Below are 71,840 nucleotides of genomic sequence, written 5' to 3'. Positions count from 1 at the left end.
ACCGAAGGAGCATCTAAAGGATAATATTCATTCGAATTTATCATTCTTATGGCATAAAGGAACTGGATCATATTTCTAGTGAAAGAATTAAGAGGCTTATAAAGGATAATATTCATTTGAATTTAGACTTTACAAGCATTACCGTTTGTGTGGATTGTATTAAATGTAAACAAACCAAACACAATACTAAAAATGCCACAAGAAGCAATGAGCTCCTTCAAATTATACATACAGATATTTGCAGAACTTTTGATGTCTCGACTTTTGGTAGAGAAAAAATATTTTTTTCACCTTTATTGACGATTTTTTTTCGCGTTATGGATTTACTTATTGCAAGAAAAATCTCAGGCACGGTTGAACATTTTATGACTGAGGTTGAAAGGCAATTAAATAGAAAGGTGAAAATTATTCGATCTGATAGATGTGGTGAATTTTATGGTCGTACCACTAAAATAAGTCAATTACATGGACCTTTTGCCAAATACTTAAGAAAGCATGGCATTTATGCTTAATATACTATGCCAAGTATGCCACATCAGAATGTTGTTGCTGAGAGACGAAATCGAACTCTCATGGAAATGGTTAGAAGTATGATAATTCTACCTTACCCATAACGTTGTGAATTTATGCTCTTAGAACCGCTATTTATGTATTAAACTGAGTTTTTAGTAAGATTGTACCAAAGACTCTCTTATGAACTTTGGACTGGTAGAAAATCCAGTTTGCAGCACCTTCATGTTTGGGGTTGTCCAGCGGAAACTAGAGTATACTCTTCGCAAAAAAAGAAATTAGATTTTAGACAGATAGTGGTTATTTTGTGGGTTACCAGAAAAATCCAAAGGGTACATAGGTTTTATTGTCCTAATGATAGCACGAGAATTGTGGAAACTGGAAATATATGATTCTTTGAGAATGGTGAGATCAGTGGGAGTTTTAACACTCATAATGCGGTCATTAGTGAAATAAGGGTAGATTTCCCTCTTCCCTCATTTCCTCAAGAATTAAGTGTGCCAAATATTGTTGAACAGCCTAACAATATTTGAATGACCAACCACTTAATGATGATGCCAAAGTCATTGAACATAGGTTGGAAGACGCCTCTCCAGAAGTGCCACTAATGCTTTCTTAATGAGAACGAAGGTGGCCATTTCTGATGACTATGTGGCACATCTCCAAGAATCCGAATGTGATATATGAATACGTAATGATCCAGTTTCATATTCACTAGCCATTAAGTGTAATAATTCTAATAAATAGATTGATGCATGATAGAAGAGTTAAAATCTATGGATTATAATAAAGTCTGGAACCTTGTCGAATTACCTGATAGACAAAAGTGTATTGGTGTAAATGGGTCTTCAAGACCAAATTCGACATAAATGGTTTAATCGAAAGATTTAAAGCCATACTTGTTGCCAAAGATTATACTCAGAAAAGATAACATTGATTATAAAGAGACTTTCTCTCAAGTATCAAAGAAGGGCTCACTTAGAACCATTTTGGCACTTGTAGCCCATTTTAACTTGGAACTACATCAAATGGATGTGAAAATTGCTTTTCTAAATTATGATTTGGAAGAAGAAGTCTACATGAAACAACTTGAAGACTTCATTAAGAAAGAGAATGAAAATTTAGGTTGCAAACTTAAGACATCAATTTATGGACTGAAACATGCTTCTCGACAATGGTATTTTAAAATCCATGACACTATTACTGCTTTTGGTTTTAAAGAAAACACTACTGATCGGTGTATATACCTCAAGGTTAGTGGGAGCAAGTTCATATTTTTGGTTCTGTATGTTGATGATATATTGCTTGCTAGTAGTGACCTTGGATTACTACATGACACTAAGAATTATCTCTCTAAAATTTTTGACATGAAAGATATGGGTGAGACATCCAACGTGTTTGGAATGGAAATATCACGTGATCGATCACGTGGAATGTTAGGATGTATCAGAAAAACTACATAGATCGAATTTTAGAGAGATGTGGAATGAGTGCATGTTCTCCAAGTGTTATTCCAATTCATAAAGGTGACAAATTCAGTTTGGATCAATGTCCAAAAACTGAATTGGAACATAAAGAGATGGAAAATATTCCTTATGCATCTATTGTGAGAAGTTTGATGTATGCTCAAGTCTGTACTAGACCAGACATCAACTTTGCAGTTGGAATGCTAGGCTGTTACCAAAGTTACCCTGGTGTTGAACATTAGAGAGCTGCAAGATAATAACGAGATACTTAAAGGAAACAAAAGATTTTATGCTCACGTTAAGAAAATCTGATCAACTAGAAATGATTGGATTTCCATTAAAGCTAAATTTATGGCTTGCTTTGAAGCATTAATGATTGCAAAATTTTATTTCAGGTCTTGGTATTGTCTCCTCAATATCCAAGCCCTTGAAATATATTGTGATAATAGTGCAATCGTATCTTTCTCTAAGAATGACAAGTATTCAAAGGAGCTAAACCCATGGAATTAAAGTTTCTTGTCATGAAAGATTAAGTTCGGGAACAAATAATATCTATAGAATGGATAAGCACACAACTTATAGTTGCTGACCCATTGACTAAGGCGTTACCACCTAAGACATTTATGAAATAAGTTAACATGATGGGTCTTGGGTATGGAAATGTCTGATCTTTATGTTTCCATGTTGGTTCAGACACTTAAGTTATGGATATTTTGAATTCAATAAATGTTGTTTCTACTTTTCATGCATATACATATTATTTGATAAGCATATGTACGTTTTTAGTATTAATGCGGGAGGTCTTGAAATAAGACAATTACGGACGCGGTGTCACTTATAGATTATATTAGAGTGGATATTGGTGATGTGGTACATGGAAGGAACTATATCGATCGAATGATATACGCCCACCATGACCCGCATTAGTAGTCTCTCTAATATAATACTTTCTAATATAATACTTATGTTTGCCAATGATGAAAGTATTTATAAAGTCCAATATTATGCGCGCCTTATGTTTATTATGTCTATTTTATTGTGGCTCTGTCAAGTGTGACAAGTGGGAGAATCGAAAACTTTGTGTCCCACATGTTCGCCAAGTGGGAGAATGTAAGTTTTGTGTCTCACATATGTGACATGTGATAGAATCCTAAATAGAATTGGATTTTAGTATAATACATTATTTGGTATAAGACACATTTTACCCTAATTAATTGACTATCAATTAATTATTGTCACATATCAATTAATTAAATAATCATATTATATTTCTCCAAAGAGAATATATGTTCATATATATATAACCTAATTTCTCACTTTTGCTCTCTATATTCAATCCTAGTTTGTGGCGATTCCTTATCCACTGAAGAAGGAGACCTCAACCCATCGTGCAAATGTGGAAGACGACGCTTATATCAACATCGACGACCGAAATTGTGGTGTAAACGTGAATTTGGTAAAAGCTATGCCGAGTTTCGTAGGCTTGAAACTTTCAGTTGAAGCCTCCATTTTTCGATCAGTTTAAGGTAATTTCGACATGGGTTTCTCTCAATCATCTCTGATATACATTTGTTACTCAAATGCCCGATTAGAATTGTCCAATTTTATGTTTACATTACCGAGATGATTCCTAGAATTTTTGTGAAAAGAATCGATTTTTAGGTAAAGATACGTTTGTTGCCGGTATCATACTTCATTTCTCTTGTTCGTATTTCATTACTATGCAAGGTTATGTACATTATTGATGTTCATTGTTTGTAAATGTCTATTAGTAGTTGTCGTTGCATTATTCATGGTTGTTGTATACATTATTGCTTAGTCAGCATACGTTAGTCGCCATGTTTGTACTACATTATTATGAATTGTTATGTACATTATTTGTGTTTTATAATTTACATTATTTACCCCAGTTGGGTACATTATAACAGATTCATTATGTAGTAATGTATGCTCTCTACGGCAATAATGTAAACGACATAAGTCTTCATGTTGGTGTGTGATACATTATTCATTTGGTGATGTAACATTATTCATTTTCATAATGTCTTTATTTTAACACATATATGACGTACATTGTTCAGTATGCGATTGTAATCTCACTTTTATTATAAACTTTTGAACATGTCGTAGAGGACAAGAGTAGATTATGAAGATGACTTTGACGATTACCTTGAGGAGATGGATGTAGAGGATGTAGGGGACGGAGGTCGTCGAAAGAGGGAACATACTCTATTTTAGGAGAACATGAACAATGTAGCAAGATTTTGTACTCCGTTTAGTATTGCAAATGTAATGTATATAATAGTTTCTGTGTTGACGTCATTCATGGAACATGTTACATTATTTAACAGATTATGTTTCAGTATAACATATTCATCATGTATAAAAGTTTGTTATCTAAAATAATGTAAATCTACATTATCAATAATGTAAGTCGTTACAGCTTAGTAATGTGGAATTATATACTTGGTTGAACAATAATGGAATACCAAGATACCAGTATAAAATATCAGTGTAGAATTCATTTTAATAAAATAAGAAATGGTAAATGAAAGAATGTCTATGTTGCAATCTATATTTGAAATATATATAATGATCTGACTAAATTAATTAAGATAACTAATCTCGAAGTTGATTAAAAATAAAATCACGTACTGGTTTGAATAATGAGAGAATTAAGGGATTGGAAATAACCGTCCAATATGTAATCTCCCATATATGCCCTTTTTTATTTTTTTAATAATTTTTAGCAATTCCACGTGGCAAAATACAGGAAATTAGATTAATAAATTGAATGGATGAGATTTGCATGGATCTTTGACATAAATTGGGTTATTGATTTGAGCACTCCCCTATATATATATATATATATATATATATATATATATAGGGATGTATTCAAATACTTTTCATATATTTTGTCCTTTTTCCTTCTTAATCCTAGCCCCACGATTTTGTCATCTGACGGTTGGATTAATGCCACGTGTTATTTAATAATGCACATTTTCATTCTAATAATGCACAACGGCTAATAATGCAACATTATGGACTAATAATGCACATTTTCATTCTAATAATGCACAACGACTAATAATGCAACATTATAGACTAATAATGCATTGATCACAACCATCTAATTCAAGGATCCAAGGGCTGAGATTAAGAAGGAAATAGGACACTTAGGGTGCAAAGGATATATATATATATATATATATATATATATATATATATATATATATATAGGGAGATGATCAAAACAAGTATGTGTTTAAATCCAGAAATGCAGCCCAAATCTTGGCCCTAGGATTAGATGATCTAATGGTCAATAATTAATCCAAAACACGGAAGGTCATAATTAAGTAGTTTTAGGTCATATTATAAGATTTTGATTTATGTCATGTTAAGATCATTTTAGGTCATGCTTTGTTAGCATGACCTAAAAATAAACTAACTATGACCTAAAAATGACTTACGTATGACCGTGTTCTGCGTTTCTGTATTTAAATCTGGTCTTCATAGATCAAAACCCTATATATATATATATATATATATATATATATATATATAGGGGCGCACTATGGTCCATAAGGCAAATTCTGTCAAAAATCAAAGCAAATCTCAGCCCTTGGATCCTGAGATTGGATGGTTGTGATCATGTTACCCGAACTACATTGTTACAGTAAAAGCGTTACATTATTAACTAGGCTACATTATTAGACTGCATAATCTACATTATTAGACTAAACCACGTTACATTATTAGCCGAGCTACATTATTAGACTACGCAATCTACATTATTAGATGACACGTGGCATTAATCTAACGGTTACATCACAGGATCCAATGGCTGAGATTTGCTTTGATTTTTGACAGAATTTCACTTATGGACCTGATCACATCCCTATATATATATATATATATGTAAAGTCCCATTATCCACAAATCCATTCTTAAAGACCGAACCACCGAACCCTACCAAATTAGGGCTTTTAGATCTAGTTTTTTTTGGATAAGATACAAAAATTTATAAATTATTTTCTAATAAACATCACGAGCCTATTTTAATTCATCCAAAGGTAAATAAGTCATACTAACATGTTACGAAGATTTAACTTCGTTCCAGAATATATTACTTCATTCTAGTAGGTTTTTACTTCATTCCAGTAGGTTTTTACTTCATTCCAGTACGTAAATGTGGTTTCGCCGTCGCGTGCCATTCTTTCTCTTCACAATATCTATCACCACCGCCATGGCGCTAATATTGGTTTAATAAACACATGGAATAATGTAATAAATTATTGGAATGAAGTATGTGTAGAAGCATTTGAAATCCTACTGGAATGAAGTAAAAATCTTATCCAATGAAGTAATAACATTCCTGAATGAAGTAATAAACTCACTTGAATAAATTGCATTTTTAAATGTTAATCATGCAAAAATCCACGTCAATGAATTTGAATGAAACATATGTTGAATCATTTCAAAACCTACTGGAAGCAAGTAAAAACATGTTGTAGTTTCAAGGTATTAGGTACAGAATGAAGTAATAAACCTATACAATGAAGTAAAATGGGCTAGTAATGAAGCAGAAAAAATTTTCACAGCAGCACATCTCATCAAAAAAACTAGATCTAATGGCCCAGATTTGGTATCTAGTTCGGTCTTTAAAATTGGTTCGACATTGATCACAACTCTATATATATATATATATGTGTGTGTGTGTGTGTGTGCCGATTGATTGTCAATGAATGGAAAAGATTGATTACATAATCTTTTTATGGAATGAATATTCATTCCCTTGGCCATCAAGTAAAAGAAACGTGCATATGTATTATTAAGATTTGATTAGAATTGATTGTAATCAATTAGTAATATTAATAAACGGAAGATTATATTCTTGGTCAATAAGAAACGTATTACTAATTATTTTGGGCCTCTTTGATGGAAAGGGCTTTTAGGATTTTATAATTAGGGTTTGTCCTCTCTCTGCCTATAAATACATGTGTGAGATCCCATCAAATCACACACATTATAGAGAACAAATAAATGGGGAAAGAGAGAGAAACAAATCCTTGGAGTTGCAGCTGCGCTACTACGCCAAAGAAAGTCCGAGGAAGTTCTCTTCGTCTTCTCTAATCGCTTCCGCTATGGATCATAAAGGTTAGTTTTCTATCCTATTATGTTTATGGTTTTACGTGAAATACATGATGTTCAAAGATCTTATTTTATTTATATTCAATTATGTATTCTTGAATATATTATGATAAATAATGTTCAACATAATATTCTTAGTAAACTTGAATTTTCTTATTTTCTATGCGTGGGATGGAGTCAGGAGAGCCGTCCACTCCTTTGCAAGGCTCAATGGCTTGAGAGTGAAACTCGATGGTAAGCATTGGGTGCTCTACTAATGAACTCACTTCCAAGATTTCCTAGTCTTCTTGTCTTTTACTAGTACTTGGGAGAAATGTATTACTTCCTATTTTGTGTTTTTGATTTTGTTTCAATTGAACGTGGAATGGAAGAATGGGTCATTAGCTATGATCTTAAGTTGATAATTTGTGTGTCTTTTTAAATTTGAACTGCACGTGTTTTAATAAAACATTGATAAAGTAAGAAAAAGTGTGTTAGTGAAAAATAAGTCATACCGCATAGAAAGAAATAACTTTCCTAAAATAGAGTGTTTTCATTTTTAGAAAATGACCCGAAAAGAAAAGTTTTTATTTTTAGGAAACGGAGAGAGTACCGTGTATTAAATTGTCAACTTTTGTATAAATGAAGTTTGTCCTTAAGGAATATTAAATAAAATTAAATAATAATATTTCAATTATCTTTTCTTTTTATTTATTATATATTAAAACCAGTGTGATCATGCTATTTTTGTATGGAGGATCGAGTATATTTTTTCACTTAAAATCACATCATTGTGACAATTATAATGATGTTTGGATGGCTGATTGACATTTGTTTCAACTCCCATTCATATTGTATGTATTTGAAGTCATGTCTATCACCAAAGTTGCTAGAAATAGAATGAGGGTAGGACAAAAATGGCATTAAGATTAGTATTTTTGTAAAAAAAAAATTGTAATTACAAAGTAGTGACCTCAACTCCATGAAAATCGAATTCTCGAATATATGAGCAACCACGAAGACAGAATATTAGGCAAAGTAGGAGTTGAAGTGTTCCATAAATCAGAGATGTGTTCCAGACAACCAGCATTTGAAATTTTCCTTGCATTTTGCCTATTCATATTGTGAGAGTTGTGGGACAAAAAGTCTATATTGTGTAGCTCTAAAAATAATGCTATGAGTTCAAGTCCTCAACGTTCCAATTCAACAAGGCTGATTTGGTTATGATGTTAGAATAATTGAATGAACAATTACATAAAGCTCTCTATGATGATTAACCGAGAACGACGGAGAAGGAGCATAAACTGTAGAGCGGAAGCGTACCTTGATTCATAACGAATTGAACGGCGGAATTGCTTTGCAGCGGCTATGGATCTTCCAAACGATCAGAGACATTCTTCGCAATAGTCTGCCGAGAGAATACAGAGATATCGAATGTTCTTCTGACGTCTGGGGACCATAACCCTAGCTTATATTTATATTAAATATAAACCCCTTTATTTTCTATTCGGTCCCTCATCAAATAGAAAATCACTTTATGGTATCTACACTTATTTCCATAACAAATAAATACACTTTAGCCCAAACTTTAATCTTTATTGGATCACTTTAATTGGACAACTGAAAGATAGCCATACACATTAAATTAGTCATGTGGAAGCCCAAATTTCTAACAATCTCCCACTTGGGCAACACATGACACCAAATAAATGTGTACAAACCGAATGAGCGCTCAAAAGTGCTATCACATAGTGTATTTCCGAACAATCTTATTATCAACCATATCGACATAGGACTAAAGGGGCAGTCACCATATTTTTTCATGATTAAACCCATCAGTAATCACATATGCAAATATAATCAACAACAGATCAATTATGGAGTGTAGCATGGAAATTTCATGCAAGGTGATCATACATGCCTATTTCCAACTGGTCCTCCCAAAGTGAGATCAAACCAAAAATAATGGACAAAAACATAATACTTTATTTCTGCAGAAAATAACATGAGTTTTATAACTACACGTTCAACACACAATATAGAGCAATAACCAAAACTACTCCCACTGATCGAAAGTATCCTTAAAACAACATAACACCCATTTAGGCTACATGCCCATGAAAGACCTTGGGTGATAGTCCCTTAATGACTAGATTTGTAATCATCAAATCCATTCCCTTATGCTCTATATGTATTTGTCCATTCCGAACCATTTATTTAACAACCAGGAAGCTCCTGTTGTTTTAGAATATAATACTGCAGAGTTATTGTCACAACATAACTTAAGTGGTCTTTCAATACCTTACAATATGCAGCCTAGTGACAAAATTTCACAGTCATATTCATTAACTAGATGCCCCAAAACAAGTTACGAATTCTGTTGTCATGGCAGAAGTAGCTACAAGTGTTTGCTCAGCACTTCTCCACGAAATGGCTCTACAACCAACAGACACACGTAACCTAAAATGGATCCTTTACTGTATTGGCATCTAACAAAATCAGAATCAAAATGCCTAAAGATCTCTCCAAATGATCTGATTTTCTGTATGCGAGCATGTAATGCTTAGTTCTCTATAAATATCTCATAACCCGTTTTGCTGCTTCTTAATGATCCATATCGGGTTATTGAAATATCTGCCCAACATATAAACAATTGAAACCAAATTGGGTCTGATACACACTTGAGCACACATTAGGCTCCCAATCACCGAAGCATATGGAAGCTTCTGCATTTTCTAAATCTCAAGATTTATCTTAGGGCACTGAATGAGACTAGGTTTGTCTCCTTTAGTCATAGGGGTATTTCTTTACTTGCAATTATGCATCTCAAATACTTTAGGCACCTTTTCACTATATCCCTTCTGTGACAATCGAAAATTATTTCATTTCGATTCCAAATACAAAAGAGGCTTCCCCAAGATCTTTCACCTCAAATTTCTTCGAGAGTAATTCTTGGTGTTGCGCAATATTCCTTATCATTAATTGCAATCAATATGTCATCGATATGCAATACCAACAAGATGCATTTGCTCCCACTGAACTTGTGATACACACAACCATCAATAGCATTCTTTCTGAATCCAAATGAAAGAACTACTTCATAAAATTTGTGGTACCATTGACGAGAGTCTTAATTGAGGTTGTTGAGATTGACTTTAAATGATATCATCCGCATGAGATTGAATGTTTACAACAATATCATCTTGAGGTTCTTAATATGCTTCTTCTTCAATGATAGTAATTGATACCTGATCATTGTCAGAAGCAGTAGTAGGTGTCTATACAGACTCCTCCTCAAAAGTAATGTTCCTTAACACATTCTTCCCCCCAAACTCAACATCCTCAAGGAATACTATATTTCTCGTCCCAAAAATTAGTTCCTTTTGTGGGATCATAAAATTTAAAAACCCCTAAATTTTTCTAGAAGACCAAAGTGAGAATATATGCTACAGTCTTTAATGCCTCTCCCTAAAGCGAATGCGACAAGGAAGAATGATAAATCATACTCCTTCACATATCTTTAAGAGTTTTATTTCGTCTTTTAGCTACACCACTCATGCTAGGCGATCCCGGCATGGTGTACAAAACGACGATCTCACACTCTTCCAAATAGAAGGCAAAAGGTCTTTGACATTGTTCACATGTGCAGTCATTTCTTTCGTAGTATTCACCACCACGGTTAGATTTGACTTTCTTAATGCCTTTGTTGAGTTGGAGCTCAACATCAACCCTGAATATTTTGAACTTGTCTAAAGCCTCAGACTTTTAATAGATTAAATGTAGGTGCCCAGAACAAGAATATTCATTTGTGAATGATATAAAATATTGTTGATCATTCCAAGAAACCGAAGTGAATGAACCACAAATGTCCGTATATATCAATTCTAAAATGTATAGCTCTATTGGCACCTAATTTCTTAAGTTTGGTCTGCTTTCCTTCGATACATTAAACACACAAATCAAGTTCTGAAAAGATAAGTGTATTCAATACAACATATGACACAAGTCTCACAATCCTTTATTTTGAGATATAACCAAAACACTTGTGTCATAAATTAACCAAATTCTAATTATTTAATTTGCTTAGTCCCTTTTGATTCAACATGTAAAGCTTCTGAATATGAAGTAACATAATTGAGCATACAAAGATTGTTATATGCACTTAAGGAAACAGTGCCCACAATACTAGAATTATTTGAAGGAAGAACTTTACTATTTCTGAATGAACAAGAGAAACCAAATTTGTCCAAAGCAGAAATAGAAACCAAATTTTGTCTAAAAGACAGTACAATAAAGTATCCTTCAAAGACAGAATAATTCCAGTCTTTAATAACAATCTACAATGCCCAATAGTCTCTACTTCCACCGATTTGTCATGTCCCACATAGATGTATCTTTCACCATCAATTGACTTTCGGTAGCTCAGACAGCCTTGCACTGATAACCTTATGTGAGTAGTAGCACCAGAATCTACCCACTAAATATCATTAGGGACTAAATCCAAATTAACTTTAGAACAGACCAAAACAAGAATTGTAACTTCCTTTGCACGCCATGCGTGATATTTACAATTCTTCTTTTTATATCCATGTTTACCACAAAAGAAACAACTATCATTATCTTTATGTTGTTTCTTTTGTGATCAACCCTTATCCATAGTAGCATTCTCAATACACTCTCTTAATGCCCTTTTACTTTATTTCTTGAGATACTGACCAGATGTGCAACACCAAATGCACAAGCAAGTCTTTAAAATTCAAGCTTTAGTGAAGCAACGTGAGACATTTGCATAATGTGCTCCCTTATGTTGCCCTTGCCCTTATACTTTATTGAGATCAAGCATGCTTGTCTCAACCTTATCGTTTTTCGCAAAACGTTCCTTAATTTTGGCAAGGTATTCACTTGGCCGTAGTGATATACTTTGATGCAGTGCCTCGAAAGGCTTCTGGGATGCTACACCTAATGATCAGTAGACTTACACGATTAGAGTATTCCCACTTCTCATAGTTTCTCCTTTGATAAGAAGCACTATAGTCCGTAGGAGAAGTAGGTTGCTCAATCCTTAGCGCGTAATCTAGATCCATGCAACCCAGAGCAATCAAAATATAATCTTTGCAATCCTTAAAATTTGACCCATTCAACACTAACATATTGTTCATGTTGGAAGAAACTGCAAAAGCAGACATCATAATTGAATAGAGAACAAAACCAAATTAATTGTCATGCTCACATCATAAAATTCAAATAAAATGGTAACATCTCGAGGTACCGGCACAACATTCAAATCAAGTCTGTGGACAGTAATATGAACTTGCAAGTGGCAACCTCTTTGTAGTGATCAAACACTGACAATAAGATCATGTCAAGTAATGTCCACCTTTGGGCATCACAATTACTTACACAAAAACTGGATAATTGTCACCTATTTATCACCACAGGTATGTGTGTATCTCGTGCCAAATAATAATCTTCCTTTGGGCCGACTAATATCCGCATTAAAATACACACACACTTCACCGTCCTAATATTCGCAATAAAGAAGTCTAGACAAGAGAGGTTACTTTGGCAACGTCATGTTTCGACTAATCTATTTTGAATATTAGTAAGACATTATGAGGTTACGAGCACAACATCCACATCAAGTCTTTTGACAGTAATGTGAACTTGCAAGTGGTAACCTCCTTATAGTGATCAAACACTGACAATAAAATCATATCAAATAGTGTCCACCTTTGGGCATCACACTACTTACACGAAAACTGAATAATTGTCACGTATTTATCACCAAAGGTATGTGTGTATCTCGTGCCAAATATTAATCTTCCTTTGGGCCGACTAATATCCGCATTAAAATACACACATCAATAAAGGAACATGAGATGCACCAAAATTATTGAATTTAAAATTTTAAAAACTGAATATAAACGCTTGCAAGCAAGTCGTTGTTAACTTTCCGAAATATAGTGGCTAGTCAACGAGGCACTGGGTTTGCATACCTTGCAAACTCAGTAAGTCGTTAAATCCTTACGGCCAGCACAATAGCTCCCCGGCAAATCGCAAATTGCCGACTCCTAATGGGATTCCATACAATTTTTCTCAAATCCGATTTTCCCACAAAAATCGACAAAAAAACTGAATTTTGATGTTCCCAGGATCGTAACAAACGAACATAAACATACTAAAAACAACATCAAAACAACCAAACAAATTCACGAAACACACGAACCATATATTTCAACGTTTCACCATGACAATGAATTCACAAGTCAACATATACAGATTAATATATGCACGCATACAAATTGAATTCTCAGTCAGTGTGTATATCACATAATGCAAAAGTCAAATTCATCCACCAAAACCATGCGTGCATAATTACATGAATCGCAAAATCAAAACCTTCAACCAGAAATATCGAGACATGTAGAAGCATGAATTCACGAGGCAGAACATAACTCAATTAATCAACCATAATTAGATTTCTCAATTCTCGGTGTTTGCACATGTATACAAGAATTGAATTATTCAATTCATCATCAAAAGTCATTCCATATACATAAAATCATCAACTAATTTCATTCCACATGCATAATCAATTATATGTAATAATTAACATGAATCATAAAATTCCATATACACAGTAACCTAATATTCCAAAACAAATTTCGACGCTACTGTGTAAATAGGAAACAAAAATTCTATTCCAGGTTTTGAATTACTTGAATTAATAAATCAATTCAGAACGGAATATTTAACCAGATCCATAAAATACGAAAACTAAATTTTATGGATTCAACCAAATCAAGTTAGAACAAAATCCCTAATTCTCCTTTTCCAATTCTCAGAGAATCATCAATAGAGTGGCTCTGATACCACTTGTTAAAATAATTGAATGAACAATTACTTAAAGCTCTCTATGATGATTAACCGAGAACGACGGAGAAGGAGCATAAACTGTAGAGCGGAAGCGTACCTTGATCCATAACGAATTGAACGGTAGAATTGCTTTGCAGCGGCTATGGATCTTCCAAACGATCAGAGACATTCTTCGCAATAGTCTGCCGAGAGAATACAGAGATATCGAATGTTCTTCTGACGTCTGGGGACCATAACCCTAGCTTATATTTATATTAAATATAAACCCCTTTATTTTCTATTCGGTCCCTCATCAAATAGAAAATCACTTTATGGTATCTACACTTATTTCCATAACAAATTAAATACACTTTAGCCCAAACTTTAATCTTTATTGGATCACTTTAATTGGACAACTAAAAGATAGCCATACACATTAAATTAGTCATGTGGAAGCCCAAATTTCTAACATATGAAGCATCAAAAAATTTCTCATTCATAACTAATTAACCACTTGCAGTATAACATAAAACACAGATAAAAATGTTTACAAGAGATTCAGAAAGATCGAGGATTGCCAAATCAAATATGCCAACTAACCTCACAACTATCACACATATATAATCTGATGAGAATGATAGATATTATAAGAATAACCCACTGAAATCAGATTTCTCAAAGAGCCTCCTTTGATATTCCATTCAATCTAAAATACATAGGAATGATGGAATATCACTGATACTCATACAGATGCTAAACTTTAAGTAAAAATAAAGAAACCAGAACCAAACTAAATTTGAAGTAGACAAAATAATCAAATATAAGAACTAGACTTCTTCCCTTTCTTTTACTAACTTCATTTCCACTTGAAAAGAAATTACTACTATGACTACTAACTTTGTGTGGTGGGGAGGGAGTCAAATCACACATACTAAACCACATTACAGAAAGCTGGAACTAATGCTACCTCTTTGTTACTACATTCGATAATAACCATCCCAACTCTTTCTCAAACAACAGACTGCATTACTCAAGGTGAACAACAAATCGCATTAACGCTTTCTCAATGCTAAGATCTGCTGCAGATGAATCAATGAATCCATTGCTGCACCTTCAGATTTTATGCAGCTAAAGGTTCACATAAACCAACTTAAACAACATCCACGAAGCACTTTCTTTGCAGCAATATGAACAGCAAGAGAGACAAATGCGAGCAATATTCTACTAACATTTTACCATTTCAGCACAGAATAAAAATTCACACTTGTAAAACAACAAATTCCAAGATTTAGTCAAGCATTCAAACAATTGCAATTATAAGACGCAAAACACATTTGTCCGGATGGCATCAACACCAATGGTTAGGCTTTCGGCCTTTGAATGGTTACCAAATACTATCAAGAATTTTTTTTACAAAAAGAACAGATGAAAACAAAAACTATAACAACGTCCCAACTGTTCCACTGGCTACATATGCACACCTGCAAAAGAAGAAGAAAACAAGAAAATTTTAGACATTTTAATAATCTGTTTTAAATCTTGAATTTTCCCTCCAAGTTTGCCATAGAACACACATATTCATCCATCTACACCAAGTTTAACTGCTTTGGAACAACAGCAAACAGTAGATACAAATACGTTTAAAATGCCTAATCTTTTCATACGCTTAGTAAATCTATCAAGAAAGAAATTACTCCCTAATTCAGAATCAAGAAACCTTTAAAGAAATTACCTAATTCAGAGTGGATTTGGCGGCGGAGGGATGAGATCGCAGTGCAAGCCATTGTTGTTGGCCGATTCAAGTATATCCGGCGATCTGTGAGGATTTGGACGTGAAGATTAAAGCCTGGGGTAGCAAGAAGGTCAATGTCCGCTTGCTCTGTCACAAAAAGCGACTTTCCTTGCAGATTTTTTCGACACTTTGCCAGACGTTTTTCCAAAGCATTTTCCTTCTTCCGTTCCATTTTGAGTAGTAATTCCACCTCTTGTAGCCGAATCTCGTCCCGCGCCATACGCTCTTTGAGTTTTGCATTTGAGTTGGCGAGCCTCTCTATCTCTGCATCGGCTGCATCAATCTCCGCATCCACTCGAATAAGAGCCTGCAACAAGTCCATGAGTGTGAGACTCTGAGATGCCAACAAATTGAGAGATGTTTGAGGGATTCGTTGGAAAAGGGGGAAAATCACAAATCCTGCACCTATATATAATAGTACGAGGTTGGACGCCCAGAATTTCGGATATCATCACGGGATATTTGCTTCTCAAGTAACAATTTAGTTATAAATTTTTTTAATTAAAAATTTAATCTAATAAAAATATTTTAAAAAGAAATGTGTTTTAGTACAGGGGCTAACTAATTCTCAATCCAGAACCCTGAACTTCAACATTATGTTGGAAATTTCTCAACATATAGATATAACTTTATCAACATAACATGTAAATTTAAATCTCAACACAAAGATATAATTTTATCAACACAAATCTATTGAGAAAGTTTTGTCTTTGTGTTGATAATTTTAATACATAATATTGAGATAGTTCTGGGTTCTGGATTAGAAGGTTGGTTTTATTTTAACGCGACCCTTAGTACATGTATTTTAAGATATCGTCAATTGAATTTTATACTACTCCACTATTCAGATTTTTTTTTTTTTTTTTTTTTTTTTAAGTACTCACTTCGTCCGTAAAATGTTGTCTAGTTTACCATTTTTCATCCATCCGCGAAATGTTGTCTACTTTGCATTTTTTCCATTTTTGGTAATGGACTCACTTTCTACTAACTCATTACACTCGCATTCTATTATAAAACCAATATATAAATGTGAGACCTATATTCCACTAACTTTTTCCACCCACTTTTCTTCGCACTTCTTAAAACCTGTCTCGAGTTAAATATAGACAACATTTTGCGAAAGGAGGGAGTACTCTATTAAACTATACAGTAACTTTTGATTACTTTTAGTTTATTCTATAGCTAAGTCAATTAAAGCACAATTTTTATAAATTCCTCAATTGTCCTATAAAATTAATTTTTTTATGAAATTTATTGTTACTTTTATGGAGTATTTTTTATTATTATATATTAGTGTTATAATAAATTATACATACAAAAGTTAATAGAGCATGTGTTCGCATATTAAGAATGAAAAAATAGTAAAATAATTTTTTTAAATAGTAGACAATCTAAAATAATAAAATAAATATTTAAATGATAGACGAAAGGGGTATTATTAATTGACTTGATCAGCCCATTCTGTTTAGAGTGATTTTGGTAACCCATTGGTGTTAAGGTTCCCAACTTCCCATCAACCATACCTCTTTTTTTTTCCTAATATTGTTTTTTTTGTATATTTGCATTTTTTGTTTTAAAATTGTTATTTTCAAATATTTTATTATCTTATGAATTTAATTAAGATATTAATTCAATTGGGATATTGACTTAACAATTTTCATTATTTTTTCTTTAATTAAATTTAAAATTTTTAAAATTTCATATTATTTTAATTGAACACAATTTAATTGAATTAAAAAATGTAATATATACAAATAAAATAAGAAAATGAATGAAAAAAGTATATAAAAAAAAGAGACTTATAAATAGTTTAAGGAAATGAGGACTCTACTTACCTTTTGCTCGAATCGCATGACTCTTTTGTGAGGTGAAACTCACAAAAAGAATTTATCAAGACCGAGATAGTAAATACGGATCTCTGTCAATATATAAGATAGTAGAATACCACATAAGCATTCCTACAGATAATGATGACAAATCTTCAAAGCAAAATAATGTCGCTAATAACAGATTTTGAAAAGAATAAGAAACTTCATGTACTTGCGATTGTTACGATACATAAGCAATAAACTTTCCGTTAAGTCAAAAGATAACCAAATCCATGTTTCTGCGCATCAGTATAAATAACATAATATCTTGTACCTGCGGAGATAACCAAAATAGGTGACATATTCAACCGATGCTTCCACTCATTAAAACTCTTTTGATATCACTCCATATAAAAGAAGAATTTTGTCGTACTAAATTCATTATCAATTGAATAATAATAGAGAAATATTTCCACTTGAAAACCAGCTCAATCTTTTATAGATCCACTTCTGTTCCAAAACTTGACACCACGTGTCCCAACAATACCATATGCTCTTGCAAAAACTCACATTTACTCAACTTAGCATTGAATTGTTCATCTCGCCGAATAAGAAATACTGACTGTAAGTGATTAACACGCTCATCTGTAATTCATGAATATACAAGCAAGTCGCCAATAAAATGAACTACTAACTGTTCCGGTAATGGTTGAGAGACTCTGTTCATCAATGGATTAAAAATTATAGGTGCATTTGTTGATTCGAAAGGCATAAGCAAAACTCATAATGACTGTATTGAGTTCGAAATGTTGTCTCTTCAAACTGATCAAACAATTCTTCGATTCTCGGTAATGAATATTTATTCTTCACTGTCACATGATTCAACATTCAATAGTGTATATAAAGTCACAATGTGCAGTCTTTATTCTTCAAATATGATATTGGTGCACTCCAAGATGAAACACTGGGTCATATAAATCTCCTACCAGACAACTCTTGTAACTGATTCTTAAATTCTTGAAACTCTAATGAAGACAACTGATAAGTAGAAATAAAAATAAATGCAGTGCTCAATAGAGAAATATGTCTCCTGATAAGGTGAAATATAAAGTCACAATGTGCAGTCTTTATTCTTCAAATATGATATTGGTGCACTTCAAGATGAAACACGGGGTCATATAAATCTCCTACCAGACAACTCTTGTAACTGATTCTTAAATTCTTGAAACTCTAATGAAGACGGTTGATAAGTAGAAATAAAAATAAATGCAGTGCTCAATAGAGAAATATGTCTCCTGATAAGGTGAAAATCCAGATAAATCTGCACTTCCAATAAATCAAAAAAAGGATCAAGATAATATAAGAAAACCTGGAACAATATATTGATTACTGTAAAATATCACTCCATCCCGTCTCGATGACTGTATTACCATTTCTTTTACTTGACAAGCTACCTTGGTTCGATGAAGTGAAAACCAATCTATACCCATAATAATATCAAAACTTGTGTATGAATAAGAGAATCAATATCCGCTGGCAGCTCAACTGAATTAACTTGCAACACCTTCTCTAGAAAACTGTGTATATTGAAATAATGTCAGCTCATAATCAACAAACATAGTTCCTTGATTAAAGACAAAACCTTCTCTGCTTCTTATCACAATACACTTCTTTGCATATATTTAACATTGAGTTCTCTAGAAAAATCATCTGAACTGAATAACAGAGGTTGCATCATAGCTTGTGGGACTGTTTCCCAACAAGAGTAAGTATTGCTTCAAAGAAGAGATACCCTATAATCAAAACCTTCTTCTGACATACAACTCATCTGATTGAACACCGGTTCTATCACTTTTAGCTATATCCCAGCCTCAGTCAGAATAGTCACATAAAATCAACAACTTTTACTTTTTCGGGCTCATTAAATTTTCTACCACTTTACCTCACCATTGGTCCATGTACCAAAAATCCCAATATGATGCACCTTGTTTATGAGATGTTTATACAATTAATTGATGATGTAGGGCGGTTGACCCTTCTCTCCTTAATGACACATGTTTATGATAATACAAAGGCAAACGGAACTTATAACCAAAATGAATCCTACCATATGCTTGAATGCTATGTTCCAGCGGGATTCTATCCCCCCTCTGATACCATCTAAACTGTCACACCTCTACCCTTATGACTTATGCACATACTATAAATAAATTCAAAATTTAAAATAAATAATCCTCGTGTCAACTACATAAAATCCACATATTATATCAGGTACATATTTCAAAATATTCTAAACTGTAGTGGGACCCTCTCACCTCTCTATATACTATATATTTATCTACATGCAAAAATGATGAGGAAGAGAAGTTGCCAAAATGCGTCAGCCGCCGAACCTTATAATAATTGTAACTCACATCAACCCACGCATCATTGATATCTTATTCCTGAAAAATATCAGTGGTTTATATGAGCCACGACTCAGTGCATATAAACTTTACCTTTAATTTCACACACAAATATCAAACACATTCTTTCATCAAAATATATCACCGGAAGTAATAAATACACTGAATTTATGTAACTAAATGAATGTATGTTATGAAGTAATTTTTCGCATTCATTATATACTGAATTTACTTCAACTGAAAGATAATTATGTCATAACACATTATGAAGTAATAAACTAATGAAATGAAGTACTAAACTAATGAAATGAAGTAATAACATAACTGAATGAAGTAATAGACTAACGGAATGAAGTAATAGCATGACTAAAGGAAGTAATAAACAACGGAATGAAGTACTCCCTCCGTCCCAATGAAGATGACCCCTTTCTTGGGCGGCACGGGATTTTATGCAACTTTATTTTGTGTGTTGAAAGAAGAGAGTAAAGTAAGAGAGAGAATAAAGTAGAGATAAAGATGTTTCCATTTTAAGTAATGGGTCATCTTAGTTGGGACAAACTAAAGAGGAAAGTGGGTCATCTTCAATGGGACGGAGGGAGTACTAAACTAATAGAATGAAGTAATAACATGACTGAATGAAGTAATAAACTAACGGAATGAAATAATCACATGACTGAATGAAGTGATAAACTAACGGAATCAAGTAATAACCCTAAACCCAACTGAAAGATAATTATGTCATAACACATTATGAAGTAATAAACTAATGGAATGAAGTAATAGCATGACTGAATGAAGTAATAAACTAACGGAATGAAGTAATAAACTAACAGAATGAAGTAATAGCATGAATAAATGAAGTAATAAACTAACGGAATGAAGTAATAGCACGACTGAATGAAGTAATAAGTTCTTAACAATAACATGACTGAATGAAGTAATAAACTAACGGAATGAAGTAATAGCATGACTGAATGAAGTAATAAACTAACGGAATGAAGTAATAACCCTAAACCCAACTGAAAGATAATTATGTCATACCACATTATGAAGTAATAAACTAATGGAATGAAGTAATATCATGACTGAATGAAGTAATAAACTAATAGAATGAAGTAATAAACTAACAGAATGAAGTAATAGCACGACTGGATGAAGTAATAAGTTCATAACATACATTCATTTTCTCCAGCAAGGTTTTATAGAATAAAAAAAATTAAAAACAAATTTTAAAAAAATTAAAAAAATTAGCTACAAATCCACCCTTAAAGACCAAACTAGAGACCAAATTAGGGCCACTCATTTTTCTTAATCTTATGGTTATGATTAATTTACAATTAATTTAATATTTAATTAAATAAAAACGTTTTGTTTTTAAAAAAATTAAATTTTTTTAAAATTTTTTTTTTACTTTATTTATTTATTTATTTATTTATTTTTATTTTTTTTATACGATAAAAACTTGTTGGAGTAAATAATGAACTATATTCACTACATAATGAACTAAATGAATGTATGTTATGAACTTATTACTTCATTCAGTCGTGCTATTACTTCATTCCGTTAGTTTATTACTTCATTTATTCATGTTATTGCTTCAATCCGTTAGTTTATTACTTCATTCAGTCATGCTATTACTTCATTCAATTAGTTTATTACTTCATAATGTGTTATGACATAATTATCTTTTAGTTGGATTTAGGGTTATTACTTCATTCCGTTAGTTTATTACTTCATTCAGTCATGTTATTACTTCATTCCACTAGTTTATTACTTCATTCAGTCATGTTATTGTTATGAACTTATTACTTTATTCAGTCGTGCTATTACTTCATTCCGTTAGTTTATTACTTCATTTATTCATGCTATTACTTCATTCTGTTAGTTTATTACTTCATTTCGTTAGTTCATTACTTCATTCAGTCATGCTATTACTTCATTCCATTAGTTTATTACTCCCTCCGTCCCAAGGAAGATGACCCCTTCCTTGGGCGGCACGGAATTTTATGCAGTTAATTTTTGTGTATTAAGAGGAGAGAGTAAAGTAAGAGAGAGAATAAAGTAGAGATAAAAGTGTTTCCATTTTAAGTAATGGGTCATCTTGGTTGGGACAAACCAAAAAGGAAAGTGAGTCATCTTCAATGGGACGGAGGGAGTACTTCATAATGTGTTATGACATAATTATCTTTCAGTTGGGTTAGGGTTATTACTTCATTCCGTTTGTTTATCACTTCATTCAGTCATGTTATTATTTCATTCCGTTAGTTTATTACTTCATTCAATCATGTTATTACTTCATTCTGTTAGTTTATTACTTTATTCAGTCATGCTATTACTTCATTCCCTTAGTTTATTACTTCATTCAGTTATGTTATTACTTCATTTCATTAGTTTAGTACTCCATTTCATTAGTTTATTACTTCATAATGCGTTATGACATAATTATCTTTCAGTTGAAGTAAATTCAGTATATAATGAATGCGAAAAATTATTTCATAACATACATTCATTTAGTTCATTATATAGTGAATATAGTTAATTATTTACTCCAACAAGATATTATCGAATAAAAAAAATTATAAAAAAAAATTATAAAAAAAATTATAAAAAATAATAATTTTTTTTAAAAAAATTATAAAATAAATTAAAAACGTTTTTATTTTATAAAATATTAAATTAATTCTAAATTAATTATAACCATAAGATTAAGAAAAATGAGTAGCCCAAATTTGGTCTCTAGTTCAGTCATTAAGAAGGGTTCGACATTGATCACAACTCTATATATATATATATATAGGGTAGTGATATAATGAAAACCATATATATAATGAAAACTTAAAACTTTAATCGTAGCCGCTGAATATTAGTAATCAACAATTATTATGTTTTCACTTGAAAATATCAATAACTCTTACAAATTTGTCAACAAAGGATATAAAGGACATTTTACTGATACAGTGAATCATATTCAATCCCGAATTTTCATCATTCTCTCTCCCACTATTCACATAATTAAAACCACTTTAATTCTTCTCCCCCATTCCAACCCTCTTTCTCTTCCATTATTCACGTAATTAAAACCACTTCAATTCTTCTACCTCATTCCAACCCTCTTTCTCTTCCACTATTCACGTGATTTGTGAAGCAGCGGCGGTGGCAATTGCAATGAGTTCTCGGGGGCAAATACCAGTGCAACATCCGGCGGAGTCCTCGAAAAGTGAGATTTTTTGCATCGTTGAGTCTTTGTTGATGTTAAATTTTGTGTTGAAAACCTAGATTTTTTCTTTTCCCCTGAGTTCTGTCAACATGATTTTCTGTTCTCGGAGGCAAAATCAGTAGATTTTCTGATTTGGTGGAAAATTTCTTGAATTTTGTGTTGAAACTGCGCAAATTTTGCGCCGATACTGCTCAGTTGAATCCTGTTGAATTTTGTGTTGAAATGGAGTTGAATCTTTGTGGCGATTGAATTTCATATTGAATCCTTGACACTTTGTTGATGTCCAATTTTGTGTTGAAATGACATTGAAGCTGTATGGAAATTTTGTGCTGAATGGTCGACTCTTTTGTTCTGATGTTGTTTTTTCTCGATGAAATTGTGTTGACTATTTTGTTCCACAGCTATTGAATTTTATGTTGAAAACTTGTTGATGCTATACTGATTCTAAAATCGTTGTTGAAATCATGTTGATTTGTGTTGAAATGGCGTTGAATCTTTGTGGCTATTGAATTTCATACTGAATATTTGACACTTTGTTGATGTCGAATTTTGCGTTGAAATGACATTGAAGCTTTGTGGAAATTTCGTGCTGAATGGTCGACTCTTTTGCTCTGTTGTTGTTTTTTCCCCGATGAAGTTGTGTTGACTATTTTGTTTCACGGCTGTTGAATTTTATGTTGGAAACTTGTTGATGCTATACTGATTCTAAAATCGTTGTTGAAATCGTGTTGATTCTATGCTGATTTTAAAATCGCTATTGATTTTATCGAGGTTCTTTGTTGATTTTTTTTTTTTGGAAGTGTCCATTGTCTACCCATATTTTTAGTTGATCCACGAATTTTGTTATGATTTTGTTATAAAAAAACATACTTATGTTGCTTATTTCCGTTCTGCTGATTTTGTGTTAAATTTGGAATGTTGAGATTTTGATGATGTGATGAATTTGGTTTGTTTTCCATATTGTAATCTGTGTTGATTTTGTGAAAATGGTTCTTTTTGCAGGAAAGGCAAAATCTGTTGAAGAGGGTGGAACAAATATGAGAAAAACCCTTCAACAGATGGTGCGGTGTCAAGACAATCAGGGGAATATTCCAACAACCACGACAAACATGCGACCAAAAAATTGTTGAAGATTAAAAGAACAACTAGGTTCTTTTTGAGCAATCTTAGTTCGCTCACAGATATGCAGAAGGCAGCAGTTAGGGAACTAGGATTTGGAGCTCTTTTAGACTACTATAAAGTAGGTTGTGTGCCTACAACTTTAGCCTTTTGGTTATTGGAAAATTTTGACCATCTCAAGTGCACTCTCAAATTGCCAACTGGTGATGAAATTCTTATTGAAGATAAGGATGTCGAACTCGTGTTGGGTTTTCCTAGAGGGGAAATTGAATTTAATAGAAGTGATCGAATGACCGGGATCAATTATTTGAAGAATGTACCTTTCGAGGAGGAAGTAGATATTCTATATACAACAACAAAGGTGTTGGAAAAAGTTTTGAAGAAAGACGCAGAGGGTGGTGTGTGGTTCAGAAAAATCTTCTTAATGTTGATGGAGACTGCGTTGATCGAGACATCAGCATGTGGATACGTGAAGCCAAGAATTGTGGAGGTGATTGATGATTTGGCCAATATAAAGACGTATAACTGGTGTCAATATCTGCTGGATAACCTTATGAGGACGCATAAGTTGTGGTCCAATAACAAGTCAAAGGTTTTTAGCGGGCCAATTGTGTTCCTTGTGGTATGTTTTTTTGGTTTGCTGAAATTGTATTGAATTATTACTGAAATTGTATTGCTAAAGAGTGGTTGATAATCTGCTGATGTTAGGATACTATTGTTGTTTGATTATGTTCTAACACTATCATTTGTCTTTATGCAGATTTTATATGTAGACAGAGTTGTACACAGCAAAAGACTTGTGCATCGTGTTATTCCAAGGATGAAGGGTTGGACGGACTTACTATTGAAACAACGTGAAGAGAATGAAGGCCAAGAGAGGGATTTCGGTCTTGGTCGTGTTGCTGGGCAATATGAGCCGCATGAAGTGGACAGTGCAATTAGGTCAAGAGTTGTGGATAGTGTTGCTGGTACTGATAAGCAAGCTGATGGTGATGTTGATAGCATGAAGGGTGTGTGGGATGCAACAAAGTATATAGGGGATGGACTGAAGATGCTCGCAACAGAGTTAAACAAAGCTGGTCCCGAACTTAAGAAGAAGGACTACTTTAAAATTACATGTGACACCCTTAGAAAAGCATTTAGGCTGGATAACATTGAATTTCATCCTGTTGGATCAATGACGCAATCTAAGTCTGCCAATGATTCCGAATCAGAAGATTGGGCACACTCCCTCAAATCACTGATTGAAGCTGCAAACCATATGGAGATGCTTGAGAACAAAGACGAGTTTCCAAGCTTCAGCCTTGGTTTCGAATCTGATCAAGTTAAGCACGAGTTTTACATGTTGTTTAACCTTTAGAATGCACTTTCCCATTGTAGTATATTGTTACTTGAATGACTGTATATATAATTGCTACTTTGTACGAGGATGTCATGGGTAATAGTGGTGGTGCTGCTCAGCAAAATGCAAACACGATGGACATTCTGGATGATGAAGAGGTATGCTGACATATGTGACTTCAATTTAATTGGGTTAAAAGATTTCTAACTCACCAACGATGTAGATGTTGGACTTGTTGACATTACTGACACAGTGTATTGAAATGTATTGTTTTTGTGTTGCTTTTCGGTTGATATGTTGATGATATTGTGTTGATGTCATGTGTTTTGAAATTTATTGATTTTGTGTTGCTTTCCAATTGATATGTTGATGATGTTGTGTTGATGATATTGTGTTGATGTCTGTAGACATGATTATTGAAATTTATTGATTTTGGGTTGGTTTCCAGTTGATATGTTGATGATGTTGTGTTGATGATGTCTGTAAACTTTTTCCTCGGTTGTAGGGTGGGGTGTCAGACTTTGACATAAGAGAGCCAGCTGATCTGTGTTTCAGCGGCGAGGAATCTGAAAGAGCTGATGTAAACCTAGATAACATTGATGGATTTGGTGAAGATGTTTTCCGATTAAATGCAGCTGATGATGTCAACCTAAATTCAGATGTTACTCCCGAAAATGCTATGCAAATAGCAGGTTCCATAGCTCGGGCAGTTGCTTCAGAGGTAGGTCTGAAATATTGTACCAAACATTGTTGACAGAGAATTGCTATTATTCACTTGTTATTGACATGAGATGACTAACAACTTATTGTTTTGCAGCACGACGAAGATGTCATAGCCTACTGCTTTGCCTTGGAAGTAGTGTTGGATCTTGGAGATGCTGTCTTCAATACACCTGCCACAGAGACTGCAACTGATGCTGGTCTACCAACTGAGGAGCATAAAGAAGGGGCTCCTCAGGTCGCTGACATCCAACTAGGTCCATCAATGACACTCAGGTCGCTTACAGAAAGACGAGTGGGTGCAGCTCTATGCTCGCCATTCAACATGCGTTCCATTCGTATCAGCACCACTTGGACCAAAGAAGAGAGGGATTGTTACCTGTTTTTACTTGCAACACCAAGGATATGGATGTAAGAACAAAGTGTTTTTATACTAAATGATATAGTTTGGTTGAAAAAAGACACAAAATTCAAGCTGATAGCTTATGTTTTAATTGCAGGTCTCAAATTATCTACGAGGACGCTGCTGTAGAAGCATCAAAAATGAAATTCACCTCATTGAAGCCACATGAACATGTTGACGCTTCGGTTGTTGATGTTTGGGCGTCGTACTTGAATGCAATGGAGATATACAAGTCGTCAGAAGCCCCCTCCATATTGTTTTTGTTCACTACTAGCACAGTAAGTGTATGTGATACAAGGATATGATCTGTGAGATATATTTTACTAATGTTTCATTTGTGACTGCAGTCATACAATGTGGTTGAACGTCGAAATGAATGGGAGGAGGCTAAAGCTGTGGAAGCATTCTGCAAGGAAATAGATTCTCAATTCAAAAATATTGAAACTTTTGACTAGACCAAATATGATTTGGTAATTAGTCTTTAAATATGAAATATCATTAGGTTGTTTTCCCAATATTCGTCTTTTTACTGCAAATTGGTTATTAAAATATTTGAATTGTTTTCAACAGGTTTTTTTCCCAATATGGTCTCCCACTCACTACTATTTGGTATGCTTTTCAATTAATACTAGAATTGCAAATGTCATTGACAATACAGTGCTCAATACCAGTGTTCGATATATGTCAAAATACAGTACAACCTTGAATCTACTAGTAAGTAAAGTTGAACAGATTGCACTAGATATTCTTCTGTATTAATATTGATATTAGATCAGTAGGTAAACTTGTCTCGTTGAATATTTGTTGATATGTTGTTGACTTTTTGTTGGTATCATGAACAAGTGTTGATATTATGTTGAAGTCTTACTGAAACATGTAATTTTTTGTCCATTATGGATATTCGAGTACTGTTTTGTGGAATCTCTAAAAAAATGTGTATATTCTTATTAACTGATTTACTTTTGATGTTGTATCTGTAGAGGGAATTTTTTGTTCGCTATCTCCTAACCAAGTGCCTCAAACACCTTGCTAAAGTGATAAGTAAAGAACGTGGAATCCGGCTGCTGGACTTGCCATGGAAAGCAACTGACAAAGACAAGGACTCTGCGGTCTTCCTGATGAGACATATGGAGACATATATGGGTACGCCTATCAATTTATGGAATACTAGTCTTCAAGGAGTTAGTGTCAGAACATTACAGATTTTGAGGGGGCGCTATTGCAAGGCAATGCTTCTTTCGGAATTCAACAGAGTCAGCGTCCGATTCAAATAGTTCATGAATAGTTACATCGTGACTCCTACGTTTAGAACAGATTTCACGAAGCACGTCAATGGTTTGTTGAGCAAAGATCCCAGTAAAATGCCCAACAAGGAGCCGGCAAAGAAGAAAAGAAAGTGTGTTTGATTTCTTTTTGGGAAAGTTTGTGCTTTTTTTTTGCATGTTCAAGCAACATAATGGTTATTATTAATTAGTTTAGTTGTTGAAACTATTTAGTTTGTTTATGACATTTTTTTTAATACATTACTTTGTTTTGATTTGAACAGGTTCCTTTTTTCAACATCGTTCTTATATAATTCAAAACATTAGGAATGCACTTTTACATGAACATTGTTCTGTTCATTTCAAATTGCTTACATTTTTTGTCTTCATTCTCTTATAAGAATGTCCTACAAATATCTTGAATTATTATTGACATATGTTTGTCGACTGTTGTTGGAAATATGGAACAGAGAACAACAATTAAAAGAAGGGAAACCTGCTTATCAAATAGTTGAAAATTTCAACAAAGCAATTGAAAGAAGGAAGACCTGCTTAGCAAAAATTTGAATAATAGTATTAGTGTTTCATTCATTTCAAATTGATTATATTTTGTGTCTTTAGTATCTTATAATAACGTCCTAAAAATATCTTGAACTTTTATTGAAAAATATTTGTCCAGAGTTGGTGGAAATATTGAACAGACAAAAGCAAATAAAACAACAAAAACCTGCTTATCAAATAGTTAAAAATCTGAGCCATTGTTGAAATGTAGTTGCCAGTCAAGTGGAATGTAAACATTAAAAAAATTAAACTCCACAACAAAAGTGTTGTAAAATTTTTTGAAGAAAGACGCAGAGGGAGGTGTGTTGTTCAGAAAAATCTTCTTAATGCTGATGGAAACTCCACTACTTTTTGGCTTTATCTTTTTCCCTTCCGCGGTTTCTTGAATCATGATGACCAAATTCTCCACATTTTTTTACATTATCGATAAGGCCTTTGTTGTTCCCTCAAAGCCTTCTCTTTATGTGACACAATTCTGCCGCCACTTCCTGAACCCTTTGTCTTCACCACAGCAGGAGGGTGCACAGTTACAACATTAGGTCGAGAAGATCCGTACAGATTCTCAAATCTCTGTTCTTTATCCATCGATGAGAAAGTACCATTGAATAGTTTTTCCCCTAGGGCCTCCATACCGTCAAACCATGCAGTAATGTCATCGTCGTTGTTTTGTGCGCGGTGAAATAAACGAAAATACAACGAGTGCAGTTTTGTTGCAACAACTCTTCTGTTATCAACTTGAGACGCTGTATAAGCACAAAATGTCAAGCATACAACATACAATCATACTATATGCTTACAATGTCAACACAGAATCAACAAATATCAAGTCAACGCATGATCAACATCATAGCAAATGAATATCAATACAGGTTCAACTCCTCTTGTATCAACTTGAGACGATGTGTAAGCACAAAATGTCAAGTGTGCAACATACAATCATACTATATCATTACAATGTCAACACATGATCAACAAATATCATGTCAACGCATGATCAACGTAATAGCAAACGATTATCAATACAGGTTCAACAAAAAATCATCAGAACGATAATAAATTATCAACAAATAGCAACACAGCGCTAACGTAGGAACAACAAAAAACATTTAAAAATCAATGCAGAATCAACAAGCAATCATACAAACAATACACCAAAGCCTATACCAGCGACAAAAATCATCAGAATTGAAATAAAGTGCAAACCTGCAGTAAGCACTGACTCCTCATTAAGATCACTATGGACTTCCTTTAACAACGAGGTCTTCAGCCACCTTGTACGAAAGTATCTGTCTGGTATTAATTTTAGGTCGTGGTTTTTGAAAACCCAAAAAATGTGGCTACACAATATTCCACACCGCAGAAACAACTTGCAATTGCACTCATATGATTCAGTTCCAACCTCATGACGGACAACACATTTGTTGCGGTGGCTATCAATCAATGTGTATATCTCGTAATTATCTGCCACATCACATTGTTTCATACGACACCTTCGATGTCCCTCAACGATCTCATCTTGTACTTGCTGAAAAATACGATCAGTGTACATAGATGCGGCGTGTTTCTCAAATAATAACTCCGTTGACATAATTGGAACTTTGGAGGAATCAACAAAATCAAGTTTTTCTGTTAGGTTCCGTTGTGAATCCAATCCATTGTTGTACTGCATTATAAAGTCAGCAAGATTGTAGTACGGCTTGGTGTACCTTTTGAAGAAGCTATTCTCAGACTCAGAGAATGACGTTGTCTTCAACAATGACCCCATTGGGAAGTCTCTAAAATAAGCTGGTATCCAATATTCTCTTTGCTCAAACATAGTTTTGAACCAAGATTCATCTTGTAAGCCATATTGATCCATAATGGCCAGCCATGTTTCTTTAAATTGCTCCGGTTCTAATAATTCCGACCACACACAAGAATCCAAATCATTCTTCAAATCATCATTAGCATGTATTCTTTTGGGTACCTTGTCAGACAGTTTTAGCATTATGTGCCACATGCACCAACGGTGTCTTGTACCACTTAGCACACGTTCTATAGCAAGCTTCATCCCCCAATCCTGGTCAGTTATCATCAACTTAGGAGCGGCACCCATACATTCTAAGAATTCCCTCAACAACCAAGAGAAAGAGTCTGCACCTTCATTTGACACAAATCCGGCCCCAAATGCTACTGGACATCCGTGGTTGTCTTTCCCCGTGAATGGACCAAACACCATGAGTACCTAATCATTTGTTGAAAAATGTGAGAAACTACATATACTTGTCATTAGAAAATAGCATCAACTCAATATCAACAACTAGTAATACCTATTTGTGGAATATGTGGTATCAAATGATACAACGTCACCAAACATCTTGTAGTTCTTCCTGGACACAACATCGCACCAGAAAAGACTAAGTAACTTGCCATCACTAGCTTGTTGAAATTTGTAATGAAACCCGTCGCAGCTAGCCTTCTTTTTCTCCATTTGATTTGAAATCAACTGGACATCAACGTCATTCATTTGCTGCAATGTGTCACGTGTACCATTACGTATGTCAGTCACGGTGCAGCCAACAGAATCGTATCCACCCATGAACTCCTTTAACAAGTTGAAAGTCGTTGTAGGCCCAATATTCGCCTTTGCACAATCCTGCATGAATTTGTAATGAATGTCCCCAAGCTTACGGTTGGATTTCATGTATCGAACATGCTTCTTGTCAATCATCTCGTGATTGTGGTTTTCTATGAAATTGCTAACAACATATCTTGCATTGCCAGAAATGACTACGTATTTCAAGGTAAGTCTCGCACTGCAGAGACATCTTGTAACATCCCCAACTTTTGAACCTTAGTATTATTATTATGATCTTAACTACATATTATAAATAAGTGATCAATGTAGTATTTATAAACTGCCCGTTTGAATTTTTAATATCGATCTTTTGAGTTATAAAGAAATCAAGACGAAATATGCAATAGAAGTTGTTGGTTTTACCACGATTAATTTAAAATAATAAATCCAAATAATACATGATACGAGAAGTCCGATTAAAATATACAATACAACCAAATCCTAATCTTTTACAATAAGAGATAGGCGTGCAAGTTCGGGCAGCCGCTCAACGGTCGTGCTCAAGCTCCGAGGAAAGCCGATACATCGACGAGGATAGCCCATGCTCCATAAATAGATGTTATTTACTACAAAAGAAGAGAATCAGAGAGAGTAATAAAATAAATTGTGGAGTAAATCTTTGAATGGATTAGGGAGTATCAAATGAAATCCAATAGTAGATTTGATGAAATTCATTCCCAAATCCAATCAAAATCTTTGTAAGATTTCAACCAAGTGGACATTAAATGCAAGTGCAGAGATATCAAAGCTTCAAATGCTCCCTCAATTCTCAAGCCATATTTTTAGCCGTAAGATCAAGAAATAGGATCCAAATTAGATCATTGAGGAGATTTTGAGGAGATCTTTTGGCAGTAAACCTCTCCAGATTAAACCTCCCCCATGTTAAACCTTCCCCATTGTTAAACCCCCCTCCACTTGCATAGCAACTTGAAGAAATGGCAACTATATAAACCCCAGCCTTTCCACTCCAGGAAACCCATCACTATCAAACATTCTACAAATTCTCTTCATACACATATATATAGAATAAAGGAGTACGAGGAGGGAGAGTTGCAGAGAGCTGCAGACAATCGTAGGATCAAGCCTACAATCCAACAACACTTTGTTCCCACATCAAAAGGTAAACACCAAGCCTTTCTTTTCTTTCGTATATGTAAGCATATGCATTTATTTAGGAAATAGAATCTGCCACACCAAACTTAACAACGTATTTCACCATAGAGTCTTCCAAATAGCAAGGCATATAATCACAAATCACCAAATTCAGTAAATAGAACCAAAGTAGGAACCTACTGCCTTAATAACTAGAAAGAATGAGGAAGCTTATCTCAAATCTGTCGGATTTCCGGCGGCGGCACTCCGGCAGCCCGCACCACTCACTGCCGAGGACGAGTTCACAATCTCTATAATTTGCAAATTACACACCAAACTTTTAAATCAAAGATTAAATCTTTAGAAATAAAACCAAAAAGGGAATAGAATAGAATTTCCCTAACTTACCTCTCGGGAGTCGGTGAGGAGGCAGTGGCCGGGGCTGGAGTGGCGCCGGGAAGCTGCTCCGGCAGCGTGAGGCGCGGAGAAGAAGCGGCGAAGCCGCTGCCTGTGCATGCACAGCAGCGGGCAGATCGGGAGAGAGAGGGGCAGCGGCGGCGTGAGTAGGGCCAAGAAAGGAAGAGGGAGTGGGGAGAGAAAGAGAGAGAGGGGAGAAGAGAGAGGAAGAGTCGGAGGGAGAGAGATGCCGCCGGAGGCGGCGATGGCAGGGTGGCGGCGGCAGCAGCTGGAAGTGAGAAGGAGGGAGCTTCTCTCACATCAATTTGGGTTTAGAATTATTGTAAGGAAGATGATGACTTAGTATATATATGTGGGTATAATTATATCTTTTGGGCTAGCATTTTAAGTGATGATTGGGCTGCATGTTATTTACTTGGGCTAAGAGGATGAGAGAATTAAAATCCGAGCCCAACTCCTTTTAATAAGTTGGGCTGCAGTAAATTTATTTAAAAAGGTGGCCAAGAATTAATTGGGAGAAATTTTAGATATTTAATTTTTTTAGCCTAAGTTTTCAGTTAAGGTTCAATTAATATTTTTATATGGTTTCCTCTAATGGGGTAACTAAGATAAAATAATTGTTCTTTTGTTTTATTTTAGAGTTTTGCATAAGAGTAAATTTTGAAGTTAAAAGTATAAAGTTCAATTCAATCAAAGTCGAGAATAGTGAAAGAAGAAGCATTAAATAGTATGCAAGCGAGTTTTAGAAATTTCTTAATGATAAGTGAAATAAGAAAAGGAAATTAATTACATGGCATGCATTCCTATTAAAGTTTAAGAATTTCTTGAAATCTGATTTGTGTATTATATTGTGATGTTTTTAAAAAGGTTATCTTCGCAAGTTAAGGTCGGAGAAAGAAATTCAAGTTAAGAAAAAGTAAACGAACGAGGTGGGCTTTCGAACTAAGTATTTTTGTGGGCTTTCTATCCTACATTATTATGTGGTGAAAAATGCTTTCAGTTATTTAAATTCAAAGTATGTTTTGTCTTGCCATGTTTTTGTTTTGAGCATTACCTATCTGTTCGTCTAGAAAGGGGAGCGACCCTACTAGACAAGTTATGTTGTGAATCGAATTCGGGTCTGAGTGTGGGAGTGATTCCCTGCTCAGGCTAGTGTACACCAGGGACCGGGAGCCATCCTTCGAGTTGGCCGGTCATTGTGACCGTGGAATGTGGCCACATTCCCGGCACCAGAATGAAGTTCAGATATGGTATATGTTCCAGGAAAATGGATCGGCCGATCACAGTTTTTAAGAGAAAATGATTTTAGTGTTCTCGGGCATTTTCAATAAAACCCCGGGTTCACTCAGTTATGGCTTGACAAAACCAGTTTTTATGAAAATTATATTTCGGACTTGTGTTCACTGAGTACATCAAGTACTCAGCCCTGCATATGTTTTAAAAAAATGTGCAGGTTAAGCGGTGATGACGAAGGGCGGTGTTGAGCAAAGATGGCGAATGGGTTTCAGTATTATAACGCTCGGATGAATCGTGTCTCCATACACGGTGTCATTCTCTCTTGACTCTTCCGCTGCAGTGTAAAAGTTGAACTTATGTTCCTTTGTATCATGCACTCTGATATATTTTGTCAGTTATTCCAATTTGATTTCGTTCATATCAGTTTTGCCGAGATTCCCCTTTCTTTCCCGCTTCTTTAATCCTCCCCTAGTCGCGATAAACCGCGTTTGCTATCCTTAGCAAAGTGCGGTCGTGACACATCTGCTAGAATGTCGTCTACGCTTGATTGCACTACCCTCTGGCAAAGTGACCTCATTTTCGTTGTCAGATAATAATTCACCTTGTCTGCTACATACAAGGGTCTGCCATGTTTTGACACCATTTGACAATTTGAAACCAAATTTATGGGTATCAAACCTATAAACATTAGCATATTCTTCATAAAAGGAAACGCCATCTTCTACTGATTCAAAAAGCTTGCCGACATAAGGCTTCAAGTCAGATCTACATTCTGGAATGATTGAGACTGTTACACAAAGCAGCCTAATGTCAACAGAGATTAAAAAAAATGAACTCAATGAACATCAATATAGAATCAACGAAAATGTCAACGTATGATCAACATAGGATCAACGTAGAATCAACCTCTTGCAACGGCATATCAACTAAAATAGCATAACATTTCAACACAGGTTCAACAGACAACGAATATCAACACATGATCAACAAATATCATGTCAACGCATGATCAATATAATAGCAAACACGAATGAAAACCAAAATTCTGGAAATGAAAAATCTTCAACACATGAAAAACACTTCAACAAGCAGAAATTATGAATCACGAATGATTCAAACTACGACTTACTAAAAGCAAACATCCGGAAATGAAAAATCAAAATTCAATTGAACACAGATTACGCCAAATGAAATTACCTTTATCAACGTCAGAACCCTCCATATAATAGAAAACTGTTTTGACACAGATTTTGCAAAATGATTGTATGCAATATGTGATTCGGCAGGATCGGAGTATTATGCAATATGAGATTCAGCCGGTTATTACTCCGATGCTGAACAGACGAAGATACATCGACGAAGATGTAAATATTTGCAGATTAGAAAGTGGGAGATTAGCAGCGATGTGAATAATTGCGGTTTATAAATTGGGAGATTAATTAGGAAAGCATAAACCGCTGATCAAATTAAGTTACAAAATTACCCTCTATTGATAAAATATATACTCTTGTTGACATAGGAATTGAACGATATATTAACCACAGATCTGATAAAATTAGCGGCTGGGATAATAGTTTTGAGTTTTCATTATATATATGGTTTTCATTTGATCACATCCCTATATATGCTGGAGTAAATAATGAACTATATTCACTACATAATGAACTAAATGAATGTATTTTATGAACTTATTACTTCATTCAATCGTGTTATTACTTCATTCCGTTAGTTTATTACTTCATTTATTCATGCTATTACTTCATTCTATTAGTTTATTACTTCATTCAGTCATGTTATTACTTCATTCCATTAGTTTATTACTTCATAATGTGTTATGACATAATTATCTTTCAGTTGGGTTTAGGGTTATTACTTCATTCAATAATGTTATTACTTCATTCCGTTAGTTTATTACTTCATTTAGTCATGTTATTGTTATGGACTTATTACTTCATTCAGTTGTGCTATTACTTCATTCCGTTAGTTTATTACTTCATTCAGTCATGTTATTACTTCATTCCATTAGTTTATTACTTCAAAATTTGTTATGACATAATTATCTTTCAGTTGGGTTTAGGGTTATTACTTCATTCTGTTAGTTCATCGCTTCATTCAGTCATGTTATTACTTCATTCTATTAGTTTAGTACTCCATTCCGTTAGTTTATTACTTCATTCAGTCATGCTATTACTTCATTCCGTTAGTTTATTACTTCATTCAGTTATGTTATTACTTCATTTCATTAGTTTACTACTTCATTTCATTAGTTTATTACTTCATTTTATTAGTTTATTACTTCATAATGTGTTATGACATAATTATCTTTCAGTTGAAGTAAATTCAGTATATAATGAATGCGAAAAATTACTTCATAACATACATTCATTTAGTTCATTATGTAGTGAATATAGTTCATTATTTACTCCAGCAAGTTTTTATCGAATAAAAAAAATCGAAAAAAAAAAATTTAAAAAAATTTAAAAAAAATATATTTTTTTAAAATTTTAAAAAAATTAAAAAAAATTAAAAAAAATTAAAAACATTTTTATTTAATAAAATATTAAATTAATTATAAATTAATCATAACCATAAGATAATATCAACAAAAGGGTAATATCGTCATTATTAGGCCTGTCAAATTGGATACCCGATCCGAAATTTTCGGGTACCCGATCCCAAAATTCCCAAATTCCAATACCCGATACCCGACCCGAATTTGATTTCGGGTACCCGGATACCCGACTCTGGTATCCAGTCCCGAAAAATCAGGCATCCAGTCCCAATTGTGATTTTGATATTTTTTTTAAAAAAAAATTAACTACAAACTTTTAGAATTTATTTAATTCAAATTCAATACAAAGTTGAAGTACTAGTATTTCAAGTAAAAATAACTACAAACTTTTAGAAATACAAAATTTTTATAGTAGCTCGAATTTAAGAGAAAATAACTACAAATTTACAGGATTACAAAATTCTTGTTATAGTTCGAATTTAAAAGAAAATAACTACAAACTTTGAAAAATACAAAATTCATTTATACATATTAACATCTTTTATCCATCCACAATAAGTCAATAAGCATCAAAATTCATAAGTTCAAACATTCATCCTTTATAAATTCACAATTTAATAATTCATAAGAATCAAGATCTAACAATAATATCATCAAAAATTCAAAATATCACAGGTCAATGAAATTAAAATATAATTAAAAAATTAAATTACATATCTTATACACTTACTATTAAGTGTTAATTAAACTGTAGTTAAGAAATTAAATTATATTTAATTATAATAAAAAGTAATTTATTAATTATAGAAAATAAATCGGATAATTCGGGTATACCCGATCGGATATCGGGTAACCCGATACCCGATTATCCAAAATTCTCACTACCCGATCCCGATCTGATACCCGAAAAATCGAGTTTCGGGTAATTATCCGATTTTTTCGGGTTTGGATATCGGGTATTGGATACCCGATATCCATTTTGACAGGCCTAGTCATTATGTTATCATATGATAATTTTCGTGAGTATTTTTTTATATCAACATTGTGTATTACAAATATCAACAATATGACATTAGAATATCAATACAAGGACAAGAAAATATCAACACATTTTTATTGAGATTGGATATGCATAATATTGAGATTTTGCCTACAATATATTGAGATTTTTTGTTGCATTTGTTGATAAAAGCTGCTTATCAACATGTACGAAAATTGAAATATAATTTATCAAATTTCATCACCCAAACATCGTCGGAACATATGCAATTGAGATCTCGTTGGAATCCTTATTAAATTATCTTTAATTTGATATATTTTTTGCGAAAAAATAATTTAAATTGAGAGAGTTACGTAAATTTAAAGATTTGAGATGATTTTGAGGAGAGAGAAAGTAGTTAGTTATAATTACTACATATAGGATTTGACATTAATACCCTTTTAATTTAATTAATAATTATTTAAATTTAAAATATATTACACTTGACATTATATCAACCACAAGATCTTCTAATCTAATGGTTAAAAATTGGTCTCAATTTTGGATTGCTAATTAGTTAGCAATTGATCACCTCCCTATATATATATATATATATATATATTTTATATATATATTTCGTCTCATATTTAGAGAAAGAAGGGGAGGAAAACAAAAGGGAAAAAAAGAAGAAAAATATTTAGGAAACAAAGTTAAAGTGGAGAAATAAAAGTTCTTAGAAGAAAAAGAGGTGAAAGAGAGCTATAACAAATGGAAATGGAAATAGATTAAAGATCAGTGGAAATTAGTAGATGGAATCAGGAGCTCAATTAGATGACATCATATTCAGGTGTGTATAAATCACACTTTTAATTTTACATATTTTATGTGATTGATTGATATGCGTTAAATTGGAGTGAATATTTGAATCATATGATGTGAGTCTGAAATGGTTATGTGTTAGTATTTGATATTGATGGTGTAAATGAGGTGGGTATGTGATTTGTGCAATGAATATGTTTGTCTGTAATATTGGAGTTATTAGTGGAATATATGGATATGTGATTGTTGCAATGGATATGTTTGATGCATGGTATTGGAATTATTTGAATCATGGAATTAAAGAGGATATGTGACGGTCTTGCCCTGCATCTGATATCAATGACAATAGACCTACGGGTCATATACAATGATAATGGACCTACGGGTCAAAGAAAATATGCAAGGAGGGACCTTCGTGGAAATGTCAAATCATAGAGGGGCCTTTGTGGAAAGGTCAAAATGTAAAGAGGGGCCTTCGTGGAAAGGTCAAATCAAAGAGGGACCTTCGTGGAAAGGTCAATACAAAGAGGGGCCTTCCTGGAAAGGTCAAATAAATAAAAGGGACCTTCGGGTCGTATACAATAGAAATCCCGGGCAGATACCAGGCTTGATCTGTCACTATTATAATAAAAAGAACGGAGAGGCATATGCATATGAATATTAAATTGTTTATGATATTTATTATTTCCGGTGATATATTTTGATGAAAGAATGTGTTTGATATTTGTGTGTGAAATTAAAGGTAAGGTTTATATGCACTGAGTTGTGGCTCATTTAAACCACTAATATTTTTCAGGAATAAGATATCAATGATGTGTGGGTTGATGTGAGTTACAGTTATTATAAGGGTCGGCGGCTGACGCATTTTGGCAACTTCTCTTCCTCATCATTTTTGCATATAGATAAATGTATAGTATATAGAGGAGTGAGAGGGTCCCACTACAGTTTAGAATATTTTGAAATATGTACCTGATATATTATGTGGATTTTATGTAGTTGACACGAGGATTATTTATTTTAAATTTTCAATTTATTTATAGTATGTGCATAAGTTATAAGGGTAGAGGTGTGACAGTTTAGGTGGTATCAGAGCGGGGATAGAATCCCCTTGGGACATAACATTTAAGCATATGGTAAGATACATTTTGGTTATAAGTTTCGTTTGCCTTTGTATTATCATAAACATGTGTCATTAAGGAGAGAAGAGTCAACCGTCCTACATCATCAATTAATTGTATAAACTTCTCATATACATGCTGCATCATACTGGGATTTTTGGTACATGGACCAATGATGAGGTAAAGAGGTAGAAAATTTAAAGAGCCCGGAAAAGTAAAAGTTGTTGATTTTATGGGACTAATCTGACTGAGGCTGGGATATAGTTAAAAGTGATAGAACCGGTGTTCAATCAGATGAGTTGTATGTCAGAAGAAGGTTTTGATTATAGGGTATCTCTTCTTTGAAGCAATACTTACTCTTGGTGGGAAACAGTCCCACAAGCTATGATGCAACCTCTGGTATTCAGTTCAGATGATTTTTCTAGAGAACTCAATGCTAAATATATGCAAAGAAGTGTATTGTGAAGTAGCTATAACCATATCTCAAAGTACCAACATAATAGAGAAGTAGCTATAACCATGTTTAAAGTACACAATATTTGATCAAAACCAAGTGAAACTACCCTCTAAAACCATATAAAATTCAAGTGAATCAGTAACTAAATTATTTTGTATTAAATATGATACTACTAACCAAATTTAGGTATCAAAATTAATAGAGCCCGGGATCATTATTTTTTTATAAGTATATGATATTTTTTTAATTGTTCACAGTTTGTACTCATTAGTTATAATTGAGTTGAATTTAATTTATTTTTACTAGAAAAGATAATGTTTTTTTTAAGACTTTGAGTTATATTTCTTTTTTTTATGTTTTTCAAAATATTGTGTTTATAAATATTATTATATTTGAATTTAATTTTGATGAAAGTGAATTTATTCGTTCAAATAAATATTTTTTTAGTATTTAGCAATACATTTTCCTTTATCTGCATATCTTATTCTATTTAATTCACGCATGTCCTTTTTTTTAATTTTTATTTTATTTTACGTTACTACACCTATACTTGATATAAAAATTATATAATTCAATAATATGGTGAATATGAAATGTTACTTTATAATGAGTTGAGAGAATTACAAATATCCGATTGTTGTCGTTTTTAATATTTTTAATACTCCCTCCGTCCACGATTCAAAGAACTCTTTTGTCATTTCGGTTTGTCCACGATTTATAGAACGACAGTACTTTATTACACTTTTAGTATGCAGATCCCACATCCCACCAACTTTTACATTCACAATCCAATATAAAATTAATACTTTAAATGGGTCGCACATTCCACTCAATTTCTTCCTTTACTTTTCTTCACAAAGTCAAACAATTTCTTAAAACCCGTGCCGAGTCAAAATGACTCTTTAAATGGTGGAGGGAGGGAGTACTTTATAATCTTATTAATGGAGTACTATTTTTAATTAATTCATATTCTTAAAAGAATAATTTTATATTATTTTCACTATATTCATTATTTTAATCTATTAAATTGTAAATATATCTTCATTATTCGAAAATATTGTGTCTCGTGCATAGCACGGGTGATAACACTAAGTAAGAAATAAAGTAAAAGTTTTGATGTTTTATTGGATCATAGAGAACGAACTGGTGGTGTTGTGGATCAGTGGATGGTCTAATATATGTTTTGTTTATACTTTCTTGGAATGAATCTCCGACTGAAGAAAATATAAAAATCCATTAGGTGACCAATTTCAGAAGAATAGGTGGCAAATTGTACTATGCCAATGCAATGATTTGGGTCTGGGCCTGTCAGAAAGAATTATAGTTCGTGGATCGGTGCTCTGTTTTCTTCATATTCCTCTCCATATGCAGTAAACCATAGAAAAAGACTTTCAAAGTCAAAATATTGATTTTATTAATAATAACATTTTTAACCCTAATCATAATAGTCATATTTTGGGCTAGTCCAACGGACTAGTGAAGATTAACTCTAAGGCCATTCACAGTGGGAGGGACGATGCGACGGATGATGCATCGTCCGCCACCGTGGCATCGCGGACAATGGGTTAACTATCGTTCGCGCCCGATCGATCATCCGTCGCATCGTCCGCCACTGTGGCGTCGCGGACGATGCGAACGCATTTTTATTTTTTTTTTGAATTTATTCCAAATATTTTTCTTATTTAAACACCACAATTCTCTACCATTTCACACACTCCAATTTCACATCTCTTCAATTATTCTCTCTCATCTTCTCTCAAAAATGAATCCCGCGACTACGATTTGAGTACATTGGATGGCTGCAGACGGGCCTTGACTCGAGCCTTGTTCGATGCCGTTAATGAAGCTGCGGCGGAATGCTTGGCACAAATGCAGCAGGAGCAGACAGCGGCGGAGGCGGTGGCGCGGGTCCCTCGGCCGATACAACGTCGGACGTATGTCCCGCGCGAGCACGACGTAGCTCACGAACGTCTGTTCGCAGATTATTTTGCCGAGCATCCACGGTGGGGCCCGAATGTTTTCACCGCCGTTTTAGAATGAGCCGAGATCTTTTTCTCCGCATTGTGCACACGTTGGAGGGACGTGATGAGTACTTTCGGCATCGACAAACCCGGACTTACGCCGTTGCAGAAGTGCACGGTTGTAATCCGGCAGTTGGCCTATGGCACCCACGGCGGATATGTTCGACGAGTACCTTCACGTCGGGGAGACAACTGGCCGCGAATGTCTAAAGACTTTTTGTAAGGTAGTTGTGGAGGCTTTTGGCGACACATATTTGCGACGCCCGACTGCTGATGAGGATGCACGAGACGGTGCACGGCTTCCCTGGGATGCTAGGGAGCATCGACTGTATGCACTGGCAGTGGAAGAACTGTCCGACGGCGTGGAGAGGCCAATTTACCAGCGGCTGCAAGGGCAGCCACCCTACGATGATCCTGGAAGCTGTCGCTGACCACCGCCGCCCGGATCTGGCATGCCTACTTCGGTGTAGCCGGGTGGAACAACGACATCAACGTCCTCAACTCGTCCACCCTCTTCGCAGATCAGTGCAGGGGTCGTGGCCCAGCCATCGAGTTCACTGCCAACGGCCGCAGACATCATATGAAGTAATACTTAGCCGATGGCATATACCCAAGGTGGCCTGTTTTTTTTTTTTTTTTGAAGATGATCAGCTGCCCAATTGGTGAGAGGAGAGTCTTGTTTGCGGCAAAGCAGGAGTCCGCGCGGAAGGATGTGGAGCGGGCTTTTGGGGTGCTCCATCGCGGTAGGCAATCGTGAAAGGTCCGGCGCGTTTCTGGTTCAAGGAAGTCATCGTCGACGTCATGTATGCGTGCATCATCATGCATAACATGATAGTCGAACAAGAAGTTGGACATGTCGCCGATTGGGTGGATGATGAAGCCGGATCTAGCTCCAGCACGGCGACCCCACCTGTCGCTCGAGGATTACCGATGGGCTTTGGTGAGGTTCTACAGTGACAGACCTCAATGCGCAACCAACAAGACCATACTTAGCTCATGACCGACATGATTGAAGAAGTTTGGAACCGCAACCGCCGTTGAGAATTTGTAGTTTTTTCACATTCGTAGTGTAATGTTTTAATTTTAATGAAATGAAGTTTTTTTTTTTCTAAATTTTGAAGTATTTAAATATTCAAATAATAGATAAAATGCTTATGGCGTGGCTTAGGGCGTGCTATAGTCCGCCCTATTGCAGGTGGAAGTGGCAGAGGATAAAATGCTGACGTGGCGGTGCATAGGGCGTCGCTTAGTCCGTCCCATTGTGGATGCCCTAAGGTCTCGTTTGGTAGTCGAGGTGTTGAATGATGACATTAAAAAAATATGTTATGGTGAATCATAACATGCTAAAAATTTATTTTTGAATTTATAAAATTAAAATGAACTTACAAAACTGAATTTTGATAAATTTTAAAATATGAAATTCATAATATTCTTAGTAAACTTGAATTTTTTTTATTTTTATCTACTTTATTTTATATTAATAAAAATTTAATGCAAATATATCAACTATAAATTGAAGTGTTAATTAATTTTTTTTTTTAGTTTTTGAATTTATAAAATTAAAATGAACTTACAAAACTGAATTTTGATAAGCAATAGTTTTACACGGGTCACAACTCAACAAGTTAAAGTCTCGCCTTCTCGAATTTTAGGCTAATTAATATATGTATGATGCGGGTTAATTGAGCATGAATTTATAGGGTTAGAAATTTATGATCTTAATCCTCTATATTTTATGACTTATTCAGACATGTCCACAAATTTTAAACTGCACCCGGGATAACAATCAAATTCAATATTTTAATTCTCTCCGATTTATTGGACCTTTTAGCTTTACCACCTTAATATTAGTGAATATGAAGAAGGTATGGAGCAGTCCCAAATCCAATATCTATGGTCTATACATTCCTCCACATATTTCATTTAAACTATCACACAAGCATATATAATATGCATAAATATTACTCCATGTGAGTCAACTTAGCTCTAACATGCTAATTGAAATAGTACTATTTTTGGATTAGTATTAATATTTTTGCTCATTATTAGGGTGAGTTCTTAATTCGTGATTAAGAAACTTAGTGATTATGAATTATAAATAAAATATGAGCAATATGAAAAATAAAGATAATTTGCGACCAAAAATGTTGTTAAGTTATATGATGTCAAACGAATACTCACTTTTCTATGATTTCGAAAATTGAAGATTAATTTCCTATTTTGTAGCTAGCTTTGAATTCTACATTTAGTTGATTCGATTTATTCACTGATATGATATGCCCGTCCCAAGAAGAGAAGACGTTGCATCTATCTTTAAAAAATATCTTAATCATGGGTCCAATTTCAATTGAAATTATATCACTCTCTTTAATCATCATTAAGAGAAAAGGTACCATTTCTTGAATTTCGTCTAACTTTTCACAAAACCCAACCTTATGTTTGAAATTTGATCCGTGCGACCACACATTTTTATATTGACGTTTAAGAAAATCCCACCACTTTCCTCCCCCAAGCTACCAAGTAACAAAATTTATAAATTAATTTTATGATTTCACCATTTTACATAAATAATACTATATACACCAATGGGTGAACAATAATTTTGGTGGGGGTTGATTTTTTTTTGTTACAACGGACAACTAATAAATCTCTTTACGCCTCCACAAAATGAAACCTCATGACATTTATCTTCTTTCTGTGACAGTCCACATAGGTAAGGTCAATCTTTATTTATTCCTCCAGTTGTATCTCTTCAATTATTTTTTTATTATTTGTTTAAAATTCATACATATATACTCCAATCATAATAATAGGAATAACCAACCATACATAGGCTTTACTCAAAGTCTTAACCATATTATTGACGTCAGCCACGTATTTCATTCATTTTTTTATTTTATTTTATCTGCAGAGTAGTATTTTATTCATATCGCGAATTGTGCAGCAAATTATTGGTCTTTAATTATATAAGAGATATTTCAAGTGCAGAGAATCTTTAGCACACCTTATAAGTAATGGATCAAAAGATATAAAATGAACGAACGAAATTGCAACTTGTCCATTTTCTTGCAACCATACTATCATAAGGAATCTCCTATCGCATTAAAAAAATTTGCACAAATATAATGCCAGTATATATGTTGTATAATAGATATAAAAACATCTAATTTACGAATTACTCCAAATAAAAATTAAAATTCAATTTATTTATTTGAATTTATACTTGAAAAAGGGACATACGAAACTTTGATTTTAATGTGGACATCATATGTGGTGATATTTTTTCGAGTTCAGGAACTTAGAACACGTGAAACTCATTATCCAGGGACCAATTTGAAAGTTTACTCTTAGTTTAATCTAAAAAATTGCCAAGAAGGAAAAGAAAGAAAAAGATGTACTCCTATTATTTTAATAAACAATAAAACAATTTTGATATGACAAGTAGTAGAAAAGTGATCACGTATTTTGATTTGATCGTATCTCATTCATAGAGTTTTCGTCCAAGCCCCATTTTTGGTTATGGATAAGGAGATTTTTGTTTCTAGACATGGAGAGTTGTTGACTGGCTTCTTGTTCATAAATTTTTTTGGATATATCATACTCCATCTCCATGTGTGAATTAGTTTTACTTTTACATCATGTAGAAAAATAAAACTTATTTCCTGGTACATGTTCGACCTCAAATTTTTTTAAAATAATGGATACTAAAACTTTCGATTTTATGGAGTACTTTCGGTTGATGCAATGATTAAGGATAAGAACAGTTTAAATTGTTAATTAATTTTTAAATATAATCTTCTAAGAACAAAAAAGTTCTTCAGAAACGAAGAGAGTATGCTTATTTTATTTCCAATCTCAAAAATTCTTTTCGCACGTATACAGTATACTTATATATAGGCTTCTTCTAACTTGGAAAATTTATATCCCCAGTAATTATTCTTCTCAGTGACATGAACTTGTTTATCCATTTAATAGTTTAAAAACTAGTACAGTAGTAGAGGTTAATCCACCCGGTCGATTTAACAAAGGCGGATTTATATTATTAATTTATTATTTATAATGATAAGTATAAGATGCATAAATTAAACTAAACTTGGTTGGCCTAGTTCCCTCAATTTTCTAATTGTGATACTGTATAATTATTAAGATCCACTAATCTTATCGAGAACATTTAGTTTAATACAGTATTAAATACGAAATCAAAAGAAACAGAAGTGAGAATCTTGGATCATGGTCCAGTGAATCCATTCCATAAACAATATTATTCCTATTAAATCTCCTTGTCCTTTAATAACACGTCAAAAGAAGGAACATGGGTTTAGCACTGACATTGGTCATTATTAAATAAATATAAGTATTTTATCATCATTATTTATATTATTGTATATCAGTGTGTGTGTGTTTTAATCGCAATTAACTAAAAAGAAGAGACGTTACGTTGTAAACTAGCCAACGGCCTTTGGACATTTTTGAATAATTTTGGGAAAAAAGTCACACAGAAATGTATTTGTGATGAGAAATATATGCAGTACATTGGTCCTGGATCTATTACAAAATACCAAACCGAAACTGATGAGATCGATTATTTAATGAACCGATATATATTCATTATCATTGATTGCATCGGTATGTTAATTGATTAACTAAATTCGAATTCCTTTCCCTAATTTTATTGATTTGCAAAAAAAGTTATTCGAATAACCAAGTAGAGAATGGAGGCATATTATTATTACATCATGTGTGTCACGAAACATTGAAGATATTTTGTACTCTGTTAGTAGCTATTTTAATATTTTGACTAGATCCGCCGTAGTTGTATGTATGATCATATACTAGTTGCAGAAATGATTTATTTCATCTTTGTCCTACTTCTCATCATACATTCACCACTTGTTCAATTTACATAGTTGATTTACTTGAATAATTTGAATTTGGGTGATGATTGCTTATGATATTTCATTTTCTTTTTTAGTTACTTATTTTTTATATCTCTTATTTTCCTTATGTAATTCTTCCCTAAAATAAAGGATTATGTTGTGACACATGGCCGAGACATTCCATATACCACAATCATATACTCCATATATCTATTGTTTGCTACATGTTTTATCCCAATAATAAATCTAAATATCTAATTTATGTTATCAAAAACTCATTTCATCGTAAGAAAAAGATTAGTATATCCTAGTAGGAGTGTATCTTATGCAACATAGTATTGACTTGCAGAATATCTTTATTTGAAACATGAGTTAAAATTCGATTCAGAAGCTAATAAGTTATAAGTAATCAAGTAGAACTGAAGAAAATATGAAGACTTTTGAAATAAATTATTTATTGGAAAGTGAATCATAGCCCTTCTTATCCCTATTTTGCAGCCTAAAATTATGCAAGTCGCATTTCAATATTATCCCAATATATCTATAAAAAAAATCACAGTTGCGTATATAAATTAATTGCACGAATCTTTTAAATTTGGTAAATGCCGAAAAAGTCCCTCCCCTTTTCACCCTTTATAATCGCTGCTATTCTTCTTTCATCTTCACCCAGAAAAAGAGGAATCTCCTAAAACCTAGCAATGGCTGCAAAATCACTGCTTTTATTCTCTCTCTTCCTCTCTCTCTTCCTCGCCCTAGCATGGGCCGCCGACATGTCGATCATCTCCTACGACGAGGAGCAGCTGAATGCGATGTACGAGTCGTGGAACGTCAAGCACGGCAAGTCCTACAATGCCCTAGGCGAGAAGGAGAAGCGCTTCCAGATTTTTAAGGAGAATTGGAGGTACATCCAGGAGCAGAACGCCGTGGAGGGGCGGACCTACAAGCTAGGTCTCAATCGCTTCGCCGATCTGACCAATCAGGAGTACCGGATGATGCATCTCGGGACGAAGCCGCGTTCGGCGCTGCGGCTCGGCGCGACGAAGAGCGATCGCTACGCCTTGAGAGAAGGCGATTCCTTGCCGGAATCCGTTGACTGGAGAACCAAGGGCGCGGTGGCGCCGGTGAAGGATCAGGGCAGCTGTGGTAATTGATTTTTCATTGCCTCTTCAAATTCTAATGTTTTCATCTTAATTGAAGTGATAATTTATCTATCCAGTTATTAATTTTTACTGTGTGCTATCAAATTATCAAATTTTAGGATCTAAATACAAGTAAATTATTCTAATTGTTTTGATCCGTAGGGCTTCCAGAATTTTTACAGCAGTTTTTATGTGTTTTCACAAATTTATATCCCCAAAATCAAGGTGTTTTGATGAGGAGAAAATTGGGGTTCATAGATGAAACTATTGGTAGTTTAGGTTTGGTGGTATAAAAAATAGGAATTGGTTTGTCTTCTACTCGATTCTTTTTATTTTCTTATTTGAAATGATTATGGATAAGAAGAGACTGTGCTGTTGTTTTTGTCGTCTATTGGTTTGTAGACAAATGAACATGACCTTTTAATTTGGTGGACCTCTTCCAAAGGGCAATTCAACGAATAAATATCTTACAGCGAAAAAGGAGCCTCCTTTTTTGTTGTTTAGTTTTCATGTGTGCCATTGGCTCTTTGATGTATTGAACTCTGATCATTTGTCTTTTCAACATTAAATATATACCTATATGAATGAAATTGCTTACGAATTAAAACACCACAATGCAATAAGAGATACATGTTAACTTGTTTACATACTTACAGTTGGCATCATTTTACAAGTTAGCGTATAAAGGGTGTTTCTTGCTATGTTTTAAAATACAACGAATTTATGTGATCAAATTTTGTACAACCAAAAACTAGTTTATTTGACAAAAAATTAGGTTTATTTATGCATTTAATTAAAATATTTGGATGCATATATAGTACTACATGGATAGAGCATAATATTGTGGTCATATAAATGTTGATTTGTTTTATTTAGAAAAATAAAGATGAATTTTCTTGTGCGAGACATGTTAGTTTGGGTTGAAGTGACTTGTTGTCATTTTAATATATATAATCAAAATCTTGATACTGATGCATCCCGTAAACTGTTGGAATTTTATAGGTAGTTGCTGGGCCTTCTCTACTATTGCTGCTGTGGAAGGTATCAATCAGATCAAAACTGGATCTTTGGTCTCTCTTTCCGAGCAAGAGCTTGTGGATTGTGATACGTCCTATAACCAAGGGTGCAATGGTGGTCTTATGGATTATGCATTCGAGTTTATCATCAAAAATGGTGGCATCGACTCTGATGAGGATTATCCTTACACGGGAAGGGATGGCAAATGTGATACTTACAGGGTTAGTTTTTAAGTATAAATGTTGATTTTTTTGGCAGTTTGTTTGAGGTAATGTAGGTCTCTAGTTCGTCTTTCACTGCAACTAAAGACACACGACATCCCTGGTAATTGATTTGCAGAAAAACGCCAAAGTTGTATCCATTGATGGTTATGAAGACGTACCCGTAAATGATGAGAAGGCGCTGCAGAAGGCGGTTGCGAACCAACCAATTAGCGTTGCCATTGAAGCTGGTGGAAGGGACTTCCAGCTCTATCAATCAGTAAGTTCTGTCTTCAGTAGCACGTTAATACGTCTTATCCATTAGCTGGGCATTGTATAGTAGTTCAATTAGTCTTTGTGGTTTCAGTACATGATCACTTACTTCACCTTCTGAACCTCATCAGGGTATATTCACCGGAAAGTGTGGGACGAACTTGGACCATGGTGTGGTTGCTGTTGGATACGGCACTGAAAACGGTAAGGATTATTGGATCGTAAGGAACTCATGGGGTTCAAGCTGGGGAGAGGAGGGGTATCTTAGGATGGAGCGCAACATTGCAGACAAGACTGGTCTTTGTGGAATCGCTATAGAGCCCTCGTACCCTACCAAGACAGGCGAAAACCCCCCTAACCCGGGTCCATCTCCCCCATCCCCCACCCCAAAACCCTCAGTCTGTGACGAGTACTATGAATGCCCTGAGAGCACAACCTGCTGCTGCATCTATTCGTACGGAAAGTACTGCTTCGCATGGGGATGCTGCCCTCTCGAGGGTGCCACTTGCTGCGAGGACCACTACAGTTGCTGCCCCCATGACTACCCTGTGTGCAACGTCCGCGCTGGTACCTGCTCAATGGTGAGCTGCATTCCGTCCCTGTTTTGCTCTTTTCCCCCCTAATTCTTGTTTGCTTAGTTAGTTGCTCATGTAAATTAACGAAATGTGCAGAGCCAGGAAAACCCGCTCAGCGTGCAGGCGATGAAACGCATTCTCGCCAAACCCATCTCCTTCAGTAGACAAGGCCTCAAGAGTGATCTTTGAGATATTTGGGGATTGAAAGAAGGCAAAGCTCCTCGTTTTGAAATCAGAAGCTATGGGAGCTCTGGTTTGTATATTATTTCTCCATTTGCTGCAAATTTGAATCTCAAGAAACAATGCAGAGGTTCTTGTGTATAGTTTGGATTATTATTTATGATTAAGATGTAACAATTGGTGCTGTGATCAGGAAGTTCGGCTTCGGAGAATTATGATTGTACCTTTTCACTTTACACATTCAAGAAAAACCCTTTTCCATTTGATAAACTATCGATTTGCCTTTCCTCTGTCTTGCCTTTTACTATTATCGTTTGAATTTTGTAGATATGCAAAGTTCAGTATTTTGATGGAATTGAATCATTCGATCCCATCAGGATAAAATCAAGCTTTATAATACTTGCTGCAAGATTTGGATTTTATGGATATAAATATCAAATTTAACCATTGAGTATGTTACTTCTTGAAGCTAATTATCTTTTCCAATTTTCGACTTAGGTGATTTTGCAAACCTAGTAAGAGAATAAGCTCCTAAATCAGTTTGAATTAGTACATTTTTTTGTGCGATTAATTAGCCAACAATTATTTTTCAACCTAAATATAGCTTACTAGTTATGTTATGTCAATTCTAAGTGTAGACTATCATCACTATTCACTAGTAAAAAGTAGAAAGTCGCTAGAGAAAATACACTTTTCCTTAAAAATATCAAGAATGCAATTGTCCAAATCCGTTCAATCACGGGTCACCATAACCAAATTAATTAAAGTTGTTGCTTAAAACTAATCATATGATGTCTCCTAACATCCAAATTATACATGACACTGATGGCTGAATGTTCATAAACATTCCAAAGTGACAACTATTCCTCTCTCTCTAATAATTCTACCAAACCTTATTTGGGTTGTAAACTACATATTCTTGCAGTATGCATAGCAACTTTAATATCTTTGTCTTTGTAAATTTCCAGTTGATTAAATTGTTTCGACACAAATATATATAGAAGAATTGCATAAGCTAATACAATAACAAATAATCGCTTAGTATTATTGCTCTATATATAACAATATGAACAATTCCTTGCACACGATGGCAAAAATAAGCCTAGTACAGTAACAATATAGTGGCATTGGTATCTAACATAAAAATGGATCAAGATTCACAACATTTTTTTTCTGCTCCTCTATGAAGTTCAAATCCTAAAGCCACCACCCCAGCTTCCTCTTCTCGCCCGCCTCCGGCTTCCACCTTAACAACATCAACAGCCCCAATATCACCAAAGGACACGGCGCCTCCATCACCCTCTAACTTGTGAACACCATCGCTCTTTATAGCGATGCTATTGCTATTGAGCAAGACGCCGTCATGACCAAAGCCTTGAGGAGCGTAATATGGAGACGGTGCCTTTGGAAAAAATGGCCCGAGGTTGGAGGGCAGAAGGGGAGGGATAGACCACAACGATGATGCTTCAGCGCTGCAGATTTGTGGGGCGTTGTTGTATCCTAAGTAGAGGGGCTTAGTAGGCGAGGTTTCGTAGTTTTGCCTTTCCAAGCCTATCATCTGTTGCTTGTCATCAGTCGCCTGCATAAGTCTCGGGGCAGAGGTGTAGTCGAGTTGTGGACTGTGGTTCGGATGGTGTGGCCTCTGTATAGTGTATATGCCCGGTAGGCTCTGAAGGTAGCTGAATTTTCTCTGTATGTTTAGCACCATGTTGAGGTCTTCAACAACCTGATTAAAGTCATAAACAAAATCTTGTGTTTTACAAATGTATGATATGGTGTCAACACATTGATTGCTAACAAATACTTATACATACCTTATCAAATGAGCCTAGTTGGATTGCACCTTCTCGAACTGGTATTAGCGCGATAGTCTGTCATGTATAAGTTTTCGTTGAAAAATCTGATGCAAAGAGATAAAAAAGTTTAAGAAAAAGATGCAGCTTCTGACCTCAATGCCTGAGCTGAACTGAGCCTCCCATGCTCTCGGCTTCTGTTGACGAGAGATTCAAGAAATTAAGCAGTGAAATGGAAAGATGTAAAAAGATTGCGGATGTCTCTTACCGGCTCGATGGATACGTTCCATGAGGAAATGAAGCTAGGATCAGTTTCTGCTGGGCTATCTCTAAACACCCATTTATGGCTGTTATCTGATGCAACTTTACCCACCAATCTGTAAAGGGTTGTAAGACTTGAATAACCACTGTATATCTGTGGAAAGTGTGAAGGGATCTTACCCCTCTCCAAAATTGTAGACTTCATGAGACAACTTGAAGAAGATGTCAGCTCCAAACCTTCTCCTCCCGCATCCATTTCCAGCTCGTTCGCACTCACAAAAATCACAGAACCCGTCTTCCCACACAAGAATCCTGATCAATCAAACATGGAAGAGTCAAGAAATCGATTGTTAGCCAACTTGGAAAATTTGGCTGTGAAGCAGGCAATGCATTACCAGTTCCTCTTGTTTCCCTTAGCTCGATCGAGGAGACTGCCTCCATGATCCCACCTGGACAAGATCAAAAGACATGTTCTCACAATAGCAACCACTAAAACAACTGAATCAAGAATCAAAGCAATGATGGCCATAGGAATGTCAGATGTTTCATTTTGTCCTCTATCCTGAGCAAAGAAAAGTTGCTTACTTTGGAGGTGGATAATTTCTCGGAAGGATCCTCCAAAAGACGGCGTACACCCACTTTGAAGGGGTCGGAGAGGAATCGGAACATGCACATAGGCTTCTGAGTGTATGTTGTAACAAGCAGTTGAGCATAGGAAGTCCACCTTCCATTGTTCAATTATGAGAGAGAGAAAAGGAGAGAGAACACCACAGGCTAAAGGAACAAAGACTAGTGCTTGTTGTGGCAGCAATTAAAAGGAAAAGAAATAAGAGCAGTGAAAGAGAGGTTGTGGTACCAAGCCACAAGGATTTGCAATATTTTTGCATTAGCAAATGTGCTAAAACTCCATCACATGCTGTTTTTTTCCCTTAGATATCCTCTTTATCTTGTGGTATATATACCATGTTATGTTTATTGACATTTCTAATCACAGCTTCACAAAATGATGCTGGCCTTATCAATTAATGGAACTATTTGTCTAAATATATATTTCTTGAAACATTTTGACAATGACATTTTTTCTCCTAAACTAAGAAAACCTGACCAGAAATTTACTGCTTTATCATTCACCTTTAACTCTGAGGCATTTCCTCACTGTGCAAGCTAACCAGATGCTATATTCTAACACAAACGACTTCAAATTCAACGTTTTTATCCCAGATCAAACAGACTTTAATCAAGAGTGTTAATCGTCAATGTTGTTTCGGATCATGGAGCTTTAACAGAATGAAGCTATTAGAATTAGTAAGAGTATATACACCACCACTATCCACGACAACGACATCCTCTTCGAACCTGCCCCCTCACAGCACCATTGCAATCCCAGCCACAAGGGTTTAGATCAAATCTCAGATCTGGGATACAGACATAAATCTAAGGAGCACATTAGTACTATATTAGTACACTGACAGCATTATGTTATACAGTATCAATTTCCACTTTGGTTTTAAAAATTTGTTTTGTTTGTGACATTCTAAAAGCTGATGCTGTAATCTAATCTGTCTCAATTATAATGGCCACTTTAAACCTTCATCACCTAAAAAACTCTGGGATAAATATAAGGGCCAAAATATGGGGGCATATCTTGACTGCTACAATGAAGAAAAGACAACATATTGTGGACCAGAAATGAGTAAATTTTCAATCAATGCAAATTTAAGTAGATTTAATTCAACCAACTTCCATACTTCACCCCTGTGTCAAGCATTTAATATTCAGCATTAGTCCATATCAGTATTGACATACGGCACCCTAGTTGCTCAACTTCTCTTAATCACTTGGAACAGGGCAACAACTTGCGTCTTTGTCTCAACCATAGCATGATTCTTCCACCATAAGAACAAATCTCCAAATGGAAGATTGAGAAATTACAAGTTCAAATTTGTATAAATAACACAAAACTATTTTACAGAATAACAACTCAAATGTTGAACTCAACTAAATTTCAACAACCCCGGGAAGAAGATGTAGCTAGGATAGATATAACTGTGGGCGCTGTATGCGAAAGGAAGGATAGAGACACTTAAAGACCTAAAGCAATAATAATAGATTTTTTAATTGAACATCAAAGTGAGGCATTAGAATACAAAAAAAACGGAGTAAACAAACACAATTTGGAGAGCTAAAAATTGAGATGAGCAACATTCCAAATTCTAGAGAGGGGAAGTTGGGGCCGGTCGCACGAGACCAATAAATGGTGGTCCTCCACCCAATCCTTGAGTTAGTGGTGAGAGCATCCATCAAAGGCCCCATACACCTTCTGAGTGCTGCTCTTTTGGGTACAATCCTCATCTTATTCCTAGCTGGTTTATTCCCACAATCTGGATTTACATATATGGCTTCAAACAATGCCGTCACCAACAGGCTTATCACCTAAAAGAGTTATCTTCATCAGCAGTTACCACCATACATCTCTTCAATTCGATGCAACTTGCAAAGCATACACAACAGTTCATAGAAAGAACAAATCTACCAATCAATTTTCTAAATTGAACCAATATTACCAACCCATTATTTCATCAGATATCAAAAACAAAAATGAAATTACGAATAGACTACTCATCCGGATCTCAATTTCCCACTTACCAGGACGTAGAAAAACTCAAGTGCCTTTCTGTCCAGAAGATGTTACATCATGTATCTGAGTTTAAGCTTTTACCGTGCCATTGATGTAAGTATGATTGCTCTGTAGACAGTATGGGAAGAGACTAGATTCCCAGATACATCCCTCATACATAATAGCATACATGGTATTGGTTGCATAGGCAGTAAGCATACTACTTTAGATGGCAATTAGCAAGACTAAATGTCTTTGATTACTGAAGTTTATATAATATGGAACACTCTGATATGACAAGCCAAGGTGAAATAATGCACCCAAATGGAGGCTAGTACAGAGACTTGACAAGTAGGAATAGCAAGGTAGAAGAGTGTGCCACCCCTTTCTACAATGACATCAATAACATGGTCCCTTCCATCCCACCAATAATATCAACCTCCCTACTACCTTCCCTTATCTTTTAGGATAGAGCATTTCAAAGAGGAATTTCTGCCAAGCTAAAGTTTATTTTTCATCTGTTCCAGGAGTAAAAGCTACCGTCCATCTCTTGTGATTTATGAAAACAATATCCTAAGGGTAAGAAACACATATTCACAACCACATAATAGGAACTCACTATAAAAACTACAACTCATATATGCATTGGCATTCTTTTCAGCCAGTGACATGATTCCCCATGCATCAAGATGAAGTTTTTATGAAAGACTGCCATAAAAGGAAAAGCCAACTTAAGCTTGAAACATTTATGCCATCAAGTGGCATCAACAGCAAGTTAAAGTAAAAGCTGACAATACCAGAGAGATTAATTTTGTTTTATTTTTAGGCTGAAAGGTACTTGTCTGAAAGCCTGCACGGAGCACAGACAACTATGATGGTCAGTGGTCACAGTTATGAAGCTGACGTTTTTTTTTATTAGGGGGGAAAGTGAGGACCACAGTTACCATGAGATGCATAAATATCTTTATAATATTCATACACTATTTCAAGACAGGACAGTGCATAGACATGTAGTTGAACAGGAAAGTTTACATAGCGCCAATCAGATAGCGAAAATGAACTTCAAGAACATTCACTAGTCACCTAAGAATTAATTGCTGATGCCAACTCATGAGTCATGAATACTAAAAGAATAAAGTACTTAAAAATCAAATTTAACTGAAAACATGTGTATCTTCAAAATTCTAATGCCCTGATCTACCTTAAGAACTATGGTCTTCTGGTGTTTGCCTCGTCAGTAGGAGCTGTCTTCTTCCCATAACGCTGAAGCAAAAGATTTAGAAATTTAACAGGGGAGGGGGGAACTGGAAAGTTAAACTAAAAGAACAGATTTAGTAGAAAGTTTATAACAATCTATAGACTGAGGACACACCTGCTTCCCAAATGTGAAAGGGACATATTTATACTTGATCATATGCATGATTTGCCTCCTCATAGTTAAAAAGAACAGAACTGACCAGTAAAACATAAGAATGGGCCAAAACACGGGCACATCAAAGGCACTGAAGAATGTCAACAATAGAGCAACACAAAAAGCCTTTATAAGCGAATGCCTACAACAGAGAGAGAAGAAGAGATCAATCTATCCATCCTGTAAATTATGATTAGAAGGGACTACGGTAAAATTCAAAAGATAAAATATTAAAACCACGCAGTTTCCTTTAAACTATAGTGCATAGGAGATCAAATAAATACTCATAGTGAAAAATCCAAGAAGATAAGTTTAACTACGATAAAATATTATAAACTCATTTCCAATAAACTATACAGCATTGGAGATTGAACCAGTATTCATAGCATAGAGGACTAGCAAGATAGACTGAACAGCATTACAAATCGATGATGTTTACTGGTCCAGAAAACGTACATCATTACATGGGTGTAAACTTGACATGAACAGTAAAACCTTGTTGGCTTTCATATCAGTTAAGTACTCCCTCCCCAAAAAAATCTCTTTTTGTCATTTTCGTCCGTCCTATATAATTAGTCCACGTCTATTTTGGGAACTTTTTCAAAACTAAACCCTTACAATAATATGGGTCCCACCATCCACTAACTATACTTCAACCATATTTTCTCTTTCTCTCTCTTACTTTACCAATTTTGCATTAAAACCCGTGTTGTCCCCAAAGCCTCTATTTTTAAGGGGGCGGACGGAGTTTCATCTTACCAATACTAAAATCGACTAAATCAAATATACCACCCCATTCATCTCACAGACACTAGACAATGAGTTTGCGTATAAACATCCATCATCTTGCTTGCTCACTAGTCACTATTAAACTGCAGTCGAAATTGTTAACATAGCAACTGGGGCAGGGAACTATGTTTTGACCAAGAAAATCTGATAGTAGACAACAATAAAGAATTTGGTTAATGAATAGAGATGAGACATTCTCAAAACGTGAGCACAAAGAAAAATATATTAAATCTAGTATCTAGATTAAATTTCTAAAAGGACGCTACCAGTAGTAATGTAGTATAAGTTCAGGGCTTTTACCACACTGATTTCATGCTTATATTGTTCGCAGATTGCTTACTGTTCAAGTGCAGTGAAGATATTACAAAGGGAATGGGGCATGGAACTGTGTTTTGACGAAGAAACCTGATGGAGAACCATAATTAAGCTTTTGGCTAGGCAAGTGAGTGGATAATGCAAGGAGTCTCTTCAATTAAATTCAAATGAACACTTGCAACTTTATGAGGGAAAATGAGCCATTAAGCCAGCAATTTAATTTGCACACTTTTGCCTACTTTCTTCTACAACAATTTCCTAGCAAGAACAGGCATTATTAGCCATGATTCAGTCAGTGAGAATCAAGAGGCATGACATTTGAGGTACGTGTAAATGTGCAAAGCTAACAAAGAGTTGTTTCCAAAGAAATCGACATCTACTATGAATAAAATATGAAAAGTTAAAACTGAAATCATAAGCACAGACACACAGGTAATGCACCATCTCTATTGAGAACTTGCCAATCTACTCTCCCTATCATTAGAAACCAGGAATCTTTATGTTACCCATTCAGAGTTCAGACACACACGGACTACTAGTACAAAAAAGAGCAAGGCTAGGCTTGCCTAAATTCATAGTAAAAATTAAGACGTGAGAGAAATGAAAGAAGAAAACTTAAAATGACTAACTATGCACGATAACATGTTAAGTAGGCAGGTACCAAGTAGTACTTTTATACTTTAAAAAGAGTTTCTATCCTACAACTCCATTAGCATACATACACTCAACTAAATACCATGTCCACTTCACTTGTATAGGGTTTTAACAGTTCTCCTTCCGAGACTTTCTAATCTCTAACACGAACTAACTTAAAACAAGAATAACTCAGATCCTCTTACATCAAGGAACACGTCGAGTAAATACTTATTTTGCAACTCCCACATAAAACTTGATACATATTCAAATCATCGATAATAGAGTCAAGCAAACACTTAGAGATCTTGCTTCTCCTTTCATTGCCTCGCCTGCTACTCCACTCCATAACCTACTAATAAGGCACATGAGAATCTCAGGTTTCTCTCTAACAGTGGTCCCATTGCGGCTTGCAGTAATGATGCAAGTTAACATTTTCACCTCTTGGATTAGCCCTAGACTTGGATACACATAGATCATTGGCACGGAATGACTCTCAATTCCTTATCCCCGTGTAAATGAGCCAAATACACGATCTCAACAATATCATTCCACAAAGTCAAACCGGCACAATCTGAAGTTCTAACACGGTGAATAGTCCCTAGCCTAAAACTTTGTCGAGGATACACTCGGACACATCCTAGATGAGAATGCCATGCTAAATCAAGTCGTCCGCAACTTGTTTTAGTAGGTGCACCCGATACCTTACAATATGACACCAGTAATTTCATATGGAAGATATCACAAACCTATAATTTGGTCCAGGATACACTAGATGAGAATGCCATAGCTAGATTAAGTCTCACACAACTTGATACACTTGTTCTAATGAATCAGTGATTATAAACAATTAAGTGCAAAATCAAGAGACGAAGATAGAAGATCTCATCTTACCAGAACTTAAACTCGGGTAGGCGGCGGACAAAGGGGCGGAACTCCTCGGAGGCGCGCGTGGGGAGGGCGGGGCCGTCGGTGAGCCCCTGGATCTCGGGGTCCACCTGCGGCGAGAGGAATGCGATCAGAAGCTGCAGGATGTAGATTCCAAGGCCATAGGTGATGATGTAGAAACCCTGGACGAAGTAGATGCGCAGCGCGAATACCGCCGCGATCGCCGCCAGGAAGATCCAGCGGTACAGCTCCAGCGGCGTCGATTTGTCGAGGAGATGCTGGTAGCGCCGCCACACCTCGTGGCTCAGTTGCAAGAAAGAGGAGCTGCTCGTGTTCTCGTCGGCAACGCCTGCTCCGCCGCCGGTATTCATTTTTCAGTTTTCTTTTTGCCTATTTATTAATTACTCTATTTATATTTGTTTCTGAAATACTTAAATAATTATTCAACACTCACGAACCAACTTCTGCCTTGCGACTTCGCATTTCCAACTAATCTTATTACTTTAAATGAAGGGAATGAAAGACCGAATCTAAATTTAATACTGAGAGTAAATAAAATCTTATATACTCGTATCCAATTTTCACTGTATTTAATCAGATGTCTACAACTCCACAAAATAATATTTTCTCTTAAAAATACAAACTTCGAGATGGCGATATGAATTTAGTAAAATACTTATGAAATAGATTAAAAAAAAAGTATGATTGCTGTAAAATAGAACCCCAGTCATCAAAAAAGAAAAGCTTGTCAATAATAAAAATGAAGTAGTTTTATAAGATGGATCACATCTACTAATAAGAAAGAAAACTTGTTAATACTAATAGAAATTGATTAATTTTGTGGCAATGAGACATCAAAATGCAAAAGGAAATCATTATTTGAGAACGGGAGGAGTATGTTACGTTTTACCCAAATAAGTTGTGTTTCTCAAACTAATCCTAGATCATCACTTGCCTATACAGATATCATCAATAATGATCTGCATCATCATTGCTCATTTCGCTATATGTGTTTCAACGCACCACTCAACAGCGTTACCAAACTGACAATTATCTGTTGTTTAAAACAGCATTGCTAAATTTGGTACAATTTCAGTATCCAAATCCAAAACCAATGGCATCATGAGGTTGAATCAGTATAGTATTCATCACAAATTGAACTAACACAAGAAATCAAAGCTTCACTTTTCCCCAACAAACAAATGCTATATTCACTTCATAAATCAATCACAATTAATTACTGTAGCAAGGCAAGAATGGCACAATGAATATACACACATGAACAGATGAGTCCATTCCTAATCAGCATACTTTCTCCCCAAGTTACTCCGGAATCTGCTTACAAAGCCCCGCCATCTCCTGATTGAGTCCGTGATGGAGCCAAGCTTCACCTTGAACGACCCTGACCTCCCGATGATGCCCGATTCCACATCAACCACAGCTTGATTGTTGTTATCCCCGTGCACAACTGCATCCACCAACTCGGGCTCAGTAGCATCCAAATTCACTGCAAGCGAGCCTCTGCTCGCCCTCAACCAATCCGCTCCCGCAGAGGTCACACCCCGACACTTTCTCACCTTCACCTTCACCAAATTGGGACACCCTCCAGCCAATGCCTCCATGCCATGATTCGAAACAGGGCAGCTCTTGATGCATAACTTCTTCAAGGCAATGCATTTTGCAGCAATGCACGAGATCTCAGCATCGCCAATGGTTTCGCTGCCACACAATGCCAATCTTTCCAGATTCAAACAGTTAGCAGCCAACTTATTCAAACTCAGATGCGTAGGATTCACACCAATTAAGACCAACTCTTGCAGATTAGGGCAATTAATAGCAATGGCAATTAAACCGTAGTCGCTTATCCTATTCGTTCGATATCCATCAATGCGGAGCTTCCTCAGCAACTTACATTTCTCGGCCACAGCCATAAGCCCTATGTTGGTGCACTCAGTGGTTTTCACCAAATGCAGAATTTCGAGATTTGCAGAGTTTGAAATAGCGGAAAGCCCTAAATCACCGACCTGAATCCTCTCGAAATGAACTTCCACCAGCCCCAACACACCATCAGCAAGCACTCCAAGCAATTCATCCCAATCACCGGAACACCTAAACAGCTTCAAAATCTTCAAATTCTTTGCTGCGGCAATCAGCTTTCCGAAGCACTGCGCGTTGTAGAGATCCTTCAGACAGATCATCTTCAGCGTCGCCGCTGCTTTCCCCGGCCGAATTGACTCGGCTGCGGCTGCATTTGTAATGCCGCGCAGACGCTTCACCGACAACTCCTCGAGTAATGCACAATTCTCGAGCAAAGCGTTCACGCCTTTAACCCCAAAGCTGCAGGATCCGCACGAAAACTTGCGCAAATTCCTGCAATTCTCCGCCAAAGCGGCCACCCCGTCGTCGGTGAGCTCACGGCAGGTCCGGAGCTTCACTCTGGTGAGATTCGGGCAGTTGAGCGAGATCGAAATCAAGGCGTCGTCGCCGATGCTGACGGATTGACGGTCGCATTTCAAAGTCAACTTAGTGACGGCGTCGAATCGAGAAAACAGCCTCGGAACGACGTCGGCCAGCTGCGATTGCGCGTCGAGAGCGAGGCGCTGGCGGCTCTGGCCTTCGATCGTGAGCCAGCGGCGGCAGACCAAGGAGGAGCGCTTCCGATCACCGGCGGCGAGTGAGTGGAAAATTAGGGCCAAGCACTCATCTGGTAGATCCAATGTGTAATCATATCCAGAAACGTCGTCGTCAGCGTCGGAGGTGAGGCGAGAAGCGTTCCCTTCCAATACCGGCGAGATTTGAGGCCTGGGCTTGGAAGCTGATTGACCCATTCTGCACAAATTTGGGGATTTTCTCTAGGTTTGAAGAATTCAGTAGAGGAAAATTTTGGATTAATAATTTTATTGGATTAGGAGAAAATTTGTTCCAATAAAATTGGGAATTTTGTTAGTTGAGTGCGGGCAATCGCAAAATTATCTTGGAGGATTAGCTTCTTCAGATTGCTTTCAATTCCAATTAAGGTTATATTTTATTTCATAAAAAATCATTTCACTTCGTTCAACAAATTGCATTCAAATTTTGATTAAGAGCCCATTAGCTTAAGATAAGATTATTATTATTATTTAATGTATTTTGTAAAAGTGATGTATGTCTATGAGCTACAAGCCTACAACTCTTCTCCCTATTGTGAGGCTAGTCTAAGAGTGTCCATAGTGGTGAATCGTGGCTCTCTATAGGGGAGGACGCGGGCGGCCGAGGCCGGGGGGGAAGAGAGAACACGGGCGCGCCAAGTAGTCGACGAGGACGGGGTGCAGTGACTAGGGCTGCGGGGCGGCAGCGCCGACCACCAAATTTTTTTTTTTTTTTATAAATAATGTGATTTGTGCCAACAATTGATAAAATAACTACTATGTTTTTTTGTTGTGGATAAATCCACTATTAGGCTGACCAAGTTTTTGTGGTTGTGTCATGGGCTTGTCCACATTATTGTGGACAGTGTAGGTGTCAAGTGGGCTGGGCCGGCCCAGCCCGATGAGGTCGGGCGACATTTAGGCCCAGCTCGGCCCAGGCCCATGTCGGTGGCGGTCCGGGCTGGGCCTGGGTTGTGATATACATAATGGACCCAGCCCGGGTCTGAGCCCAGATAGTATGTGGGCTGGGCTAGACTGAGCCAAGTTTAAAACTTTTATAACCAAATGAGATGACACTGTACATATACAAATAAACAAGTTTTATTTACCTAATTTCATATCTGAAAATTTTGCAAATGTGTGTATGTGATATAACAACACACGCATGTAATATACTTATAAAAGTTTAAATGTGGAGTACAATATAAATCCACAAAATCAGAAATAATGATATCTGTAATTATAGAACTATTGCAGCATAATGATAAACAACTACTACTACCTACAATTATGCAAATCAACTAAAGATTAATATCACACAAATCATATGTAATTATGGAAACTCATACGTAATTAATATCTACACACATATAATATATAAAAGTGATATCTGTGTCATGGGCTTGTCCACTGGACACTCTAAGGGTCACCAATCGGATTTCGAATCTTTTGTCCAATCCAATCTGATACAAAAGTCCAAAATTATGAGAAATGAATCTTGTCCAATCTGAATTGTCCAAAAATTCTAAATCCGATTCAATTTGAAAAATCCAAAATCACACAAAAACTATACATAAAAAAATCCATAACCAAAAATCTGAAAATTTGAAAATCTAATACTACCAAATTCTAAAAATCTAATACTCCAAATACCATTATGGTATTGCAAGTGTTCAAAGGTTTTATATTTGTTATATTTATGATTATAATATATTTTTGTAACAATATAAATATATTTGGTTACTTCAAGTTTTAAAATAATTGATCCGAACATTTGAAATTTTTAAATAATCCGATTCGAACCGAACTTTAAATTTTGGTTTGCCTCTGGTCTTGTTCTCAAGTGAGGCTCATGAGTCATGTTTTCTTGTTATCTCATTCTTTTCTTCCGAATTGATAAGCTTTGTATATAAATATGTGTATTCAATTACTACACAAAAAGTGCCATTCACTAAAAGTTCTATGGGATCCAATTTCCATATGTTTGTCTGTTGTGATTTGTGAATGCTCTAATGGGGTCCTATTGATATGGTGATTCAAATCATCTTCTAATGGGGTCCTATTGATATGGTGATTCAAATCATCTATTGATAAATTGGAGGGATTGAGTTATTTGGAGAGTATGATTTCCAAACCTTAGTTTGTATGTCAAGATTTTATAATTCTCCAAAATCATTGGAATGGCATGCTCTTCAAAATTGTTATCAATTTATATCACTTAAGCACTACTCAACATAATAGAGACATTATTATTCTTAGAGCACTAAGGTGCAATCATGGGCGGAGGGAGGGTGGGGCCAGGGGGGCCCATGGTCCCCCCATCAATTCTTAAAAAACCTAGGGGTATTTTAGTAATTTCACTATAATTATAATTTATATTATATATAATATTAGATATAGGTTTCAGAATCTTCGTTCCTCTTAATTTTATATATATAAATATTATATATAGGTTTACCTTCCTCTTAATTTATATATATATAATATTAGTGATAGGTTTCAAAAAATTAGATATAGGTTTCAGAATCTTCGTTCCTCTTAATTTATATATATAAATATTAGTGATAGGTTTACTTTCCTCTTAATTTATATATATATATATATAATATTAGTGATAGGTTTCAAAAAATTTATATCCTTCAGCCGTTCCAATTCTGAAATTGGTTATTTAGAATTAGGTATATTTCAAAACTCAAATATAATTTAATTGATTTTTCTACATAGTTGTATTTTTGTTTGGTTGCAATAATAATTCAAAGGGGGAGAAAGAAGATAGGTATGTAATTCAATGCTATGGTTGTTCTGTTGTTGGAATTTTTTAACCCCAATTCTTTATTTGATGTGTATGTGTTAATAGGTTTATACTATTTGATTTGTGAGTGTGAGTCCCAATGTTATTTCTAAATTATTGTTTGTAATGACAACTTTTTAGATGTGATATTTTGGTTACTCTTTATTCTTTTAGTTGTAAAGTATAAGATGAACTTTATTATGTTTTGTGTAATTGTTTATATTTTTGTGTAATGATTTATATTCTTTTACTAATTATTGTTGACTATTTTTGTAGATATATGGATCGTTATTTCAAGAAACTTTCTTCCGTTGATTCTTCATCAGTTGAACCTTCACTTCTTCAACCTCAAGAATCATCCAATGAAAATAAAAATAAGGTTGATTTAGAGAATCTCCCAAGTGATCCAGGAGAACGACCTGATATAATGAGTTATCCACCAAATTTAATAGAACAAGTTCGCAGAGCTTACTTACTTAAAGGTCCGTGTCAACCACGTAATCATGATTTTCGTCCTACAGTAGATGGAAATCGAAAACGTAAATTTGTCTCACATTGGTTTGATGAATTTAAGGATTGGTTGGAATATAGTGTTACGAAGGAAGCAGCTTTTTGTTTATATTGCTATCTTTTTTCAAGACTCCACGGAAATGGACAAGACGCTTTTGTATCAGGGGGATTTACGGTCTGGCGCAAGAAAGAAAGATTAAGAGATCATGTTGGAAACCATAAAAGTGCTCATAACAGGTGTAGATTAGCATGTGAGGATTTGATGAATCAAGCCCAACACATTGAGGTCTCTTTTGCAAAACAGTCAACACAGTCTAAGCTTGATTACCGCCTGCGATTAAATGCAACGATTATTTCTCTTCGTTATCTTATAATGCAAGGATTGCCTTTCCGCGGTCATGATGAGTCAGAAGAATCATTAAATCAAGGTAATTTTCTTGAGTTCTTGAAAGTTATTTCTTCTTGCAATGAAGAGATAGCTAGTGTTGTGCTAAAAAATGCTCCGGAAAATCTCAATCTTACATCACCAGATATTCAGAGAGATATTATAAATGCATTTGATGTTGAGACAACAAAAGCTATTGTACATGATATGGGAAATGAATTTTTCTCTATATTAGTCGATGAGTGTCGAGATGTATCTGTCAAAGAGCAAATGGGTGTTGTAGTACGATATGTGGACAAGTATGGATGTGTTATAGAACGTTTTCTTGGTGTTGTTCATGTTAGTGATACAGCTGCAACCTCACTTGAGAAAGCACTTGATTATTTGTTATCTACTTATGATTTAAGTATATCTAGTTTGAGAGGTCAAGGATATGATGGCGCAAGCAATATGAGAGGAGAATTCAATGGATTGAAGAGTTTGATACTCAAGAGAAATTCTAGTGCTTATTATGTACATTGCTTCGCTCATCAGCTTCAGCTCACAATTGTTGCTGTTGCTAAAAAACATAAAATTGTCGGGTCTTTTTATAATTCTATCTCTCGTTTGTGTAATACTGTTGGAGGTTCTTGTAAGCGCAGAGATATACTTCGGGAGAAACAGAGAGAGAATATTATTAAAGAGATTGCAAGTGATGAAATAAGCACGGGAAGAGGACTAAATCAAGAAATGTCATTGAAGCGACCTGGAGATACTCGTTGGAGTTCACATTACGGTACTCTTGTCAGCTTGATACATTTATATTCTTCTATTGTTGATGTTCTTGAGTATGTTGGGGAGGATGGTCATGACGATTCAATAAGGGCTGAAGCTGATGATGTGTTAGAAATTATAAATAGTTTTGAGTTTGTCTTTGTGTTACATCTGATGAAGCAAATCTTGGGAATTACACATGAACTCTCTCAAGTGCTACAAAAGAAAGATCAAGACATTGTTAATGCGATGAATCTTGTCAAGGTAGCAAAATCACGTCTGCAAATAATGAGGGAAAAAGATTGGGATATATTGCTTGCTGATGTTTCTAGGTTTTGTAGCAAATATGATCTGGATGTGCTTGACATGGAAGATGAGTTTGTAGCTCGAAAAAAAGGAAGACGTAGAGCTGAGAAAATGAAGAATCTCCACTATTATCGAGTTGAGCTCTTTTGTTCTGTTATTGACTTGCAAGCTCAGGAGTTGAATCAACGTTTTAATGAAGTCAACACAGACTTAGTTTTATGCATGTCATGTTTTGATCCTAGGGATTCATTTTCTGCATTTGATTTGGAGAAGCTGCTTCGTCTTGCACGGTATTATCCTTCTGAATTTTCTGAAGTTGCTTTGTCTGAGCTTGAAAATCAACTTGAGAACTTTATTTTCGATGTGCGCATAGATGAAAAGTTTTCACAAATATCAGGAATCAGTGGTCTTGCTCAAAAGATGGTTTCTACAAGGAAACATGAAGTTTTTCCAATGGTTTATTTATTAGTTAAGTTGTCATTGATTTTACCAGTTGCCACTGCATCAGTAGAAAGAGCCTTTTCAGCAATGAAGATCATCAAGACTTCTCTACGTAATAGCATGTGAGACCAACTATTGAATGATTGCTTAGTTCCTTACATCGAAAAAGATGTGTTTGTTAAAGTTACTAATGAAACTATTATGCAGCGATTTCAGAAGATGAAGAATAGAAGACAAATGTTATGATGTGATTGCATTTAAATTTTACATTTTGAACCTTATAATTTAATTATGTAATTTTTTTTTGAAGTTTAATTTTGGACCCCCCACTATGAAATCTCTGGCTCCGCCACTGGGTGCAATGAAATGTAGTAGGAGAAATAAAATAGTCTCATTATCCAAATGCCGATTTAGCCCAAATAAGAAGTGATGTGAATTATTTTGAAGTTGGATTTCAACACAAGTAATGCGCTCCTCACCTTGATCACGACATGAGGCAATTTCAAAAGAGGCCAAATGGAATGGGCCAAAGTTTTGAGTTGTGTGGATTGAGCCCAAACCTTAAAAATGACGTCCATGAATTAGTTTGTGTGCATGTATGCTCATCATAAGCCCACGTTACATTAACATTTAGACTAGTCTAAGTTTAGTATTTTCTCTGCCCATCTAAAATAGGAGTAGAAATTATTTTTTTTGGGTCCCTTCTCTAAAATAGAAACTTTCCTTTTTAGAAAATTTCCTTCTTTCTAAGAAGGTGGGACTCATTTTTCACTAACACACTTTTCTTTCTATCTTTCTATCATTTTACTAATTTTGCATTAAAATCCTTATCGCTTCAAATGTTTCTATTTATAGGGGATGGAGGGATTATTTTACATTGGTTCTAAAAATATTAAAATTTATAAATATTCATTTACTTTTAGTAAAAATCAAATTGAATTAAAATTTATAAAATATTTACAAATTTCATTTTTATTACATGTAATATTTTATCAATTTTAATTAAATTAAATTTTTATTTATTATTTCATAGGTTTTAATATAATTTTTATTATAGGTATAAAATAGTATATCATAAATTTTAACATTAAATTAATAAGGTTAATCTAGATAATTAGATTCATAATTAAATTATTAATTTGGTCAAAACATGTTTGACCAAAACATATTGTTTGAGATCAAAAGGTAACACAATTAATATACAGGACCAAAAAGTTTTTAGGGTAAATGTAATGGATCAAATTTGAACTTTAGTCTCACATTATTCACAAAGTCAAATAATTTCTTAAAATCTATGCGAAGTTAAAATAGCTCTTTAAATAGTGGATGGAGAGAGTAATTAGTATACTTGATTACATTAGTAAATTATAATGAATCTAACTGAGATTTTTTTAGTTAAATAAATACAAAAATATCTTCTCATTTGAAATTGAAATATAAGACTCGATTTTTTCTATGCATTTTGCACTTAATTTCAAATAAATTTGAGTTATAATTTCGTTGCTCTAATGATTTTTTTTCCCACTCAAAGAACCTGGTCAAAGATGTGCTATTCACTGACCCATATACTTTTAGGTAGTAATAAGTGTTAGTCGATATGCATTCGTATTACCATGATCAGAATTTGATGCAATCATGGCATTGTCAAAAGTGAATTGGTAACACCATAATTTGGCTGCTGTATTGCCATGAGTTACACCCTTTTGCCAAAAAATGGTAATAATGTCAAGTGATTCGCTGTCCCAATTGACAGTTCACATAAGTCATGCAGAAACAGCATCTATGAAAAACTGTGCTACTACCTCAAAATTTAGAATATGGGGTTTTCAAAAGGAGATTGTACGTTGTTTGTTGCGTGAGCTTTTGGTTGCATATGTTATGTACTACTACTATGGGATAGATACATCTCCTCAAGGTGATAGGTGGATTTGACATTGTTGTACATTGTTGTTGGGTCTAATATTTGTGGTGGACGTTGTTTCGCGCTTCTTACTTTGAACACTTTTGTATTTATCGGAGAAGATGGATAAATTAGTAATATTGGGAAGATATGTGCTTGTATATTCATTTGGAGCAATTCAGTGATATATTTATATGAGAATCTTACTTGTTCCTATAAATGTTCACCAAATGAGAAAATTTGCAAATTTATTTATTTAACGGCTTAATTTCTAATTCATGTTCGAAACTGTAATCATATGAAGGTTCGTGTATTTTGGCACAATTACTCATGAAACTAAAATTTCAGGTTTATGTTTCGTAGAATTCTTGATTTGTAGTAACTTTTTTATTGTTAATATTTTATTGTTATTGATTTTTCAGAATTAAGTGATCTTTATGTTAAATGGGCTACAGCTAATTGAACCATTTGTTTCTTGGGCTTAAAGAATAAAAGTTATATCAGTCAAACATCGTGGTTGGGCCCACGTACGTTTCTCAGTTTTGATGAATCGTCAATTTATTTATCAAGCAAAGATTAAAAATCCAGCCATCTTCAACCTTTAGTTTTATGTGAGTTATTATCTTGACGCACTATAATCTATAAATGAAGATATTTCAAATGTTCGCGAAATATTAATTTTTTAAAAACTATAATAATTTTGAATTCAAATACTCAGTATCTCATTTTCATAATTGCTCCATACAAATACTTCTGTTTTCATTTATATTTCTTCGAATTTTCATTAATCTTTTTTTTTCACAAAATAGCTCATCAATTTGTGTTATGTCATGATAAAAATTCAAAATGGCTTCTCATATTAGCTCTAACTACTTACTTCCAATTAACTTTTTAGGTCAATGTTAAAGAATCACAAGAGAACATAGCTCAATTTGTCCAAAATGTCTTGTAAATTTTAAAATACTCCATACTACAATTTGGTGAAAAATTAATTACCAAGACGCTAAACAAATTAATTAAGTTGTTGGCATACGTAGTGTGATGTGATGTCTAAGTTATGGTTATTACTTATTAAATTCTTTAACTTTCTGATACTTATTTATTTTGCGCGCGGCATTTAAGTTTTGACTTATTGATGTATGCCAACAACCCCAACTATTAATTAATCATTGTTAGTTAATTTAATTTCGCGTAACATAATAATGCAACATATTGACACATTTCCGATAGGAAGACACTGGCTGATGTTTCATGAAAATATATAATATTAAAGGTTGGGAAATTATGTGAGAAAATATTTTTTTCGACCGGTCTTCTCATTTCTTCCAACTCGTGAATTTCTTTGTATTTTCTTCCGCTTGATCGTTCATATCTTGGTCAGCTAGCTAGCCTTGTAGAGTTGCACGAGTACTAGTTTATGGCTAGGGTATTCATATATAGATACTACTCATATTTAATTTATCCCTTAAGAAATTTATAAGTGTAAAAACGCTTATAAATGGCTAGCAGAGTTCACCAAGAATCGTGATAATCTAAATAGTTCAAAATCGACACATTCCGTAAACAGTAAATAAAAAACTAACAAGCAACAAACACCAAGTAATATCAGTCCAATTCATTTGCTTCAACAAAATTATCGGTCTTGTAGCACACAGTATATACAACTAACACTCACATAATAGACAATACAATCTCCATAAATATGGCAACCGAATAAGAAACTGAGTTAAAAAACAGCAAGAAAAAAGGAAAATCGTGGCCGAAGTAAAGAACTAAACCATAAAGCATGAATAGTGCTTTCATATTATCAAATATCAATATATGTAATTAAATGTATGCAAGTGTGATTTATAATAAACAAAATAATGTATTCGTGTGTGTTTTATTGGTTGAGTGAAGGGCGATAAACAGTTAATGACTGCTGGATTCAACTTTTCCTGTATCATATCTTAACAATGAATTAATTTGTTTCATAAATTACAAGTGTTAAACTAATTAAATTACTGCTTTAATAAAGAAAATGCGTTAAATTTGTTTCAAAAATAAAATACATGAGCACTAATTGCCCTATTCATTTACCATGTTTTTGAAGAATTTAAAATCATAATTAACTTACTTAATCGATCTATTTTTTTTATATAACGCTACTGGGCTATTAAAAGGGGTCAAATAGCACAAAAAACGAACGTGACGCACAAAGTTTAGTTACATTTTGGTCTCGTGGAATAAAATTTGGAAAGAATTGAGCATGACGTGAACGCTGAGAATGTATGACGTGGACGCTGGAATTGAGCAAGCTTTTTGAGCTTTTGAATATTGATGGTGTCCACGTTGTACGTTCATAAAGTCTATGTGATGCTAAATTTACCTCAAATTAAACTGTAAGGGATAATTCAAAAAATCACTAAGGCCATGTTTGGTTGGCGGGAAAGTAAAGTTGACAAGGAAAATTATTCCTGAAAAAATGAATCCCAGGAATATGATTCCCAGTAACTTTACTTTCCTGTGTTTGGAGAATATCAAAATTTTAAATTTATACTTAATTTAAACACCAAACTAAAAATGTACTTATTATTTTTCTATTTATAAAAAAGAATAATATTGTAAATTTTTTAATAAATTATTAGTTATTTATATTAACAATTATATTATTATATTTTATCATTACAATGGATAGTTTAAATATGGATTATCCATCATAATATATAATAATATAATTATAATTATAGTTACATGGAATATTATACTCATTTATTATAATAATAAATATAATAATTATTATATTATAATTATAATATTTACAGATATTATAATTGAATAAATTTTATAAATTAAAATTACACTACGACTTTATTGATTAATTATTAATTTATAAAATATAATAATTATTATTCATTATACAATTTATATTATATAATTATATTTTAATTATTTAATTAATTATTAAGTAATAAGTATGATGAATTATTATAATGATAATTTTAATTATAGTTATTTATTATAGTGAAATTAAGTATAATTTATAATTTTAAATTATTTTTAAAAATAGTAATTAATAATAATAATAATAATAATAATAATAATAATAATAATAATAATAAAAACTATACTATATTGCTTAAATATGTAAGAATCCTAAAACTGGAAAAAAAATACCTAAGAAAAGTTAGGATTCAGAATCTTGGAAAGTTGTACTAACTTTCCTTGTTCTTGGATTCTGATTACTTTTCCAATTTGATTAAAAACCGAAACAAACACTGGAATTTAAAATTTAAGAAATCAGATTACTTTTCCAAAC

At 34.4% G+C, this 71,840-nt stretch overlaps 7 protein-coding genes and 3 long non-coding RNA genes across 11 annotated transcripts; 5 read left to right on the top strand and 5 right to left on the bottom strand.

The window, feature by feature from the left end:
- The first annotated feature begins 25,700 nt into the window (after positions 1-25,700).
- LOC125194750 lies at positions 25,701-26,782 on the top strand. Its single transcript, XM_048092980.1, has 3 exons — positions 25,701-25,805; positions 26,153-26,368; positions 26,465-26,782. Exons 1-3 carry the CDS (start codon positions 25,701-25,703, stop codon positions 26,780-26,782), a joined length of 639 nt encoding a protein of 212 aa, XP_047948937.1.
- A 91-nt stretch (positions 26,783-26,873) lies between these two features.
- LOC125191823 lies at positions 26,874-28,253 on the top strand. The gene is made up of 4 exons (XR_007171256.1): positions 26,874-27,048; positions 27,118-27,240; positions 27,341-27,484; positions 27,751-28,253. It is a non-coding gene; the product is annotated as an uncharacterized LOC125191823 (long non-coding RNA).
- A 760-nt stretch (positions 28,254-29,013) lies between these two features.
- On the bottom strand, positions 29,014-31,303 carry LOC125194749 (protein FAR1-RELATED SEQUENCE 5-like). Its single transcript, XM_048092979.1, has 3 exons — positions 30,935-31,303; positions 29,797-30,817; positions 29,014-29,336 (listed from the first exon to the last, which is right to left on the bottom strand). The coding sequence occupies exons 1-3, from the start codon at positions 31,301-31,303 to the stop codon at positions 29,014-29,016; spliced, it is 1,713 nt and encodes a 570-aa protein (XP_047948936.1).
- Positions 31,304-31,549: 246 nt separating this feature from the next.
- On the bottom strand, positions 31,550-33,036 carry LOC125192010. The gene is made up of 2 exons (XR_007171289.1): positions 32,711-33,036; positions 31,550-32,613 (listed from the first exon to the last, which is right to left on the bottom strand). It is a non-coding gene; the product is annotated as an uncharacterized LOC125192010 (long non-coding RNA).
- Positions 33,037-33,053: 17 nt separating this feature from the next.
- LOC125192011 lies at positions 33,054-34,373 on the top strand. Its single transcript, XR_007171290.1, has 2 exons — positions 33,054-33,648; positions 34,173-34,373. It is a non-coding gene; the product is annotated as an uncharacterized LOC125192011 (long non-coding RNA).
- Positions 34,374-47,391: 13,018 nt separating this feature from the next.
- Positions 47,392-50,408, top strand: LOC125195794 (low-temperature-induced cysteine proteinase-like). The gene is made up of 5 exons (XM_048094031.1): positions 47,392-47,881; positions 48,880-49,115; positions 49,234-49,374; positions 49,499-49,948; positions 50,039-50,408. The coding sequence occupies exons 1-5, from the start codon at positions 47,437-47,439 to the stop codon at positions 50,129-50,131; spliced, it is 1,365 nt and encodes a 454-aa protein (XP_047949988.1). The 5' UTR covers positions 47,392-47,436; the 3' UTR covers positions 50,132-50,408.
- Positions 50,409-51,146: 738 nt separating this feature from the next.
- Positions 51,147-53,126, bottom strand: LOC125195795 (protein RICE SALT SENSITIVE 3-like). The gene is made up of 7 exons (XM_048094032.1): positions 52,762-53,126; positions 52,572-52,625; positions 52,357-52,488; positions 52,184-52,292; positions 52,071-52,112; positions 51,937-51,993; positions 51,147-51,848 (listed from the first exon to the last, which is right to left on the bottom strand). The coding sequence occupies exons 1-7, from the start codon at positions 52,905-52,907 to the stop codon at positions 51,273-51,275; spliced, it is 1,116 nt and encodes a 371-aa protein (XP_047949989.1). The 5' UTR covers positions 52,908-53,126; the 3' UTR covers positions 51,147-51,272.
- A 1,142-nt stretch (positions 53,127-54,268) lies between these two features.
- Positions 54,269-59,322, bottom strand: LOC125195797 (protein RER1A-like). Of its 2 annotated transcripts, XR_007171783.1 has the most exons (6): positions 58,836-59,322; positions 56,166-56,346; positions 55,995-56,056; positions 55,591-55,643; positions 54,823-54,922; positions 54,269-54,609 (listed from the first exon to the last, which is right to left on the bottom strand). XR_007171783.1 is itself a non-coding variant. In XM_048094033.1 (4 exons), the coding sequence occupies exons 1-3, from the start codon at positions 59,198-59,200 to the stop codon at positions 56,003-56,005; spliced, it is 600 nt and encodes a 199-aa protein (XP_047949990.1). In that variant the 5' UTR covers positions 59,201-59,320; the 3' UTR covers positions 54,269-54,609; positions 55,995-56,002. The 2 variants fall into 2 exon arrangements, 1 of the variants encoding a protein (XP_047949990.1); XM_048094033.1 differs by lacking the exons at positions 54,823-54,922; positions 55,591-55,643 and having other exon boundaries at positions 58,836-59,320.
- A 632-nt stretch (positions 59,323-59,954) lies between these two features.
- On the bottom strand, positions 59,955-61,803 carry LOC125192682 (putative F-box/LRR-repeat protein 8). Its single transcript, XM_048090310.1, has one exon. The coding sequence runs from the start codon at positions 61,655-61,657 to the stop codon at positions 60,128-60,130; it is 1,530 nt and encodes a 509-aa protein (XP_047946267.1). The 5' UTR covers positions 61,658-61,803; the 3' UTR covers positions 59,955-60,127.
- Positions 61,804-64,527: 2,724 nt separating this feature from the next.
- On the top strand, positions 64,528-66,768 carry LOC125194748 (zinc finger MYM-type protein 1-like). The gene has a single exon (XM_048092978.1). It carries the CDS (start codon positions 64,528-64,530, stop codon positions 66,766-66,768), a length of 2,241 nt encoding a protein of 746 aa, XP_047948935.1.
- Positions 66,769-71,840: the final 5,072 nt, after the last annotated feature.

The sequence above is a fragment of the Salvia hispanica genome, chromosome 6 (genome assembly GCF_023119035.1).
Source record: "Salvia hispanica cultivar TCC Black 2014 chromosome 6, UniMelb_Shisp_WGS_1.0, whole genome shotgun sequence".
Lineage (NCBI taxonomy): Eukaryota > Viridiplantae > Streptophyta > Magnoliopsida > Lamiales > Lamiaceae > Salvia > Salvia hispanica.
The sequence above is the reverse complement of the archived record's forward strand: the minus strand, read 5'-3'. Positions and strand labels throughout refer to the sequence as shown.

What these genes read in the sequence shown, in the direction of transcription:
- LOC125194750 (XM_048092980.1), top strand. Translation starts at nt 25,701, where the DNA reads ATGACTGTATATATAATTGCTACTTTGTACGAGGATGTCATGGGTAAT. An exon ending in ACATTCTGGATGATGAAGAG is followed by an intron (nt 25,806 to 26,152) that starts GTATGCTGACAT and finishes CCTCGGTTGTAG; the next exon opens with GGTGGGGTGTCAGACTTTGA. An exon ending in CTCGGGCAGTTGCTTCAGAG is followed by an intron (nt 26,369 to 26,464) that starts GTAGGTCTGAAA and finishes ATTGTTTTGCAG; the next exon opens with CACGACGAAGATGTCATAGC.
- LOC125195797 (XM_048094033.1), bottom strand. Translation starts at nt 59,200, where the DNA reads ATGAATACCGGCGGCGGAGCAGGCGTTGCCGACGAGAACACGAGCAGC. An exon ending in CTACCCGAGTTTAAGTTCTG is followed by an intron (nt 56,347 to 58,835) that starts GTAAGATGAGAT and finishes TCTCTGTTGTAG; the next exon opens with GCATTCGCTTATAAAGGCTT. An exon ending in CTTTCACATTTGGGAAGCAG is followed by an intron (nt 56,057 to 56,165) that starts GTGTGTCCTCAG and finishes CTTTTGCTTCAG; the next exon opens with CGTTATGGGAAGAAGACAGC.
- LOC125192682 (XM_048090310.1), bottom strand. Translation starts at nt 61,657, where the DNA reads ATGGGTCAATCAGCTTCCAAGCCCAGGCCTCAAATCTCGCCGGTATTG.
- LOC125194748 (XM_048092978.1), top strand. Translation starts at nt 64,528, where the DNA reads ATGGATCGTTATTTCAAGAAACTTTCTTCCGTTGATTCTTCATCAGTT.
- LOC125195794 (XM_048094031.1), top strand. Translation starts at nt 47,437, where the DNA reads ATGGCTGCAAAATCACTGCTTTTATTCTCTCTCTTCCTCTCTCTCTTC. An exon ending in GAAGGATCAGGGCAGCTGTG is followed by an intron (nt 47,882 to 48,879) that starts GTAATTGATTTT and finishes GGAATTTTATAG; the next exon opens with GTAGTTGCTGGGCCTTCTCT. An exon ending in GCAAATGTGATACTTACAGG is followed by an intron (nt 49,116 to 49,233) that starts GTTAGTTTTTAA and finishes ATTGATTTGCAG; the next exon opens with AAAAACGCCAAAGTTGTATC.
- LOC125194749 (XM_048092979.1), bottom strand. Translation starts at nt 31,303, where the DNA reads ATGATTGACAAGAAGCATGTTCGATACATGAAATCCAACCGTAAGCTT. An exon ending in ACAAGATGTTTGGTGACGTT is followed by an intron (nt 30,818 to 30,934) that starts GTATCATTTGAT and finishes ACAAATGATTAG; the next exon opens with GTACTCATGGTGTTTGGTCC. An exon ending in GGAGTCAGTGCTTACTGCAG is followed by an intron (nt 29,337 to 29,796) that starts GTTTGCACTTTA and finishes GTGCTTATACAG; the next exon opens with CGTCTCAAGTTGATAACAGA.
- LOC125195795 (XM_048094032.1), bottom strand. Translation starts at nt 52,907, where the DNA reads ATGGAAGGTGGACTTCCTATGCTCAACTGCTTGTTACAACATACACTC. An exon ending in GGAACGTATCCATCGAGCCG is followed by an intron (nt 52,113 to 52,183) that starts GTAAGAGACATC and finishes TCTCGTCAACAG; the next exon opens with AAGCCGAGAGCATGGGAGGC. An exon ending in AGTTCAGCTCAGGCATTGAG is followed by an intron (nt 51,994 to 52,070) that starts GTCAGAAGCTGC and finishes TATACATGACAG; the next exon opens with ACTATCGCGCTAATACCAGT.